Source organism: Pleurodeles waltl, chromosome 4_2 (genome assembly GCF_031143425.1).
Source record: "Pleurodeles waltl isolate 20211129_DDA chromosome 4_2, aPleWal1.hap1.20221129, whole genome shotgun sequence".
In the NCBI taxonomy this organism is placed as follows: Eukaryota; Metazoa; Chordata; class Amphibia; order Caudata; family Salamandridae; genus Pleurodeles; species Pleurodeles waltl.
Window position 1 is genome coordinate 58574865 of NC_090443.1, and position 72089 is coordinate 58646953.

Below are 72089 nucleotides of genomic sequence, written 5' to 3' on the forward strand. Positions count from 1 at the left end.
CGGAGGACAAAGTACCGCCCACAGTATCACAACCTACCAATCCGCCACCATTTCCGGGGCGGATTCACAGTGAACAAAAACATGGCAGAAACAGGACTTCAAAGGAAAAACGCTCACCTCTACACACCCCACGAGGAACCAGGACGCCATGGAACCAGAGCTGCAGATCCTGCCAGCCCTTATCTTCTTGCTCCTCTACCAGGAGCACGAACGCCGGCAGCGAAGACCACGGTGAGTACTGCACCTACGACACAGGGGAGGGGGAGGGTAAAAACAGAGACACACACACGCAACACCCCCACCCTCACCCATGACAACACACACACTAAGACATATTGATACATTACAGTTACACCCCGCAACCCCCCCGGAAGAATGCAAAGACCAAAGAAAATGAGTGTAACCATTGTAATATATTAAAATCCAGTACGCAAAAATATACATATATACACTATAAACAAAATATACACCAAGAATAGTAGTCCAGTTAGTGCTCCATTGAAGTCCGTGGAACACTGGGCCCACATGGTATGGGCGAGGCCCACACAAGATCCCCGACCATGACTGAGAGAACACTGCAGGGGCATCAGATAGCAATAAAACAGGCACCTCAGGGGGAGGAAAAGAGGGGGGGCACCTCAGCCAGTTGAGTGCACAACGCCAAATCCACGAGGGGGCTACATGCCCACTGTTCAATCCTGGGGAGTGCAAAGCCACAGTCTCTCAAGTCTCTACAGTGGATGGTTTGCCCACTGCTTTATCCTGGGGAGTGCAAAGCCACAGTCTCTCAAGTCTCTACAGTGAGTGGTTTGCCCACTGCTTTATCCTGGGGAGTGCAAAGCCACAGTCTCTACAGTCTCTACAGTGGGTGGTTTGCCCACTGCTTTATCCTGGGGAGTACAAAGCCACAGTCTCTCAAGTGGATGACAGGCTCCACTGGTTCTGGAGGGGCCTTTGTGCCCAGAGTGCTTCATCCTGCCAAGGATAGAGGTAGTGGATGTATGTCTCCACTGGTTCTGGAGGGGGCTTGGTGCCCAGTGTGCTTCATCCTGCCAAGGACAGATGTAGTGGATGTATCTCTCCACTGGGTCTTGAGGGGGCTTGGTGCCCAGAGTGCTTCATCCTGCCAAGGACTGAGGAAGTGGATGTCTTTTTCCACTGGTTCTGGAGGGGGCTTGGTGCCCAGAGTGCTTCATCCTGCCAAGGACAGAGGTAGTGAATGTGATACTCCACTGGTTCTGGAGGGGGCTTGGTGCCCAGAGTGCTTCATCCTGCCAAGGACAGAGGTAGTGGATGTGATACTCCACTGGTTCTGGAGGGTGCTTGGTGCCCAGAGTGCTTCATCCTGCTTGTGACGGACTCAGTAGCGTCAGTGCCCTTGGCGCTCAAGGGCCAGCGGTGCATGTGGCGGCGGTGCCCTGTTCAAAGGTGCTTGTTGCAGCGGTGCCCTGTTCAGCGGTGCTTGTTGCGGCGGTGCCCTGTTCAGCGGTGCTTGTGGCGGCGGTGCCCTGTTCAGCGGTGCTTGGTGCGGCGGTGCCCTGTTCAGCGGTGCTTGTTGCGGCGGTGCCCTGTTCAACGGTGCTTGTGGCGGCGGTGCCCTGTTCAGCGGTGCTTGTTTGGGGCAGTGCCCTGTTCAGCAGTGCTTGTGGCGGCGGTGCCCTGTTCAGCGGTGCTTGTTGCGCGGGGTCCTTTGCAGTGACTCAGCTGCTGGCGGTCCTTCATGGACCAGCGGGGCTGGTGCTGGCGGTCCTGTCTGGCCCAGTGGGGCTGGTGCTGGCAGTCGTGTCTGGCCCAGCGGGGCTGGTGCTGGCGGTCCTGTCTGGCCCAGTGGGCTGGTGGCGGTGGCCTCCTGGGCAGCGGGGATGATGGCGGTGGCCTCCTGGGCAGCAGGGCTGGTGATGGCGGTGGTCTCCTGGGCAGCGGGGATGATGGCGGTGGCCTCCTGTGCAGCAGGGCTGGTGGCGGTGGCATCCTGGGCAGCGGGGATGGTGGCGGTGGCCTCCTGGGCAGCGGAGATGATGGCGATGGCCTCCTGGACAGCGGGGATGATGGCGGTGGCCTATTGGGCAGCAGGGCAGGTGCTGGCGGTGGCCTCCTGGGCAGCGGGGATGATGGCGGTGGCCTCCTAGGCAGCGAGGATGATGGCGGTCTTCGCCGCCGCGCTGCTCTTCCCAGACTTGGTGACTTTCTTGTGGACCTTCCCCACCTTGGAAGGTGTCGCAGCTGACTCCACACTCCCACCTGTAACCCTGGGAGTGGCTTTGGTGGCTGGAGTCTTCCCCCTCTCCCGCCGGGCACTGGCCCACTTTTGATGCTTCACAGGTGTGGGACTGTTCATGCTGTGGCTCTGTGCCACACTGGCTGCCCTGGTGGACGGTGCACTTCGGATTCCGGTGACTACAGGCACCACTGGTCCCGGAGATGTTGTGGCTGAGATGCTAGGTTGGGACCTGGAGAGTCGGGCCCTAGGAGATGGACGGGGTAGGAGAGGTGTGGGAAAGAGGTCAAGGTTGGACAGGAAATGTTTTTGGGAAACACTGGGACGGGTAGCTGGAGGGGGTTTGCAAGTGGAGGAAGAGGTTGTGGTTGTAGGAGGTGTTCGTTTGGTGACTTTGGGTAAAGGTGCATGCGGTGAAGGCTGTGGTGAGGTGGATGGCTGTTGGGTGGGTGTGTGCCTTCATTTGTGTATCTTGGGAGGTGGCGTCACAGACACAATGGGAGAGGACACAGGGGACGTGTGAATGGCAGTGGGGGTGGTGACTGCACATGAGCGGGATGTGGTGGTGTGTGTTCTGGTGATGGCAGTAGTGGCTGTAGATGTAGTCCATGCAGGTGTGAGTGTAGACGAGACTGGGAGGGAGGAGGGAGACGAGGAGGAGGGGGACAGAGTGGAGGCAGTGGATGTTGGTGTATCTGCATGTGTGTGATGCTTGCATGAGTGCCTGTGGGATGTGTGGTGCTTATGTTTGCCTGAGCTTCCCTTGTGTGTTGACGTGTATGCATGCTGGTCTGAAGGTGTGGTTGGGATAGGCTGAGGTAGAGGGGATTGGATCTGGGTGGAGGAAGTTGGAGGGGGGAGGCTAGAGACAGGGACAATGGCTGCCATCATTGCTGAGGCCAGAGTCTGAAAAGCTAGCTGAAGGGCCGCCTGACCAGAATAAATGCCCTCCAGGAATGCATTTGTTTGTTGCAACTGCCTTTCTACACCCTGGATGGCATTCAAAATGGTAGACTGCCCAACAGTGAGGGACCTGAGGAGGTCAATGGCATCCTTACTGAGGGCAGCAGGGGTGACTGGGGCAGGGCCTGAGGTGCCTGGGGCGAAGGTGATGCCCACCCTCCTGGGTGAGCGGGCACGGGGCAAAGGCTGAGGGGCTGCTGGGAGGGCGGTGCTGGTAGTGGGGGTGGCGGCTGTACCTGTAGATGCGAGGGCACAGATGTTGCCACCACCACAAGGGAGCTCCCATCAGAGGACGAGTCTGTGTCACTGGTGTCAGCTCCTGTCCCCGCCATGGAGCTCCCCTCGCCCTCTGTCCCACTTGTGAACTCCGAGTCCGTAGTGTCGCCCTCCAGGGCCATGTGGGATGCAGCTCCCTCCTGCTCCGGTGCCACTGCTCTTCCGCCTGATGATGCTAATGCACACAAGAACAGGGAGACCACAAAAACGGGGGGGATGACAGAAGAAAGACATGTTGGGTGCATGCATTACCGCTACTGTTGGCGGACACAACAGACACAGAAGCCCCCTGCACTACACCTCGCACTTGGGCTCCACTGTTCCATTCCTGGGACATGCCCTACAAGGCTATGGCCGACATCTGCACACATGGATGACACAGGAGCCTGACTAGGTGTACTTGGCACTGTACACAGGTGGGGTGGGATGCCACAGGGTCTGCCAGAACAAGGGGACCTGACTAGCACACTCGCCCTGGCCTAGGGAAACCCACAGCCCACCTCCCCCACCCAGACACATCCACTGCGCGCAAAATCAGCAGAATGAGAGTGTACCCCCTTGTGGCTGCTGTGATGCCCCCAAGCACCCATCCAACTCCGGGTACGCCACCGCCAGGATCCTGAACATCAGGGGGTCATGGTGGGATGGGCACCCCTCCCACGTTGGGAGGCCATCCCCAGCTGGGCCTCCGCCGTCTTCTTGCTCCAGCGGCGAATGTCCTCCCATCTCTTACGGCAATGGGTGCTCCGCCTGAGGTAGACCCCCAGGGTCTGGACGTCCTTGGTGATGGCACGCCAAATATCTTTTTTCTGGTGGGCGCTGACCTACATGAATTGTACAGGGGGAAAATAAAAGTTATTACCAAATGCACTGTCACAGTCATTGGCCCCCATCCATACCCTTGCCATGATGCACATGCACTCACCGTTGTTTCATGCACGCCTCAATCTCCCCCCCCATCTTTCTTCCACCCCACTCCACGCAGGCATAGCCCATACAGCATGCTCCCAGTGTATTTACCTGTTTGTCTGGAGGACCGTAGAGTACAGTGGGAGGACCCCATCCACGAGTTTCTCCAACTCCTCTGATGTGAAGGCAGGGGCTCTTTCCCCAGACGGCACGAGCCATTGTCTCTTCCAGACCGAGGTCACAGCAGCACTTGCAGTGTAGGTCCTCTCCTGTCGAAGATCAGGTATCGAGTGATTGAACTGATAGAAAATGGCGGTCACGTCCGCGGCGGTGCGTACCGTCACCTCCGGCGTACATCGTCATTGGCTCCTGGGACCCATAGGGTCCAATGTTAACCAATGCAGCATTGCACCGCGGTCTTCGACCGCCTACAGCGACGGTGTACAACGCCAGCGCAGTTACCTCATATCCCATTGTCCCACTTTACAGGTCAGGCAGCCGCCATTTCAGGGGCCCACATGGCTTAATTTTTTTCGGATTATGATTAGTGTTCGGTGTAAGCTGTGGGTACATACCTCTGAGTTGGATGACTCTGTGCTCGCTGTTGTCCTTCATAGGCACCCTCCGCTTGGACATGTGAGGAGATGGCGGCATCCTCCAGTGTACAGACTGCTGGTGGGTCTGTCAACAATGGAGGAAAGACATGTGATCATCACCTACAGGCTTGACCGTGCCGCAATCCAGGAACTGTGTGCCCAGCTGGAGCCAGACCTGATGTCAGCTATCCGCCATCCCACAGGAATCCCCCCTTAAGTGCAGGTGCTGTCAGTACTCCATTTCCTTGCAAGTGGGTCATTTCAAACAACAGTGGCCATAGCATCAGGGATGTCCCAGCCTATGTTTTCCAACGTGTTGTCCAGAGTGTTGTCTGCCCTACTGAAACACATGCGGAGCTACATAATTTTCACTCAGGTGGAGGATTTGCCTACAGTGAAAGGAGACTTCTATGCCCTTGGACATATCCCCAACATCATAGGTGCCATTGATCGTGTGGCTTTGGTACCCCCCGCAGGAGTGAACAGGTGTACAGAAACAGGAAGAGTTATCATTCCATGAATGTGCAGATGGTGTGTTTGGCAGACCAGTCCATCTCCCATGTTAATGCCAAGTTCCCTGGCTCAGTGCATGACGTTTACATCCTGAGGAATAGCAGCATCCCTTATGTGATGGTTCAACTCCAGAGGCACCGTGTGTGGCTATTAGGTGAGCACCTGTTCAGTGGGAATGGTTGTCTGGGTCTGGGGATATCCCTACAGGTTAGTGTGTGTCTAACATTTGTCTCTTGCCATTTGCAGGTGACTCTGGTTACCCCAACCTGTCATGGCTACTGACCCCAGTAAGGAATCCCAGGACAAGGGCACAGAAACGCTACAATGAGGCCCATGGGCGAACTCTGCGGATAATAGAGCGGACCTTCGGCCTCCTGAAGGCCAGGTTCCGGTGCCTCCATTTGACAGGTGGATCCCTATTCTACTCACCAAAGAAGGTGTGCCAGATCATCGTGGCCTGCTGTATGCTTCACAACTTAGCTTTGCGACGACAGGTGCCTTTTCTGCAGGAGGATGGTTCAGATGGCGGTGTTGTTGCAGCTGTGGAGGTTGTGGACAGTGAAGACGAAGAAGCAGAAGAAGAGGACATGGACAACAGGAACTCGGTGATCCTGCAATATTTCCAGTGAGACACAGGTAAGAATACAAACCTGCCTACTACATGTACATTAACATTACCACCTCTCTACTGTCTGTAGTTTTCACCCAGTGTATGGTCACTGAGTTGTCACTTTCCCTGGTTGGTACAGCGATTAAATTGAATAAAGCATAAACTCCTTAGTGACAAGGGTCCGAGGAATTTGGGAAAGGCGACATGCTTTGCATTTAACAAGGAATCTACAATCAGCTAACTCACAGATCACTTGCATCAAGAAAATCAAATGACAGACACATTACACTAGGTCCCCAAGAGTCCTGGGAGCTAGACTCTGACTCTGGCTTGATCCCATGCACAAGAGGACAGTCTGCTCACTTAGGCCCATATTTATACTTTTTTAGCGCCGCATTTGCGTAATTTTTTTACACAAAACCGGAGCAAACGTACAAAATACAAGCGTAAAAAAATGAGGCAAATGCGGCACTAAAAAAGTATAAATATGGGCCTTACTCTTCAGGAAACGTCTGAACACAGAACCTTTCATGCAAGCCTGAAAAATAAAACTCTAAGACGCAGTGACTGCATAATGCCAGATGGCGTAGCTCCATATGTTTGCGATGCAATACGTGCTTTTATCTGTATCCCTCTCAGAACCTCATCACGCAGCTGTTGCTGCTAATTAACTTCCCAATAATCCCATAATTTACATCAAATGCTAAAGATAAAAGGACTCTATCACAAAGTAGGCCCTAACTTCATTATCCCTCACTGAATATTTATATATGGACCCTGAAGCAACATTTAATATGCACACCTATAAATAGAAATGTGCTCTGAAGTGGCTGGGGGAATGGCATGTTTGGCGGTGAGGAAAGCACCACAAACAAATCAATGAATAAATACCTCGCAGCATCTCTCAAAATCTCCAGATAATCCTATTTTCCCACAAGGACAAGCTCAGTCCTCTCTTTATTTTCAAAGTGTATATACTCCCTCTGGCCTAGCTAATTTGAGATCATGGTTTGCAGTGGCAACTGTACTCTCAGGACCTACAGACCTTATTGGGTATGCACAGTGTTGCAGAGACACAAAGGCTCTAATGGAATACCTAAAGGTGATCCAGCTATCAATATGGGTAAACTGGTTGCACCCACATGGAGACAATACTAATGTCATTCTCACTGCTTTCTTTGATTTCGTGAATCTCCTTTTTCTGTGACTTCATTAACTGGTGGCCTCTCCCGCTCTGGGCCAAGAGAACAAAATGTGGGTGTTGTTTCTGATCACACTGTGGCCCGTAATTATACTGTTTTTGAGCCCTTTTTTTACGCAAAAGCGGTGCAAACTTACAAAATACAATTGTATTTTGTAAGTTTACGCCGCTTTGGCGTAAAAAAATGACACAAATGCAGCGCTAAAGAAGTTTAAATATGGGCCTGTATCTTTTTAAGCACAGGTAAATGCAGTGGAAAAGTCTTCATATTACCATTTGTCACTACTGTGAAGCCCATGTCTCCACCAAACTATGTGACCTCATCACTACCCCAACACCTGACATCCTCTTCCTCACCGAAACCTAGCTCAAACCCATATGCATCCCAGACATTGCCACAGCCATTCCCGATGGATATAAAATCACTTACAAAGACCACATCAGCAAGCCAGGAAGAGGAACAGTCATAGCGCCCAAAGAAACCATACAGTGCTCCATCCCCACTGACAATACGTCCACCTGATGGGAGCCCCTCAACTTAAAGCTCAGCATGGACAACAAGAATACCATCCGAAGTACCCTAGCATAGTGACTCCCAGACTAGGGAACCAGCTTTTGCAACACCATCGCAGACTTAAGAGTCCCTAGCCTTAGAATCCAAGGACTACATCTTCCTTAGCGACCTTAATTTTCACAATGATGACCGCAACGACAACAACATTGCACACCTCCACAACAGTATGAGTTGCCTTAGATTAACCCAGATCATCCACGACCCTATGCACACCGCAGGACACATGCTTGACCCCATGTTCACCTCCAGCAGCCTTGTCACATACAGCCACATCATTGTACTCACATGGAGTGACCGCTCCTTCGCCCACTTCAAAATCTCCAGCCTCCACCTCAGCACTCCCAAGACATCTAGCTCTCCCACCAGGAATAGAGCAAAGTTTCAGAGACTAACTGGACTGACGCCCTCTACACCTGCAGCCCTGCCACCGACCTCGAACAAAGAGTAAAGAACTTCAGCATCTGGATCACCAACTAAGATGACAGCATTGTCTCCGTCAAAAGCAGCATCCAGAGAAAATGCTCCGAAAAGGACAGCTGGTACACCCCTGAACTCAGAAGAGCTAAGCGAGACAGCAAACAGCCATAGAGGAAGTGACGTGCCAGCAAACACACCTCCAACAGGCAGCTTTCAAGACCTCTCTCAACCTCTACCACCGCCTGCTGACAGCAACAAAGAAAGCATCGCAAGCCATGCATATCAAAACCAGCAGCAACAACGCAAAGGAACTTTTTAACATTGTTAAGGAATTCTCCAACCGGGAAGCTAGAGAAAACAACATCACATCCTCACAGGAGCTGCATGACAACCTTGTCAATATCTTTCACAACAAGATTTCAACCATATACAGGGACTTAGAACCCCAGCCTACACCTACGGACTTCATCAACAGAGTCTCCACCACCACAGCCAAAACCAACCACAGACTAACCATCTGGAACTTTCTCTCCACGAGGACACCACCTCCACCATGAAATCCATCCACTTGAGAGCCCCCACAGACTCATGCCCGCACCACATTCTCACTATCAGAAACCAAAGGATCAAACTGGATCTCACCACTCTACTCAACACATTTATCACCACTGCAACCTTTCCCATGCTTGGAAACACACTGAAGTCAAACCACTACTCAAAAAACCCACGCAGACCTCAGTGTACTCAAAAACTACCGGCCAATCTCCCTGCTCCCTTTCCCAGGTAAGGTACTGGAAAAAATCATCAACAAGCCGCTCATGACCTACCTGGAGTAGAACCAGCTACTCAATGCCTCCCAATCCGGCTTTGTAGCAGTGACAGCACTGAGCCCACCCTGATCGCAACCATGGACATCCATACCCTTCTCGACCGAGGAGAAACTGCGGCCATGATCCTCCTCAACCTTTTGGCAGCCTTTTATACCATATCCCACCACACACTGATTAAAAGACTCCACCACATCAGCATCCAAGGGGACACACTCAGATGTAACACCTCCTTCCTCACTGGAAGAACCCAGAGGATTCACCTACCTCCTTTCACCTCCAAACCAAAATACATCACCTGTGGGGTCCCCTGTGGATCATCCTTCAACCCCATACTTTTTAATGCATATATGACCCCACTAGCAAACGTCGTCAGATCCCATGGCCTCAACATAATCTCTTATGCAGACGAAACCCAACTCATCCTTTCGCTCACCAACAACACCGCCAACACCAAAACCATTTTCCACAGATGCATGACAAGCATTGCTGACTGGATGAAAAAAAAAACTGCCTGCAGCTAAATACAGACAAGTCTGAAGTTTTGATCTTCAGCAAGAGCAGCAACACCTGGAATGACTACTTGTGGTCTTCACGACTAGGACCTGCACCCACTCCCTCCGAATATACCACAAACCTCGGAATCATTATTGACAACAGGCTCACCATGAAATCACAGATTAATACCATGTCCTCCACCTGCTTCTTCACTCTGCACATGCTACGTAAGATCTTCAAGTGGCTATCCCCATACACGAGATGCACTGTGACACATGCCCTCACCGCCAGTGAACTAGACTACACAATGCTCTATATGTAGCAATTGCCTGGCAACTCCTAAAAAGGCTTCAGACCATACAAAATGCCATAGCCAGACTCCTCCTTGACCTTCCCTGATGATCCCACATCACACCACACCTCAGGCAACGTCACTAGCTCCCTGTGCAGAAGAGGTGTTTTTCAAGCTACTGTCCCACGCACCAAAAGCTCTACACAACCAAGCACCCACCTACATTTACCACTGCCTGAATTTCCACAAACCATCAAGACAACTATGCTCTGCCTTCCTATCTCTTGCCCACACACCACGTACCACAAAAGCAGAAGTGGAGGACATGCCTTCTCCCACATAGCAGCAAAAACCTGGAGCAGCCTGCCTCGCAACTCCGGGCCATCACCTCTCAACCAGACTTCTGTAGAGCCCTCAAAGCATGGCTATTTGAATGAGCTGCTGAGACCTGCAAGTGCATGGACACCCTCCAAGGTGATTAGAATATAGACAGTTGTTGTGCAGTTGCTAAGTATTTCACTCCTGAAATATTGTATGTGCATCAACTTGAGTATTCCAGCCAGACTGCCTACTATTTGGCTACAGAGGTCAATTTTAGGTAAAAAAAAGTAGGATTTTTGTTGCATCAGACCACAAAGTCCATTCTCGTGGTTTCCCATGGGGAACAGGGTCAAGACTGATTTGCAAATGGCTGGGTCCAAACTGAGGTGGCAGGGTGAGCAAAAAAAAAAAAAAGGATTAAACCCAGATCTTTGTGACTGTGGGTGAATGTTTGCGTTGTTCAGCATTCTATCCATCATCTATTCTTTTTGTATTTGTCGCCCTAAGTGGGAAAGGTACGCCCAGATGTGGTCCCGTGCTCACTGCACAATTGAATTCAAGCTAGCCTGGCAAAGGGTCATACCCTGAAACTGGTCCTAGGATGCTTGTTTCTGGTCCCGATAAGACCTGGATTAGCAGTTTGGATTGGACTGTTCCCATGGGGAACATGGTCAAGACTGATTTGCATACAGCTGGGTCCAAACTGGGATGAACAAAAAATTGATGGATTAAACCCAGATCATTGTAACTGGGGGGTGAATGCTTGCATTATTCAGCATTCTGTCCATCATTTGTTCTTTTTGTCTTTGTTGCTCTAAGTGGGAAGGGTATGCCCAAACGTGGGTTCCGTGCTAACTATGCCACTGGATTCAAGCTAGCCTGGCTGATGAAGGGTGATACCATGAAACAAACCGGTCCTAGGATGCTTGTTTCCAGTCTAGGACGCACCTGGCTTGGCAGTTGGGGCTGAACTGTTCGCATAGGAAACAGGGTCAAGACTGATTTGCATATGGCTGAGTCCAAACTGGGGTGGCGGGTGAGCAAAAAAACAATGGATTAAACCCAGATCTTTGTGACTGGGGATGAATGTTGCATTGTTCAGCCTTACATCCATCATCTGTTCTTTTTGTATTTACCTGAATTATCTACAGCTCTTGACACAGTGCCATGCTCCTGAGTTATCTACAGGAATCAGGGGCACCATGCTGGAGTGGCATAGCTCCTTTGCATCTGCACCTAACCAGTTGGTGTCTGCTTTTTTAGGTAAAAGCCTACCTGACAGTGCAGCTGTCAGGATGAAAACAACTTCTTGAGGACATTCTGAAATATTCCCTAGGAATGCATTCTGCCCATTTCTTACTATAGGCTTGTGGTTTGTATCTCACATTTGTTTGCTTTTTATTTGCTAGTTTTATTTGTTTTTAGGCTGTCCAGCATGTCTTTGCATCATCTGTGGAGCATAGCCTGTTTCTCACCTCTCTGACTGACTCTTTTTTATTTTTCCATGAGTGCTCACTTCCTTGGAAATCTTATTTTTCTTTTTGATGAGGCACTCCAAGAAAGTATATGTGTTTTCAGTTATCTCATGTATGCTAGCTCACAGATTTTGTTCTGTTGATTTTCTTTGAAAAGGTTTCCTGCCTCCTATCTTTCTGCTTGACTGATTCTACTTATCTCTGTTGCTACCAGATACCTGTGAGGAACAATGCTCTGTCTACGAGTTTGTTTAATTTGGTCAGTGCTAAAAGCATGACACAACTCCTTTCACACGGGTGTCGGCCAATGGCTGACACCAGCACACCCTCCCTGGTGCTTCTGTCGGCCATTGACTGACACCCGGGATAACTGAAAAGGGTTGAAAAGGATCCTCCTATGCAAGCACCGGAGGATTCCTTTTTTTTTCTCAAAGGTGGGGGAGACATGAAATCGCTTCTGTGTCCGTTGAAATCTTTGACATCAGCATGACACGAGGCTTGCTGACATCACAGTTTCCCTTTTTTTATACATGTATGTTTTCCACTGGTGGGACAATTGCGTCCCCACAGTGGGAATTCACACCTTAATGAAGTAATACTATAAAAAAAAGTTGCATAATACTGCATATCGGCCTTTTAATGTAGCATAATGTAGTCACCTCTGTCGCATAACTAGGTGCTCTCCCACTGCATAATTCCAGTGACCATGGTGGTAGCACTGTGTGTTTTCACAAGTAGCACACCTGCGCACAAAATTCTAGGGACATTATCTGAATGTGTGCTTCTAAAGCGCAAAGGTATATGTTTGGCTTTAGGATATTAAGGCCCTGATTTCTACTTTTTGACGCAAAACTGCGCTAAGACAGTTTTGCGTCAAAAAGTATAGCGCCGTCTTGCACCATTCCAGGATGCCAGCCGGGCGCCATATTAATGGAATGGCACAATCCGGCACAAAGGGTGGGCTAGCATCAAAAAAATTGACCTTAGCCGGGTGGGGGTGGCAGTATAGGAGGAGGGGGTTTTGCACTAAAAAATAACGTTAGGCTGGTTAGAGTCAATACAAATGACTCTAACCTGCCTAGCATCATTTCTCGATGCAAAACCTACCATACCACATGATTCCTGTCTTACAAAAGACAGGAGTCATGCCCACCACCCCAATGGCCAGCACAAGGGACAAGGGTCCCCTGGGCATGGCATTGCACACAGTGCCATGTAAGGGGGCCCATTTGAGGGCCCCCAGTGGCACTTTGAAGACATGTCTAGCGCCAAAATATAAATATGGAGTTAAGTTTGCACTGAATTAACGTAAAAAAATGAGTATAAGTATGCCCCTAAGTTGTATAGTGGTATAGGCCCAGCAGCTCCAACTACAATAATTTTTTGCATAAGCCATGACAAATGTATACTGTGTCTCTTGTTTAGTGGCTTTGGAGTACCTGCAAATTCAGGAAATAAGACAAGGTAAGTTAAGTTTCTGTTTATTTACTTTTGCACACATCTCACATCCACACTCTCACCGACTGAACTAGAACAATACTTCTGTATTCTACGTAGGACAGTGTTTTAGAAGGATGTTTTTAGCCAGTATCAGAGATGACATCTCGGCGGATGACTGCTGCCCAGGCCCTAACTCGGGTTATGGAGGACAGCCTGAAGCAGGATCAGAAACGGAAGCAGTAGTTACTGAGACAACATCTGAGTGAAAGGAAAATGAAGCAGAACCTGCAAAAGATTTTTCAGTCAGCAGAGTTCCATTCAGCAACTCATCTTCCAGAGATTCTAAGGGACATGATGATGGCAGTTGTGCTGTCCCTGTGCAAGTACAGTTTGTGCAGCGGAGCGACTGTAGGAGGTTAGGTCAACTAGAGAGCAGGCATGTGTGACGGTAAGCACAGAAGGAGTGCATTCTTGGCAACCTCCTCAATTTAGTTCAGCCCCAAATTCTGCCTTCCACTAGCGGCGCTGGATGTAAAGATGATACGGCCAATTGTTTGCCAATTGACTATGTCCATCTCTTTTTAGATGTGGACTTCCTTGAGCAAATTGTACAGCAAACAAATCTGCGTACCAAACAATTTCTGAGGGAGTATGGTAGTACTCTAGGGCCTCATTCTAGGTCACACAATTGGACTCCCACTTCACTTGAGGAGTTCAAGATAGTTTTGGGCCTTAATCTGAAAATGAGGTTAGTGCATAAACCAACCTTGCAGCCCTACTGGTCTGCTCGCATGGTCTGGGTAACCCTCATCTTCGAGCCATACATGAGCACAGATAGTTTTTTGCTATTGCAGGGCATGTTGCATTTCAAGTGACAACTCTGCTACATTGCCCTGGGGCCATCTAGACCATGACAAGTTAAAAATTCTGCCTGTTGTGTAACATTTGTCTGCTTGGTTTCTAGAGATTTATACTCCTGAAAAGGACATAGCCATTGATGAGTGCTTGACCCTTTACAAAGGGTGGGTGCTGTTCAGGCAGTACATTGCAAGCAAAACAGCTTGTTATGGCATCAAGTTGTACATGCTGTGTGAGAGCTCTACTGGCTATATGTACAGCCTGAGAGTGTATATAGGGAAGGACTCCACCCTAAACCCTATATGTTACCCTCACACGCTAAGGGTAACAGGAAAGATTATATGAGAGCTTGTCTGGCCACTCCTTTACATATGTTGTAACCTTCATGTGGACAGTTTCTATATATAAGTAAAGCTGTTCAGTGAACTGTACAAAGTGGTACTGTAGTATGCGGTACCGTTCATTGTTACTGCAAAGGATTCCCGCAGGAACTTGCTTTGTAGGAAGCTCCAGAAATCCCAGAGCACTACATTGTGTTCCATCGAACTGCTCGCAGTCAAGTTCTCTGATAGGTGTGATGTGTATGTGCTTACTACAAATCCTGATGAGAGCACTTCCCTGTTAAGGTTTGGGGTCATATGTCTGAAGTTCACAAGCCCACCTGCATACTTGATGACAACAAGTACATGGGCAGAGTGAATAAGAATGACCAGGTTCTACAGCCATACAATACGAGTCTTGAAACTTGCGCTTGGTATAAGAAACTGTTTATGCACCTGATCCAGATGGCATTATACAAATCAAATGTTGTTAATGGTCAGACAACCACAGATTGATTCAAGTCTTTCCTTGACCTTCAGTTGTCCGTCCCTGAAAGTCTTATTTCCACAGAAGCAGCAGTCTCAACTTCATATGCTCTGGAGGACGTGGCAAGGCTGCAGGATCGACACTTTGCTGATCGAATTCCTGAAACAGCTAAAAAGATTCAACCATGTCACCATTGTAGAGTATGCTCTAAGCAGGGAAAGAGGCACAAGAGTCATGTTTACTGTCCCCAGCCATCCCTGGGTTTTCCTACTTGCTTTATGTTGTACAGTACAAAAGTGAAGTATTGAGAATTTGACTGCTGTGGAGCTGACGTTAGGTAAACCTTTCAATGGTTGTGCATGGATACCTACCTTCCATGTGCCACTATTTTGCTAGGCAAGCAGACACAAAAATCTAGTTCCTCTAGCTGAGGAATTCATGGACTTCCTTATGGCCTGCTCAGCACCTTTATTCGCTATCACAACGTGGTAGGTGTTCTGTTCACTGATTGACAAGTGCATTATAGAACCCATACTGTACCTAATAGTGGCCGGAGCATGAGCCACACTCACCCTATGTGGCAAACTTTTAAAGGCTTGACTAGATTTTGAAGTGCTTTTTAGGGAACTTATGTATATAACACAAGGACCACCCTCATTGCCCAGAAGAACCAGAGTAAGTGTTACAAGTCAAGCAAGTGTCCCATGGGACGTTTTCACCAACATTTCTACTTGCTCTGGAAGTGTGAAAACTCAATTAGTAACTTGTATTGTATGCAATGTAATTGTAAAAGAGTATCAAGCACAATAACATTGGTTATGATACAAGTTACTAATTGAGTTTTCACACTTTCAAAGCAAAAATAGAAGTTTTGGTGAATGAGTCCCACAGGACATTAGTTTGGCTTATTACATAAGAGAATATAGGAAGTATTACCCAGCATGTTTGCCTTAATTTTAGTCAGTTGGAGGAATTAGGCCTTGCAGGCATATTTGAACAGCCCAGGCCTGCATCCACAAACTGGCAGTAGTTGGATTTATCACAGTGAGTGTCCTGAAAGTGCATGAAAGACACATTTTCTTGAACTTCAAGTAGCTAGCAATGGAAGGAATTAGCATAGGTTTACTTGGCAAGTATGCAGGATAGGTCATGACTCTGATGAGGACAGAGACATGAATGGGTTTAAAAAGCTTAGGGTAGGGGTGCTTTCACATGGATATTACATAGGTAGAAGGCAGACAGTAAAGGAGGTACATGCGCCATCACTTCATCTTCACATACGGACTCAAACCCATTTGTGCTGCACTCGCCTCAATACTGAATTACTCCTTCACTCAACTAAGCAGATGACTCCAAACTATACAGCATGCTGCCGCCTCCCTCAACATGCCAACACGCACACACCGGCACCTGAAACAGCTTCAATGCCTCCCAATCCACAGCTCTTTTCAAACTCCTGAAACACACATTCAGAGTCTTACACAGCACTGGTCCAGCATACCTCAATACCACTAATCAGATCAAAAAGGGCAGAATGAAGCACATATGTTTCAGCTCTAAAATGAGGGCATTCCACACAAAGTTGAACACTTGGTACTTCAACTAGGATACTTCAAGGATCACCCCTGACTGATTTTGCATCAGCTACAGGATACCCTCTACGGTGATAGTGAGTTTTACAAAAAAATAATATTCCATCACAGAGAACTCTGTATCCAACGCTACAGGAATGAGTAAAATGTTTGTCAGGGTTGCCATGTTCATCCTTCGTAGATGTTCAGTTTGCTGTATGATAAGTGCATTATAGTCATAGCACTGCACATAACAGTGGATGGAACATTTGTTATCTTCTCACGGACTGCCCTGTGTGTTAAAAACTACAGTCTTTCATAGTTTATGACATTCTCTTTAAGGAACTTCAGCTGTATTTCCCAGCATGTTTGCTTTAGTTTCAAAGGTGGATATGCTCACTCAGGCCCATATTTCTACTTTTTTAGCGCCACATTTGTGCCGCTTTTTAACGCAAAAGCAGAGCAAACTTACAAAATACAATTGTATTTTGTAAGTTAGCGCTGCTTTTGCATCAAAAAATGATGCAAATGTGATGCTAAGAAAGTATAAATAATGGGCCTCACTTCGAGGAACCACGCCTCAGAGGCATACTCTGACATCCCCAACTTGAATCCGCAAACTGGAAGGAGATGGATTTACCACAGTGAGGCCAATATCTATACTTTGTTTGCACTGAATTAGCGTAAAGTTTTTACGCTAACTCAGCGCAAACTGAACTCCATATTTATATTTTGATGCTAGACCTGTCTAGCGTCAAAATATTGGAGTTAAAGTCATTTTTTGGATGCGTGAAACCACCTTGCGTCAGTGAGATGCAAGGTAGGTGGTCCCGTCCAAAAAATTATTCTAAGCCCCTAGCACCTTATTTGTCCTCCCGTGCAAAAATGGTGCACAGAGGGAGGCGGCCCTAAAGAAATGGTGCTAAGCCTGCTTAGTGCCATTATTTAACACCTGGGTCAGGGCAGGCGTTAGGGGACCTGTGGACCCATTTCCATGGTCAGACACCATGGAAAGAGCCCAAAGGTGCCCACCCGAAGCCCCATGTACACCCACACCAGAGGGACTCCAGGGGATGGGGGACCCCATCCCAGCTAAGTATAGTTAAGTAGAGGTAAGTATTTTTTAAAAAACATTAAAGTGCTATTGGGGGCCCTGAAATGGGTCCCCCTTGTCCCCTGTGCTGCCCATTGGGGTGGTGGGCATGTCTCCTGTCTTTTGTAAGACAGGAGTTATGTGGTATAGATGGTTTAGCGTCAGGAAATGAAGCTAGGCTGGTTAAAGGTATTTTTTGGGTGGGTGAGGGTTTCTGGCTCCCCACAGATTCCAGAATGTTCCATCACAGAAATGTGAGGGAAATACACTTTTTTACTCAAAATGTTAAGTTTGCAAGGGATTCTGAGTTGAAAATCCTGGTGACAGCTACGTAAGTGACCCCATTTTGGTACCCCAAGGTGTTTAGTTTTAAAACATGCACAATGTTCCTAGATTTCCCTCAGTGCCGGCTCAAACAAGGTGCAAAATCTACAGCTACCCACATTGGTAAAACAGGGTAAGTTTTCAGTGGAAAAATGCAATGAGTTTTGCCCTGATTCCTGTCACAGGCACTAGGCCTAAAGCACAAGTAAGGAATCATTTTTATTGGGAGACTTGGGAGAATGCTGTATGAATGGAAGTTTGTGGTTCAACGCCGATTCCGCAACTTTCCATCACAGAAATGTGGGGAAAATGAGTTTTTTTAGTCAAAATTTGAGGTTCCCACGGAACTCTGCATGAAAAAGCCTGGTTTGAGCCATGCAAGTCATGCCACCCTGCCACCCTGGATACCCCTAGGTGTATAGTTTTCAAATATGTACAGGTTGACTAGGTTTCATTAGGTGCTGGCTGAACTAGAGTCGAAAATCTACAGCTACCAACATTGGAAAGAAAGCGTCAGTTTTCAGTGGAAAAATGTGATGTGTCCATGTTGTGTTTTGGGCCATTTCCTAATGTGGGTACTAGGTCTAGCAAAACTAGTTAGGTACCTTTTTTTGTCAGGAGACTTGATGGAAGGCTGAATGGATGGAAGTTTGTGGCTGTCTGCTGATTTAATAACTTTCCATATCAGAAATGTAAGCAAAATGTGGTTTTTAATCAAAGTTTGAGGTTTGTAAGGGATTCTTGGTAAAAATAAAACCTGCTGAGAGCCACACAAATCACCCCACCCTAAATACCTCTAGGTATCTAGCTTTCACAAATGTACAGGTTTGACAGGTTTCCCAGCTGAGTTAGGGTCCAAAACCTACAGCTACCCACATTGGGAAACAAGATCAGTTTTCAGAGGAAAAATGCAATGCGTCCATGTTTGTTTTGGGCCATTTCTGGTTGTGGGCAGAAGGTCTATCCACACAAGTGAGGTACCATTTTTATTGGGAGACTTGACGAAAGGCCAGGCGTATGTTTCAGAACTTTCCAGCAAACAAATGTAAGCAAAACATGTTTTTAGTCAAAGTTTGAGGTTTGCAAAGTATTCTGGGTAAAAAAAACTGGTGAGAGCCATTCAGTTCACCCCACCCTGAATTCCTCCCAGTGTCTACTTTTTACAAATGTACAGGTTTGCCAGTTTTCCATAGCTGCCAACTGATCTAGGGTTCACAATCTACAACTACCCTCTGCAAAAAGGGTCACTTTTCAGTGGAAAAATTAGATACATCCATGTCCCATTTTGGGACATATCCTGTTGTGGACACTAGACCTACTCACACAAGTGAGGTACCATTTGTATTGGGAGACTTTGGAGAATGCTGTATGGATGGAAGTTTGTTGCTCCCACAGATTCCAGATCTTTCCATCACGGAAATGTGAGAAAAATATTGTTTTTTTGTCAAATGCTGGAGTTTGCAAGGGATTCTGGGTAAAAAACAGGTATGAGTCAAGCAGGTTACCCCATCTTGGATACCCCTAGGTGTCTAGTTTTAACAAATTAATAGGTTTGGTACGTTTTCCTATGTGCTGGTGAGGTAGGATCCAATCCCAGAGCTACCAACATTCAGAAAAAAGGGTCAGTTTTCAGTGGAAAAATGTTATGCGTTCATGTTGTGTTTTGGCCCATTTTCTGTTGGTTGCAGGTACCAAGCCTCCTCACACAAGTGAGGTGCCATTTTTATCGGAAGACTTGTGGGAGCATAAAATAATAGAACATTTGTTATTACAGATTTGATTTCGCTGCATTTGTGCCTTTCAAATGTAAGCCAGTATAGAAGAAAAAAGAAATTTTTAAAAATACCCTCATACGCTAGTACAGATACCCACAAATGCAGAGACGTACAAATAACCACTGCTCTTACAATCTTGTGCCCATTTCAGAAATACATAGGTTTCCTTGAATACCCATTTTTCACTCTCTGTATTTCACTATATGAATTGGTCTTTACTTGGTACTCAATGAAAAATCACTGTATAGTACAGCTGACTACCTTGGGTTCCCTGCAACCAGAATAGTCTAGCTGGCATAATGGTATATTACTTTTGCAAACTGACCATCATGACAAAAAGTGACAGATGAAAATGTTGTCACAAATGGCTGTTGTTCCTTACTCATTTTCAATATTTCTTTATTTCAACAGTTATTTTCCTTGGGAAAACCTTGATGCATCAACATCTATGACCCCTTACTAAAATTGGAATTTTGTCCACTTTTCAGAAATCTATAGCTTTTCTGGATCACCCATGGGTTTCACACTGGTTTGACCTACAAACTAGAAGTAGGTTGATAACATAAATTTTTTTTAGAAAAAATGGGTTATGTCTTTGTGAAATGCCAATTCTGCATACACTATTCTGTATATTTCACTTACTACAACACTGACTAAGAGTGTCTTGTCAAAGTGCAGTTAGATGTGTACCTTATTTTCTTACCTAAACCTATTCTAGGTTATTTCTATGGTATAGCAGAGAAACCTCTGATACGAAGACACCCACAACTTACTTCCCAAGTGTATGTTTGTGTCTGTGCATGTGGCCAGTGTAGTGTATGCATTGTACATAAGTGAAGTAAAGTCATGAGAGCCTCTGGGTTCCATTTTGGAACTTCCCAGCCTATTTCTGTGTACAAAACGGGGATGGCATTGTTTTCCCAGACAGTGAAAGTGTATTCAGGAGGGAGGAGGCCTAGACTTTGAAGTTGAAGCAAAGGAGACATGTCTTCTATCGAAATTCCATTAGTTCCTTTTGCTGAGAGGAGCTGCTGATTAGTCGTCCTGTAACACTGCCTTTTGGGCGAAGGGGACTTGCAATGTCTATTGTCTAGAGTAAGAAGTGTCTCCTAGAAGAAATCAGCCTTTTGACTCTCTTGAGTTCACAGTCTTTGTGACTTTTGATGGTCAGGTGCAGATAGTTCACACCTCATTGTGCCTATGCTGTGGGTGCTCCAGGCTGGAAGCTACCCTGCTTCGAGAGGCACTTGAAAAAAGGAAGCACCCCAAACCAGTTCTGGGTATCTGCCTGTGTGAATATGAGCATTGTGCACAGTGCATATTGTCAAGGCCGGAATTGTGTGGAGTACAAAAGGTCTTCCTACTTCAGAAAAACTCAATTTTATTTCACAAGTTGCTGAAAGTATGCTTAACATACTGACAATTGCAGGAGTTGCTGGCCACTCAGTTAAATTGGCTAGCACTTCAGATAAATTTATGCATGACATGCCGAAACATGGGGTCCCCCTCCCCAATCCACTATAGGCCATGGGGAGCCCACTCCCGAAGCTGAAACTTACAAAAAAGGGGTGGGGGTTGTGTGGTCTCTCTCCTGGAGCCTCCCTAGGCCCTGTGGACCCCATCGCCCCACAGCCCTACGAATTTTCAAAGGGAGGGGGGTCAAGTGGGTGTAAGTGGCGGAATTCCAGAAAAATCCACCAACTGCCACGTGGCAGAGTTTTTTCTTGTGTGTGGCTCGCCAACATTAAGTTAGTGAGCAGGAGTGAGAAAATCGAGTGCTATATCTCTTCCCTTTGAGATTTCTCAATGTGGGTGGTCGCGGAAGGTTGCTATCGCTCGTATTGATAAAGCTGCTGCTTGAAAAGAAAATCTACTGAAGCAGCAGAAAGAAGCAACCCCCTCTGCCATGCCGCATGATGCAGTTTGCACTGATTTTACAGCACTGAACAAACTGCTGGTGCTAAAAATCAGCATGAGCAGCGCGATGTGCCCAATCCGCCACTTCCCAAAATTCCATCCTACAGAATCTCATAGAGGTTTTATGAAACTCCATTGAATTCTGTGAAGTGAAACTTCATGATTTCCACCCACCCCTAATTTAAGGCTGCTTGGATATTGCACAGCATCAATATGTCTAGAATGGATGTTTGAATGAAGAAACTACTGTTTTCAATACAGCTTGGGAGTACAACATCTTTCATACAGTTTCAATTTAGTGTGGATTGATTGGTACCTCCAATAGTATACTAAGGCTATGTTGGGAATATGTCTTTGGTGTTTAGGGGTACCTTCCGGCACAAAACCTTTGCTTTAAGGCAATTTCCTCTTTGTGTGTGTGCTGCAGAATGCAGCACACATGCAAAGATGAAACAAGAGGAGTATTAAAAATGAATTTGTGTGCAAAGTGTTGTCAGCCATAAAAAGTATCCTGCAGTGATAATAGAAAGTTGGACACCCTAATTCCAACCTGCGCTTTAAGGCATGAGACCTTCATCTGGTCTGGTAACTCACGGTTCAGAGTTGTTTAACACTAATTATGTGTTTCTTGAGAAAAGGTTTTCCTTTTTAAAAAAAATATAAAACACAAAAACAGTGATGTCATTGGCAGCTGATTCACCACTGTGCTTGAGTTTGCTTTAAGCACTGTTTTTTTTTTACATAAAATGATATTGTTGTCAGGAAATAGGACAAAACAAATCACTCAGTACCGTTATAACCTGACATGCCATGCCTACACATTCTATACATTATTTGAAGTCCAAAGCAACACATCCCAAACCATAACTTCCCCACCAGTTCTCCCATGTTTTCAAGTTTTTGAGGTCATCTCCTTAGGACATATACAGGTTCATCCAGGTTCACACACCAATCCATACCAGCTCGCCAAGGGTGACCACCCGTCCGTAAATTTCACGGACTGTCCATAATTTCGCCCTGCTGTCCGTTGTCCGTGATGAAAGCTTTAACGGACGGCATTTGTCCGTAATTTTAGCTTTCACCTAAAGGGCAACGGAGGCAGGGCGAAATTACAGGCAGAGGAGTTTCCCCAGCTGGGCTGGAAGGCAGGGGGTCTCCTGTGCTCTGAGGGAGGGAGGGGCAGACAGATAAGAATAGGCCTTCTTGCCAGGGGGTCTCCTTCCCTAAACACATGCAAATGTGGGCAACTGGTAAATCTGCAAATACAAAGGGGCTTGAAAACCTGCATTGACTTTACTAAAAGGAGTCATTTGAAGTTTTCTGGTGGCAAAGATATTTTTTTCAGAGAGGTATTGTAATGGTGTTCCAAGGTGAGCTGTGGAGTGTGTGGTTTTAATGGAGTGTTATAATTTTTTTTTATCACTAGGTATAAACTGTATATTATTCAAATCAGTATTTGAGAAGCACTTTTTATTTATTTAACCGAAATGTATTTGCGCATTTTGTAGCAGCTTTTATTATGATGTAATTTTATTTTTCACAGTTCTTTCAGGTACCACGGTACCTCATAGTACTAACACACATTGGCAAAGCCAATAGGTCTCATCTACGAAAGAGTTAATGGCTTTGCTAATGTGTTTTAGCCATTAGCCATGTTATACACCAGAGTAGCTGCTGTTCAGCACGGCTTAAAGCTAGTGGCATAGTGGTGTGGAGTGGAGTAGACTAGCATAGGAGCAGTGGCGTAGAGCCCAGTGGTGCAAAGTACAGTGCAGTGGGGTACAGTGCAGTTGTTTAGAGTGCATTATCGTAGAGTGCAGTGGTTTAGAGTGCAGTGGCATGGAGTGGCAATGGACAGAGTAGAGTGGCATAGAGTGCAGTGGAGTAGAGTGGCATACAATAGAGTAGCAGAGAGAGCAGTAGTGTAGAGTGGTGCAGTGGCATAGATTGCAGAGTCGACTCACATTGCAGTAGGGCAAAGTGCTGTAGAGTGGAGTGATGCAGAGTAGAATGGCATAGAGTGCAGTGGCATAGAATGCAGTAGTACATAGTACATTGGTGTATAGTATGGTGGTGGAGAGTGCAACACTGCAGAGTAGAGTGTAAGTGCAGTGATGTAGAGTGGAGTAGAGTGGCACAGAGCAGTGGCGTAGAGTACAGTGGTACAGAGTAGAGGGCAGTGGCGTACAGTGCAGTTGTTTAGAGTGCATTGGCGCAGAGTGCAGTGGCATAGAGTCGCATGGGGTAGAGTTACATAGAGTGCAGTGGAGTAGAGTGGCATACAATAGAGTAGCAGAGAGCGCAGTAATGCAGAGTGGTGTCATAGAGTGCAGAGTAGACTCATGTGGCATAGAGTGTAGTGGTGTAGAGTGGTGCAGAGTAGAGTGGTGTAGAGTATAGTGCCTAGGGTGCAGTGGCATAGAGTAGAGTGGTGTAGAGTGCAGAGTTGCAGAGTAGAGTGTCAGTGCAGTGGTGTAGAGTGGTACAGAGAACAGTGGCATAGAGTACAGTGGTGCAGAGTAAAGGGCAGTGCAGTTGTTTAGAGTGCACTGGTGTAGAGTGCAATAGCATAGAGTGGCATTGGGCAGAGTAGAGTGGCATAGAATGCAGTGGAATAGAGTATATTGGTGCAAAATGCAGTAGTACAGGGCAGAGTGGTGTAGATTATAGTGGCGACCAGAGCAGTGTTGCAGAGAGTCAGCTTGCAGTGGTGTAGAGTGCATTGAACTAGAGTGCAGTGGTCAGAGTGGTATAGAGTACAGTGGCGTAGAATAGATTGTTTCAGAGTAGAGTGCAGTTGCATAGAGTGGAGAGGTGCAGGGTAGAGTGCAGTGGCATAGAATGCAGTGGCACAGAGTGCAGTGGCATAAAGTAGATTATTTCACAGTAGAGTGAGGTGGCTTAGAGTGGAGAAGTGCAGGTTAGAGTGGAGTTGCATAAAGTGGCATAGAGTGTGATGGCATAGAGTAAAGTAGTGTAGAGTGCCGTGGCATAGAGTGCAAAGGTGCAGAGTAGATTAGAATGATGTACAGTGTATTGATGTAGAGTGCAGGGGCATAGAGTTGAGTGTTACAGAGTAAAGTGTATTAGCTTAGAGTGCAGTGGCGTACAGTGCAGCGTTGCAGAGTGGCAGAGAGTGGAGTTGTGCGGATTATATTGGTGTTGCCTAGACTGGAGTGGTATGGCGTGCAGACGAGCAGAGCACAGTGGTGTAGAGAGGCGCAAAGTGCGGTGGCTTAGAGTAGATTAGTACAGAGTAGAGTAGAGAGGCATAGTGTGAAGTAGCATAGAGAGCAGTGACATAATAAAGAGTGGTTCCGAATGGAGAAGAGAACAGTGGCATAAAGTGGAGTGATACAGAGTAGGGTGCAATTCTGATATATTCTGAAGTCTATTTAAATGTTGTCATGTGATAGAAAAAACTCTTTCCTAACCCCAGTATCCAGCAAGATTGTTGCATAAATCCTCTCACTTTGAAGTCAGAGAAAGGAAAGTAAACACTAAGTTCCCACAGAAGACAGAGCCTGACATTTGACTTTGTTCTTTGAATGCACAGCAAATATGATGAGATAAGAACAAGATTTACAGGCCTGTTTACAGAAAGGGAGCTCTCGGCAGGATACTGTAAATAAGGTTTTGGCAAGGGAAGGGACAAATTCAAGCTGCATGGCCTAAAACAAATAAAGCCAGCAAATTGAAAGCAACAAATTGTGAGTTACAAACAACAAGGCCAATTGCAAGCAACGGGCAGAATGCATTCACAAGGAAGCACTATGAATTTACTTACAGTGACAGCTGTGGGATACTTTGTGGGGAAAGTCCAGTATTTTAGACCATATCTTGCAGAGGTTTGGCTACATCAATCACCCAGGTAGTATGACAAGAAGACCTGGAGTGGTTTCCATGTTGCAGGATAGGTCTGTACACCCATTCTATCAGTTTGCCACCATTTCCTATGGTACAGAGCTTCTGGCACACCTCTTGTAGGGTTAGTGCTAGGTAGCAGACATGAAATAGGGCATTTAATGATTATTTAAGGTGGTTGTAAGTAAGGAGTTGACCGGGGTGAAGATGGTAGTCTGCCACAAGGGTTTGGAAATTTAGTAGCTCACTGTTCAGAAACAAAGTCCCCAATTTTAAGACACCTGCAACATGCCACTGATAGAGTTGCTCTGAGCACAGCCATCCTGTGCGAGTGGGAAGGCTTAGCAAAGGTAGTGCAGGAGCATAGGGTTTCTTCGTGTCAGTGAGTTTACAGGTTCTGGCAAGGCAAGAGAAAGCCATGCATGATAACCCTGGATTGTGATCCATAGAATGGTCAGTAGAAAACGATGAGCAGTGCATTAAGCCTTCCTTAAAAGTCTTTACTGGTAAACCCCATCTCATGCAGGGAGGTGGGCAGAAAGCCAGTGAGCCACCCATTGGACATCTGCAGCTGAGTAAAAGCATTCTAAGTTCAGAAGATCTAATCCACCCGCAGTCACAGTTAGCTTTAGAGTGGAAAGAGCTCCCGATGGCGCCGCAGCGACCAAATCAGATGTGTGGCCTGTCTGAAGAAGGAATGAAGGATGAGAAGGGGAAAGTTTGCAAAATAATACTACCATTGGGGTAGCACACCATCTTCACTAGTGCCACATGGCCTCTACAGAAAGCAGAAGAGAAGACCAAAAAGCAGACTGATCTTGGAGGGACCGTTCGCTCTGCCGAGATTTTCATCCTGGAAATCAGTGTAAGAATGGTACATATTAATCACTAGGTATCAAAAGGTAACTTGTTCCCAGTTCAATCTGAGATCTAATTGTGTATGAAGGCGAAAACAGTGCCATATGTTAATGAAACACTAATTAAATTTAAAAATTTGTAAATTTTGTTTGTGCAATTTACATCCCAAATATTTTGAAGATTGTATGTGTACTTGACACTTAGGGATAGATCTCTAGTTTGGCTTTTGCTCAATTTCAAAACCATATAAAGACATGGACTAAGCAGGCAATTGCCTTGCACGACCTTGCAAGGGGTCTGGCCGCTGCTCACCCTTCACAAGCACTAACAGCGAACCATTGCACCAGAAGAGTTTGCCAAGGTGGATGGGTGTTGATTATTCAACCACTTGACAGTGCCCCTTCTGTTTCGCTCCTGTGTGCAGACAACTCCCCAGGTACCCAATACCTTCAAATAGTCTTGGTGGACCCATCTTGTCTGATTTTAGGAATTGTCCCACCTTGTTCTTCTCTTCTTTAATTATCCAGTTGTTAGCAACAACCCTTTGAATTACTTGCCGTGGATCTCCCATTTGATCTCGATTTCATCCTACTCTTTTATTATCTTTGATTGGTAGTCCGGGCTCCCATTTCTGAGATAAATGTAGAGTCCCAAACATACACTCTAGTGCAGTGAGACTACAGACAAGTTATGGGTACATCACATCCTGTCATTAGGTGTGAGACTGTCACCCACACCATCTGCCCTGCCTCTTTAAAAAAAAATAGGTTGAAAGTCCATGGGCGGTTGGGGTAAGCCAGATGTTTTTGTTCAATTTGTTTAAACTAGCATAAGGTTAATTACCTTAATGTTTCCCAAACTGTTTGCCAGGGGTTTTGAAATGTTCAGAAACATAATCAAAATGTTACTGTTACTTTCTCTTCAGGAAAGATCGGGTAGATTTGGGTAGGGGTGATGGCCTTGCCGTGAAGGGCATTAATTTACTACTGAACAAGGACGTAATGTGACACCTGTCTGTAGCACACCAGGAGGCAATCACAAGAGGCCCACAGTGAATAAATAGTGCTATGTTGAAAAAGAGTACATAAATGCACTGACAACATAGTGAGGCATGGCCTCTCTTGCGTGTGTCTGTAAAACTGACGTTTGTTCTTGAATTTTTGTCCTGAATTTTGACCCTTTGTCCTGAATTTTTGTCCTGAATTTTGACCCTTTGTCCTTTATTTTTTACAGTCCTGTCCAGAATTTGCCTCAATGCCAGGTGGTCACCCTAGGTAGGATTAATGGAGTTCCATTGCTTAGAGATGTCCCTTTCAGCAATCACTGTTCTAATCTGACCAAGGTATGTCACCTCCCATATCTTCAAGAATACTCAGCAGAGCAATACGTGGTGAGGGGTCAACGAGTTTATTCAGAACCCTGGAGAGCATGGTAAAGATACCTTGCCAATATCTTGTTATTACACTGCATTCCTACACCCGGTGATAAGACTCTTCTGTTGAGTGGGTGAGTGAAAATGTGGAGTGTGTCAACCAATAGCCTTGCCAGAGGCAGGCCTCTTCAGTCACTCTGCGGTACCATCCAATCCATTGCTGCGCGGACATCCATGCAAGTAGGACCTCCTGGTGACCTCTAGAAGGACTCGGGGAAAGGGTTCACCATTAAGATCTAGGATGTCCTCATAGCTGATCAGTATAACATCCACCCGGAAAAGGGATCGTCACATCCTTCTTTCAACTAATCATTGAGGGACAAGATTTGCGTTGCTTAATAGTACAGACGTGCATCATTCATGGCCATTCCTCCATCGAAAGTAGACTGCTCACATTTACCGACAGCCATCTAGGCATGGTGGTTTGCCCACAGGAACGCAAGCACCCTTGTCAGCACCTCACCGAACCAACTCGGAGGAATGTGTAAAGAGAAGTTTTGCACATAACGCATTTGTGGAAGGACCATTATAAACAAGACCACAAATCCAAAAACAATGGGGCAAATTTAAGACCTCCTAGTGCCCCTGTGCACCAAAATAACATACTTTCTGTTGACAGTAATGTGGCCCAACGAGGCCAAAGTCGTTGCGCCAAATTCATGAAGTAGAGCAATGCATGCATTGCGCCACTTTGAAACCCTTTACGTTGCATTATCCCTGCATCAGGCATAATTTATGCAAAGGAGGTCTTCCCCCATTGAGGGGGGCTAGGGGGTGCGGGAAAATGGCACAAAGAAATCTATGAGATTTCTTTGCATCATTTTTTCCTGCACTTTTAGCATCTGTTCAGAGCAGGCATTAAAAGGAGGCGCATCATTGTTTACAATGGGCCTCAATGGGCTTTGCAGGATTAGCGTCAACATTTTTTATGCTAATCCTGCAAGTCTCCGAACTAGGGTCAACATTTTTGATGATAGTTTTCTAATACCGACATGGTGCGCCATATCCTAGATACAGCGCACACATGGTGGCGTTAGGGTGCACTACGGGTGCAACAAAAGTGGCACTGCACTTGGCCCTATGAGCGGTAGTTTAGACCATCTATCCAGGTCAGCACAGATTTGAAGTATCAGTGGTCTATGAATGAGACTCTAGGTGAGTCCCAGCTCAAGCGTGATATGAAATCCCAGGTGTTAGAAACTGAGGCGTCAGATTGGGATGTGTGGCTGCCAGGTCTCATCATCTCCATCGCCCTTCAGGGGCACGAAAAAGGATTTAGACCAGATGACCCGAAAACCAGATGCCTCCCCATAGGCCGCGAGAATGTACGTCAGATAATGCCCGGGCTTTTAACACTGTTTTAAGGTGCAATTGTCCTGTTTTTTATCATGATTCACGTGTATCAAGCAGGTTTGACCGTAGTGTGTTCCCCAGTTAAGCTGTCTTCCAGCCAGACTTTGGGGCCTTTCTTTTTTCTGCCCAGCCTACCCAGAGTTCCGCAATAGACTCTTTAAATTCCTACCCTCACTCCCCATTTAGACTGATCCTCATACTCCGTGTAGTGGCCTTTTTACAAAGGAGGGACCTAATGTGAGATACATGAGCTCTAGAATTCCAGTGTGAGCTAAGGCAACTGACCCTTGCAAGCCAGCGGCCTTTCTTTTCCAGAGTAACTCTTGCCTCGAGGGAATTTGTTTAACACTAATTGTTTAGAATAGGTTTTCTTTAAAGAAACCAACACTTTGACCAAATTGGAAGCAAATTCAAAAGTGTGGCTTTGAAGCTCAGCTGCATGATCGAAGTCACACTGCACGAATGATCAGGCTTGATAACAAAACACACCCATGTAGGCCAGACTCTAAGCCCATATCCTTTTTTCACTTCAAATTACTTTGCACATGAGGGAGGGGTCTCCAGTGTCGAGCATCAACAAGAATGTCAATCCCATTCGAACTTCTATTCGAACTTCTATTCGAACTTCTATGGCCGGTTACCTTAAATAAATTCACATGTAAAATGAAACGCAACTTAACTACGATTATCAGCCACCAGAGGTCGCCATTGCCTCGGGAATGCACGATCCCCCATTTGGCTTCAGGTAAGCCTCTCTTCCAAATCATTCGGATTGTATTTTTCATAACACTTAAGCACTTACCAGGATTAAACAAAGCTAAAAACTTCCTTCGAACAGATACTGCGTGAACGGGGTTGCAACTCTGCAGTTATGCTTTCATGGCATCAGTCCAGCCCGCACAAGCAACTTCTACGAGTTAAGCTTAAGAATCCCTAAAAGAATAACATATATAAGTACGGAGCGGATAATACGTGTAGTGTGCGGTCGTTGAAGCAACAAAAGGGCCCACACACGTTGCTTGCCTCGGTAAATGCTACCAACACACCAGCACTCTGAGACACCCTTTCCATTTCTCCCCATGACGCGCCAGCCTGGTGTCAGGATGCCTTGAGGGGATGTGGTACACTATATTCCTGGACAGCTTTGGTTACAAACTAAGGTGCATATTTACTATAATCTCACGCAATGCCGCACAGCAAACAAAAATACTGCACTACACTGTGTGAGAGGGAGACAGCAGGAAAGCACCAAATCTACAGAATGTAACGCCGTCCTGCTCTCCCCACCGCTGGTGCAGAAACCTTTGTACCATAATGCAAGGGTGTCTGTGTGGGTTTAGCATTTGTTTTGAAGGGTACTAATGTTTGTGTACCACACAGTGCAGTACACATGCAAAGTCAGAAAAGAAAGGCGAAACAAGCATATGCAAAGCCATTAGGCCTCGACTATGCAAGAGCTATTGGCTTTGCCAATATGCTTTAGCCATCTTGTCCACCTGCATGGCTGCTGTTCAGCATGGCTAAAAAATAGTGGGTTTTAGGAGAGTGGCATGGAGTGGCATAGAGTAGAGTTGGGTGGCATGGAGTGAAGTGAAGTGGAATGTCATGGAGTGGAGCGGTGTTGAGAGTTGTGTAGTGTAGTGGAGGGAGTAGAGTGTCATAGAGTGGAATGACGCAGACTGAAGAAGAGTTGAGTGGCATAGAGGGGAGCAGAGTGCCAGAGTAGAATGGAGTGTTGTTGAGTGGAGTGGCATAGACTGTTGTAGAGTGGTGTAGAGCAGACTGGAGTTGTGTAGAGTGTGTTGCATAGAGTGTTGTAGAATAGAGTGGCATTCAGTGGAGTAGATTGTGGTAGAGTGGAGTACCATAAAGACAAATATGTAGGAGAGTAGAATGGCATAGAGAAAAGCACAAGGTTATAGAATCGAGTGATGTAGAGTAGAGTGGATTAAAGTGGCATGGAGTGGCATTGAGACAGTTGCATAGAGCGTCATAGAGTGGAGTCATGTTGTAGAGTGTCATACAGAGTAGTAGAGTTTTGTAGACTGGAGTGGCATAGAATGGAGTAGAGTATCATAGAGTGGAACATTGCAGAGTGTAGTGCCGAAGAGGTGAGTAGAGTGGCCTACAGTGAAGTGGTGTAAAGTACAGTGGTGAGGAGTAGATTGACGCAGAGTGCAGTAGCATAGAGTGCATTGGCATAGAGTGCAGTGGTGTAGAGTGGAGCAGAGTAGAGTGCAGTGGAGTTGAGTGCGGTGGCGTTGAGTAGCTTGTTTCAGAGTACAGTGAAGTGATGTTGAGTGGAGTGGTAGAGGGTAAGGTGGAGTGGTGCAGGGTAGAATGCAGGCATGTACAGTAGAGTGGGTTAGAGTGCAGTGTTGTAGAGTGGTGTAGAGTGTGGTGGCCTGGACTAGAGTAGTACAGACTAGATTAGAGCTGTTTGGAGTGATACAGAGTATAGTGGCATATCAAGCATTGGTGTAGAGTGCAGCAGAGTGGTGTAGAGTTGAGTAGAGCAGAGTAGGGTAGTGCAGAGTAGTATATAGTGGCATAGAGTCCATGACATAGAGCACAATGGTGCAGAGTGGCAAAGTGTGCAGTTGCATAGCATGCAGTGGAATGGAGTGTTGCAGAGTATAGTATAGTAGCATAGAGTGCAGTGGTGCAGAGTATTGGCGCAGAGTGCAGTGGCGTAGAGTGCACTGGTTTTGAGCAATGAGTTGCTGAGTGCATTGGCATAGTGTGCACTGGTTTAGAGTAGAGTGACTTAGAGTGCAGTGGCATAGAGTAGAGTAGTGTAGAGTAGAGTGGCGTACAGTGCAGTGACAGAGTGGAGTGTCACAGAGTGTAGTAGAGTGGTATAGAATACAGTGACATAGAGTAGATTGTTCAGAGTAGAGTGAAGTGGCATAGGGTGAAGGAGTGCAAGGTAGAGCATAGTGGCATACAGTAGTGGTCTAGAGTGCATTGACATACAGTAGAGTGGCATAGAGCACAGTGTTACAGAGTAGAGTGGCATAAACTTAAATGGCATAGAGTAGAGAGTTGTGCAGTAGAGTGGAATGGCATAGACTGGAGTGGTGTAGGGTGCAGAGGTGGAGAGTGCAGTGGTGCATAGCAGAGTGGGGTAGAGTGCACTGGTATAGAGTGAACTAGTGTAGAGTGCAGTAGAGTGACATAGAGTAAAGTGGTGCAGAGTAGAGTGCAGTGGCATAGAGTGCAGTGACACAGAGTAGAGTGGGGCAGAGTAGAGTGGCATAGAGTTCAGTGGTGGAGACTACAGTGTTGCAGAGTGTTGAACAGTGTAGTGATGTGGAGTGGCACAGAGTGCATTGGTGTAGAGTGCAGTGGTGTAGAGTGAAGCAGAGTGTTGCAGAGTAGAGTATAGCGGTGTATATTGCAGTGATGCAGGGAAGACAGGCACAACGTGCAGTAATGTAGAGTGTGTTGATTTTGAGTAAGTTGGTGTACAGTGCATTGGTGTTGACTGCAGTGGTGTAGAGTATAGTGCCATACAATAGAGTGGAGTGGCAAAGGGTAGACTGCAGTGGCATAGAGTGGAGTAATGCATAGTGGAATGGTGCAGAGTTGAATATAGGTGCATAGAGTGCAGTGGCATAGCGTAGATTGTTTCAGAGTAGAGTGCAATGGCGTGGAGTGCAATGGCGTAGAGTGCAGTGGCAGAGAGTGGAGCAGTGCAGAGTAGATTAGAGTGGATTTGCATAGAGTGTAATGGTGTAGAGTGGAATGATGCAGACTAGAGTGGCATAGAGTGTAGTGGCATACAGTGCATTGGCTTACAGTGCAGTAGAGTGGCTTAGAGTAGAGTGGTGCAGATTATAATTCAGTGGCTCAGAGTGCAGTGTTGCAGAGTAGAGTGGTGCAGGGTAAAGTACACTAGCATAGAGTGGAGTGTTGCAGAGTGCTTTGGTGCAGAGTGTAGTGTCATAGAATTAATTGGCATAGAGTGGTGTGGAGTAGAGCACTACAGAGCAAAGTGCAGTTGTGTAGAGTGCAGTGGCATAGAGTGCAGAGGTGTAGAGTGCAGCAGTGTATAGTAGATTGCCTTAGTGTGGAGTGAAGTGGCATAGGGTGCTGCAGAGTAGAGTAGTGTAGAGAGCAGTGCCATAGAGTGCATTCGTGCAGAGTAGAATAGAGTGGTGTAGAGTGCAGTCTCATACAGTACTATTGTGTATAGTGCAGTGGCTTATAGTGCAATGGTTTAAAGTTTTGCAAAGTAGAGTATAGTGGCCTAGAGTGCAGTGGTTCAGAGTAGCTTGGAGTAGACTGCAGTGGCGTACAGTGCATTGGTTTTTACTAGATTGGCATGGAGTGCGGCAGTGTAGAGAGCATAGCTTTTGAGTAAAGTGGTGTAGAGTGCATAGGCATAGAGTGCAGTGATGCAGAGTAGAGTGAAGTGGCACAGAGCAGATGGGGTGGTGCAGAATGGAGTGGCGCAGAGTGAAGTTGCACGGTGTGTTACTGAGTGGAGTGGTGCATAGAGGAGTGGTGTAGAGAGGAATTGCATGGAGTGGAACTGAGTGGAGAAACTCTGAATGCAGTGGCATGGAGTAAGTTGTTTCAGAGTAGAGCAGAGTGGTGCACAGTAGAATAGAGTGGTGTACTGTGCATAGTAGATTAGAGTGGATTGGCGTAGCATGGATTGGCATAAGGTGGAGTGGTACATGGCAGAGTGCACTGGCATAGAGTGCAATGGAATAGAATGCAGCGTTGCAAAGTAGAATTGCATTGAGTGGAGTGGCACACAGTGAAGTGGTGTAAAGTGCAGCGGCGAAGAGTGCAGTGGTGCATAGTAGAGTAGTGTGTGGTAGAGTGCATTGGTATAGAGCAGAGTGGTATAGACTAGAGAAGCGTAAAGTGGAGTGGTGAAAAGTAGAGTGCATTGATGCAGTGTGGAGTAGAGTGTAGTGTGGAGTGGCGCAGAGTAGACTGCAGTTGTGTGGAGTGGTGCAGAGTAGAGTGGAGTGGGGTAAAGTGTTGTATATATGGTGTGGTAGCATACTTCCATTATACACATCTTTGATTGAAATGATCTTAATATTTGCACAGACATACCGTTTTAATGATGAAACTATACAGTGCACAAACGATAATGTGTGGAAATGTCATCACCTAGTGTATTGATTTGTTTTGATCATATTAAAATACTTCGTTCCACCACACTCTAGAATTACCAAAAATATTCTTCATTTGTGCTCTTCTAACTCATATATAATCTGAAATATCTGCACAGTTCATTTATAGACATATAGAGAATATAAATAACACAATATAGCCTTCCTAAAGCACACCGCAAGTAGCCAGCATGATTGTCAAGTAAGATCTCTCACTTTGAAGTCAGAGAAAGAAAAGTAAACACCAAGCTCCCTGGCAGACAGAGCCTGAAATTTTACTTTGCCTTTGGATGCACTGCAATGGGACCAACATAAGAACAAGAGTTAAAAGCCTCTTTACAAAAATCCAGTACTGGTGGAAGAATACAGTAAATAAGTTTTAGGAAATAGTCAGGACAAACTCAAACTGTACAGCCTAAAAGAAAAAGAGCCAGCAAATAGCAAGCAAGATAATGTGAGCTAAAAACCACAAAGCCATTGGTAAGCAATGCGTGAAATGCATTCCAGGGAAGCATCCGAAAGTCCCCAAGATGTTGTTAGCAACCCAGACATCTGTGCTGGCTGGTAGGCTTCGACCTAAAACTGCATTTCTCCTCTATTACACCCATGTAAAAAGGGCATAATTTCCAATGCAAAACCCTCTCTACTTTTTTTAAGATAGGGTTTAGCACCAAAAACTATGATAAGGTGTATAGGAATTCTCATGTATTACCCATGGAATGCCACCTTGAGCACAAAGTATTGGAAAGCAGCACTAAGCGATGCTTTTGCGTTACTTTGTGGTTGCCTTCCAGTGCAAAAAAAATGCTATAAAATACATTTGAAATTAGCCTTATGCTCCAGTTTGTGTCACTTTTGTGATGCAGGCTCAGAGCAGAAATGTAAGTAAATGTATCCCTAAATATCAACTAATCAACAACGAGATGACTTTTAGAATGACAATCTTTTACGTTGATCTATATAACCATCTGAGGGACAGGGAGATTATATGGTCTAGTGTACAACTTCCCTAGTAGCAGTACAAATCAAAAAGTACACTGTTCCACACGAAAAGTCAGAAATCCACTAGGCACTTCTATAAATAGAAGCAAAAGCCATCACACATCCATTGCAGGCCATGCTTCCTCATAGGGTTTGCTCCTCGTCAGACTGGTGCTGCAGTGTCAGACGGGCCCTGCAAGGGGGCTTTTTGCTGGAGATCTTAATTGGTAGTCTGTGCTGTGGTTAGAGCAAGTAGGGATAATGTCAAACCTACGGGCAAAAAGAGAGATGGAGAGAGAAAAGTTAAAATTGGCTTGAGAACCTTCACAATCTATAATTTATTGATCAAAAAAGGGTCCCGGTCAAGGGTAAAAATACTAGGGAGTATAATGGAGATAATGTTCCGCCACTCTACCAAAACACAGAGGGGTGGAAGAAGGGTCTACCTTCAACCACTAGGGAAGGTCAACATGTATCACACCTAAGAAGTCCCTGTGGATCAAATGGTGCTTCATCAGGACCAAATGCAACAAACTTCTCCTAAGCTACAATGAATACCACATTGTGTCAAGAGGTTGGTGTAAGGAATCTTGAGTTGACCTACTCGAAAAGCTACACATCTAATAGTCTAGATAGAAGAGGACCATCCTCTATTAAGGACAGGGCTCTATGGGAACATGCGAACCATAGAACTATCATTGCTGTAGTCTGCCCGACGGCCCATGCCTAGAGACCTTTTGGCTTTTTGGTAATGCGGCCTCGGGGTATGTCTCCGGGCATGGACCATCACTTGTAGGGTTTGTGCAATGTTATGTTGTAAATTGTAAAACCCATCAAGTCAGAGCTTAATTTGTAAATACAAATGTGCCTTTGCTGCAAGCTCTCCTCTGATATATGCGGCTGCTGCAATTAAATGTGCAGGTACAGAATACTGAGGCAGGTAATCCTAAAGCGATCTTGGGTCTCTTTAATCCAGCCTCTCCCTGCCCCTTCAGCTCACCTTTGCAGCTTTCTGATTTCTCCCAATGTGGAGCTCTTCCCTCCTTCTCTTCCTTCATCTTTCCCATATGTGTCTTTTGATCGCAGTAAATGCCTGATGCAGAAAACTAAGTGTTGGTGCCCTCCACTGGAGACCACGGTCTAAAATTAAGCACTGCTTCCACTGCGAGTAGTTCTCTTTCTTACCACCGTACAGCTAATGAAGCCGCATGGTAGTATGAAAGAGAAAGACTTGCAGTGGAAACAAACTAAACATTATGAGGCTTACAATTTACATCATAACACTGCAAAAACCTAACAAGTTTGATTTATTTGCATTGCGATTCCTTCTCTATCATACTACCATACGGCTTCATCCCAGTTATTTTCAGGGAGAAAATGGAAGTGCTCCATGGACCTAGCTTACATCCCCTCACCTGTAAAAAAAAAAAAGTGACGTAACTGGGAGGCACAGCCAATGGCCAATAAGTCAAGGGAGCCACAGGCCAAAAATGTTTGGGAACCACTGCTCTACAGTATGATAGTGAGGTGATATGTCACCACTATCCACAAAAAATGAAGGAAAACTGCATTCCATTCTTCATGTTAACCACCCTAACCTACAAACGCCTCATTCCCTCTGGCCCATTCTCACGAAAGAACAGATAGTAATAAACTGACACCTTTAAGCTACATTTTGAGCCTTGTGAAAGGCTTGAGGGGCTAAAACTGGCAGAGTGGACAAGAGTGGAATGAAGTCAACCTTCATTTTCCTCGACCTTTGTGGTCTGAAACCACACAATTACACTTGGAATTTCTGCCAGAGATTTAACTGAGTGCATTCTCATTCTTTTCAGTGTTTCTGACGGGTTAGCTACACCCTCTGTAAGGCACCCAGGGCTAGAAAAGGTTACACTGCATGTTCAGTATGCGACAACGCGTGTAGGCTTTGCGTACCCCAACACCCTTTTTAAGGGATCGCCGTTGCCCTCTATAATCCCGCCCACGCTTTTAGAGGGCACCACCTAGCAGCAGCATCGGGGCTTTCTAGAGGAACGAGGGCATGACATTGCTCATATTCTATACCTCTTAGAACGTAGAACAGATAATGTCCCCCCTTGCAATGGTTTAGTCTAAGTACTCTATAACTCTTACACTTTTGACATCTTAATTGCACATTTCTCGGAACTGTCATATTATATTCCGCATTAATATATGTTTTTAAATTAATGGTGCCCCAAAATAATAACTTCTGTTATTGTGTGTCTAATTTAAGCTGGTATTTATTAATATAAAGGTCAGTAAACTGTTTTTTCACCACTACTCTATCCTCGCGGGTAAATTGTCCATCGGCAGCATACTGCGAGTGAGACCTTTGCCACAGAGCCAATCCCATATTTGATTCCCGGTCACAGACCATGTCCATTATTTTGCAACCAACCACCATTTTATAACATTTTTGCATCCAACACGAAAGGTGAAATGTAAGCTATACTTACGATGGGGACAAAGATACGTGGAGCTGAAAGAACGAAAGGGCTGACTTGGGGTGGTGAGGGGGCAGCCCTGGCAGGGGCCATCATGCTACAAGAAGGCAGGAGAACGGAATTCAACAGGTAAAAGTCACCTGTGCCACGTGTGAACTTCCTGCATTTAAATAATCTAATGCTACAAAGGTCTGTTTGTTCCAAACAGCCTCCAGGAACATTTTAGGGCTACAGCACCTGACATTTTGGAAAATGTGGAGATGATGTTGTAAATCTGCAGCAGTGAGGCAGATGTCCGTACCATGTTTTTTTTTAGCAAAGTTAGCCACACTCTACACTGGATTGTGCTTGTGTGAACTGTTGGTACTTTCTGGCTCTTTGAAACCTCGTCGGCTTTGGTGTGGGTGGCGTCCTGTGTGACAATCTTTGTTGGCAAACCTCCCACCCCAAGAAAACCTTCTTCCCTGTGAATTCCCCCACTACCACACTCCACCAGTGCCCCTCATCTCTCCATAACCCCTTCCTCATGCACATTTCATTTGTTTTATAGCGCTACACATACCAGTGTAGGGTGTCAGAGCACTTTAAGTCACACACACATTATACAGAGCCAATGAATCATGCGTATGTAAATAAGTCCATAGGAAATAGTACATAAAACAATGAGGATTACAAGGTGTAAGAGTCACATGTCACTGATGCTAGCAGGCAGTTTATTTTAAGAGTCTTCGGTCTGGAGAAACACAAATTCAATTTTTAGCAGCATTAGGATAATGAAAAACTGGAGAAAAACATAGCATTGTAACCTAGTCTGCATGCAGCTATATAAGGGTTGTAATGAATGGCAAGTAACAAAAGGATCTCTGTGACAAAAGCAGTAAACTACATAAAATATGTGTCTTTGCAGACATATTAAGACTTAACACTCTGAGCGGAAACTACCACTAGGCAAAATTCTGACCTCTCTCCAGCAGGAACATTAATCACCAGGTTATCTTGACATTTTTATTGTTGCCTGAAGATGGCTAGACAAACAAGGAATTTTTCAGCAGGTGTTTTTTAAATTTATGTTATTTTTAAAAACCCCTCCTCTCATAGGTCAGTGCCCCCTGTTGGTGCACTGGTCCCAGCTCCCTAGACCCGTCCCTTTTTGAAGCTATGGGTTACCTGTTACTCAGAGACTGGGACTAAACCTGAATTTTGCCAGACGCTCTGCTAGGTGGTTCAGAGGGATTCTGCTTTTGAAAAACAAAAAAATAATGACTCCTACACCCTGGGCGTTATCTCCCAGGGTGTGGGAGCCATTATTATTTATTTCTGTTCTTCATTGGCAGGTATGACCTGGGACGGCAAAGATTGACAGAGAAAATTACACCGTCCATCCTAAATAGAGCTGAATGTGTTTTGACCTGCTTCTGACAGCTCCCTACTCAATCAAGCTGTTGGCGTGTGTTTTCCTTGATGGAGCCAACAGGCACTCCATCAGTGGAAAAGTTAAGGTCCACCCTTCTCTAAATGAAGAGGGTGGACTGAGCGTTTGGGGGATATGATACTCAGTCACAAATGTGATGGAGTACACTGTCAGCCAAACTCTAAATCGGGCCCAAAAGTATGCATATATTTCCCACCTTGGTATGGATTCTGTAAAGTAACAATGATTTTGCAATGAGGAGAAAATGATCTTCCAATGCACAGAAAAACGGTGAACTAGGATTTAGACTGGATATTTCTACTAGGAACATTTGTGTAGTTCTGTGAATAGCTAAATTGAGACAATTGCAAAATATTGCTTTTGTAAAACAAGCTTTTTGCAACCCTAGTTGCTACTGCTACTGTTTTCTTCATTTTTACTGTTCCACATTTTTACAGTATTTGTTAGAGTGCTATTTCTTTGTATTTGCTCCTCCTGGTTGTAGGGCCATATTTGAAGGATGGTCAATAACAGTGATATTCTTTCTGTGGCAGGACCTTCACACCGCTTCGAATGAGTTAGGACTTCACTGCTCAGCTAAGTAAAGAAGCGTTTCTAGATATGATTTTCAGGGGGCACACACGGGGCCACAGAAAAAACTGGCAATCTACAACTGTGCACATATATATATATATATATATATATATATATATATATATATATATATATATATATATATATAGATGGGAATTAAACATTGCTATGGTCTGCGGAAAGGGGAAGGTCTTCTGAGTGTTGCAATCTCTCCTGTTCTCCTCTTCACGTCACCCTCTTCTGCAGTATCCTTGTGAGACCTTTATACTCTCTTTTATTTCATTTTTTTTTAAACATTCAATCTGCATTTCTCACACCTCATCTTTTTCCTCTTCGGTACCCTCTTTTCGCTCTCTTGCACATACTTCCTTGTATCTCATTCACTTCACCAACCCCCCAACACACAACACACCCTCTCGCCTGTACACAGTGCATCCTCTTTACCTTTCATCTTGTGACAGCTTTGTAGCTCCTTCACACACTTTCTGACATATTGCCAATTACAGTTGGCACACCTGACTATTGCTTTTTGTGCTCTGCAGAGAGGCCAAGGATTGGATGAGTATGTATTCCAAATCCCTTTATGATCCACTGACAAGCAGTGTGAGAAATGCGCAATGCATTCAGCCTGAACTCCATAGCACTCAGTCATGACACCCTCACACCCTGAATTCGCACAGCTACATAGGAGTGACTCTTTTCACACTACACTTTATAAATGTGTGATATGTTGCATGAACAAGTACATAAACTCAACATCCTGGAAAAAACAAATATTCTTGGGGAAAGCAAGAGCAAATAAAATGTGAACTGTAAACAGGAACAACACTGTCATTACCAAGCTGGGAGGGCAATGTCTGTTTTTGCTGGCTGTTGCCAGTGGTGCGGCACGGGGTGGGACATTTATAAGGGCTCCACTGGCCTCACCGGGCCCACCCTAGAGAAGCCATGAAGGAAGCAATCCCAAAGGAAGAGGGAGACCTCTAGCCCCAACGCTTTGTCTTAGAACAGGTACATAGCTTGCTTTCTATCAGGGAACACCTTTGATGCCAGTAGGATCCCTATTCCACCTCACAAGTCTGTGTAAAGGCCTGACACTTACAGCCGTATTTATAGGCCCCTAGCGCCACAGGAGCGTCACTTTTAGTGATGGGTCTGTGGCACTAAGCACAGCACCGTATTTACAAGGTGGCGTTAAGCCACTTTTTGTGGCTTAATGCCACCTTGTAAATACGGCCCCTTCCCACACAGCACTGTGCGTGGAAGGGGTGTGCAATGGGTGTTGTTGTGGGCATGCCACAGCAACACCCATTGCATTTTAACGCTGCCTCAGATTTATGAAATCTCGTAAACCTGAGCCAGCGCCAAAATCTAATGTCACCCCCAAGGGTGGCGTTAGCAGGGCACAATGAGGAGGAATACTGCTGCACGCATAGAAAACGCAAAATGCCAGAAAGGATTGTTTATGTGCGAGAAGGTGCCCCTACCTGCACATAAACAATCATTTGAAAATGACGCTTTGGCACTTATGTGTGTGCTGCAATGTGCAGCACATACAGAAGTGCCAAAGCGCCACTAGTGATTGTTTATGTGCAGGAAGGGACACCTTCCCGCACATACACAATCACACCCCTCAACACAGACATCTTTGCAAGATGATGCAAGGATGCCCGCCTTAGCGCTGGCAGCTAAATTTAGCACAGCGCAGGAGGAAACGCAGGGATGCACTGTATTCCCTTAAATATGGCGCATCCCTGCGTTTCTAAAGTGACGCAGCGTGACGCTGACAATTTTGGCACAGCACCACGTTGCACCACTTTTCTTTAGATCTGGCCCTAAGCTGGGGTTTGGGACACTTTCTGTATCCACATCAACGGATGGTTTTGTCAGCAATGAGCAACATCACACCAGGCAGCGGGTAGATGTGTGACTCGAGAACACTGTTCCAGCACCCTGGTAAAAAAAACGGTAGTGTGATCTGGGCTCAGCCCCATACTGGGCGGAAGCTAGAAACTGCTGGTGATAACAAAGGAGTGGGGTGCAGTTCCGCACTTAAGAAAAGACCAGTTATGGTACAAAGGAACATGCTCACCAGGCACAATCATGGCTCTACAATACACGTGGTTTCACTCTACAGCTCTGCTCTGTCCCTGTTGAGATGGTTGCTAGAGGGCTGGAATCAGATCTAGGTGAATTCCTCTAGCTTGCATTTTGTTGGATATGGTTGTCATTCACATAGTGTTCCAGGCAAGCATTCAGACTGGCTCACAGGGCCTCCATTGCATGAAAAATATTCCCCAGGCTTTATCACATCCTAGGTGAGGTACACAATGTGCAACTAGATGGTCAGACACTGCTGCAGGTCAACATAGGTAATGTTTGGAGACACTTATTAAACGACCACCAAGGAGACTGTATATATGTTCTTGTTTGCATGAAACTTTTTATTGTAGCAGTAATTAACAGAAAATACACGTGTCTATTCCATCCTGCAGCCTGAACGGCCGAACCCCAATAACATATTATTGTGATATTAGGCAAAGGTGCACGTTTAGGAATTAGCATAAAAGACAGGTAAATCAGATTCAAACATGAGCCACCTCTTTTCCACTCAATTATCTCAACTCCCCCACCGACCCCAAATGTCAAAAGAGAGAATCTCCAGCCACAATATCTGCACAAGTCATGGGTTTAAGCCCACCAAAAAAACAGCGCCATCCACTCAGATTAGCCTCCGACTTGACAAGTCCTTCACATCTCCCAGCGGCATGCTCTGACCACTCCATCATAGTCAAATAGGCCCAGTGACATCCAGCGGGATGGGAGTACTGTGTTTGAGAGACCTCCTACTCGTAATTATATATAAGGGTCTCAACTGAGCCTCAAAGCGTAAGTGAGCACCATTGATACTTTATTTCAACTGTTCCATGGATGAAGAGGCCATACCCTGTGAGATCATTGTGTAAGGGCTGCAGGATCTGTTTTCTTCTCGGTGTGGGCGATCACCACTTTAGCAGCATCCAGGCACTGCAGCACTATGTACAAATCAGTTTTAATAACTGCTGTGAGTGTTACAGGCTTCTGGCCAAGCAGCATTGTCTCCAGGGTAATGGGCATGGGGCAGTCTGGGTCCCCTTTAAGGGTATTAGCAACACTCTTTCAAAAAGGCTGCATTTTCTGGCAACACCACCATTAGTGAAGAACATCATCAACATCCCAGATCCACTCCAACATTGAGGATTCACACTGGGATACATGCATCTGAAACGAGCAGTATTGTAGTGCCCACCATAACAGACTTTGAAGCGCATCTCCTAATCTAGTACGGACATTGATAATTCATGGATATCTTTATCTAGTCTCACCTACCGGTTTGTGTAATTTGTCACTCCTGACAGACGTTTCCAGTATTCATCGTGTTTTCAAGAGGGGAGCAATTTTTGTGCCATTGATGCATGATTAATGTTTGAGATGGTTCCCCTGAAGTCCACTAATCCGGGGAAGAATGACTCAAACTGAGTTTTCTCATACATGGTTGACCAGTCAACTGTGAGTTTACTAACTCAAGTCTAATTTGCCCATAATGTAGTTGCTCGCTCTGAGATATGGAACATAGCCTTGCCCTGTGAAAAGGTCTTAGTGATAAAAGCACTATATATACCCAAAATCACACAGAGACCATCTTCTCTCCAGCAGTTGAAGGCTTGACCATCCAAAGTGGGATGAATTCATTATGATAATGTATGGAGATTGGGGTGTTTGTGCCACTAGTTGAGTAGTTGTCACAAAGGCATGCCAGACCTTCAACGTGGCACTGACCGGCATGTTAAGATATGCATTTGGAGGTCTTTGTGGTGTACCCAACTGGACTGAAGTCTTACAGGGGTTTAAGGATGATTGCATGGTCCATGTGTCTCCAGTTTTTCTCTGATTCCAACATCGACCATTCCACTGCTATTCTTAATTGAGCTGCAACGTAATAATGGGGTATACTAGACATGCATATTTCTCCTAGTCTGGACCATACGTTTCTGTCGGACTCGGGGTGGTGTACCCCTCCATACGAATTTCAGAAATTGTTATTGGATTTTTAAGATATTTTCTATGAATCCACAATGTCAGGGTCTTGAACAGATACAGAAGGGGGGGGGGGGTATGATGTTCATTTTTATAGTGTTGATTCTGCCTGTCCAGGAAATTATTAGTTTGCCCTAAATCTCAAAGTCACATTTTGTGGTTGCCAGTAAGGGAGGATAGTTCACATTGAAGTGTTTACTCGGGATCTGTGTGATCTTGAGTCGAATGTATTTCAATGATGTTTTGGCCCAGTGAAAAGGGAACGTTTGGCTCAGTAGTGCAACTCACTCCTCCAGAAGAGTCAAATTTAGGACTTCAGATTTTCCATAGTAAATTTTGATTCCTGGAGACCGATTCAAAATAGGCAAGAAGGGCCTTGACTGCTGATAGGGAGGAGGGAGGGACCCCAGTGTGATTAAGATGCCATCTGCATTTAGGGATACCTTCTATTCCTGGGCATCAACTTTGAAACAAACGATGGAGTCCAACTGTCAGACCAGGCAGGCAAAGGGTTCAATAAATAGGATCACTCTAAGTACGAACTTTTCAAGGAGCTGGATGGCCAATCAAACATTATTGTGTGCCAGGTGCCCTCAGACAAAGCTGCTGTGATCATGGTGAACCTGGAGTGGAATGGCCAAATTGTTTATTATTTTGCATTAAAACTTAATAAGGCTATTGCGCTGCCCATAGGAGGTACAATAACACACATCACCTCCAGTCCCTCCCTCGCCTTCCTTAAACCAATGAGGCTCCATGCCTCCCCCTAGACCCCTCCCTTCCCCTTAAACCCCACCCCAACCCCCACCACCTCCTGTTCTTTTTTGTCTAGCCCCGCTAGACTTACCTTCTTCTTCCTCCACAGCGGGCCTGGGGGACATCGGCTGCACTCTCCTCGATGCGCGGAGCTCCTCGCGGAGAGTTCCCGTCAGTCGCATCTTCTGGAGGCGTTGCTGCCTTGGAGACGTGTCCTGGGAGTCGGCTGACGAGGTCGGTCGGCTCTTTGAGACTGGGGCTGAACTTCCGGATCTTTGGCTCGAGGGGACGAGCTGATGTGCCGGTTGTGGTTTTTCTGCATTATTACGGTAGGACGGGCGTTCTGCCCCCGTTTTAGTAATTTTGGGCTAATTGTTGCTGCATTTTCATTTGCTGCTATTTTTTTTAGGGGGAGGACTTTCTCCATTATTTAGTGGGGACTGGGATCTCTGGCCTGCATTTCTTGTTGGCATTATGTCAAAGGTTCCGGCAAAGCGACAACGGATTGTTTCTTCTTCCTCTTCTTCAGGGGAGGATATGGTGGTTCCCCATTCCACTCCTGGAGGTCGCCAGGGAACGGTGGGGGCTCCTACGGCTCTCATGTCCAGAGAAGAGGTTCAAGACATGATTGAGGTGGCTGTGTCTCGTGCTCTTCCAGCGGGTGCGGCCAGGCATGGACGTTCTTCGACTGCCCGTCCTCCTGGGGCTGCGGAAGGGTCCTGTTCTTGTGATGATGATGACGCACCCTCTACTTCTTCTGGGGGGAATATGTCTCCAGGGAAGAGATGTGGGAGGTTATGTCTCATGTTCGGGACAATTTAGGTTTTCCTGTTTTTCAACCTACGGGGACGGATTCGCACTTGTTCCATCAGTATCAGATGCCATTGAGGTTTGCCATGCCTATTCAGGGCCCTGTTAAGGATATGGTACTCCGGGAGTGGAAGGATGTGGACAAGTCTCAGGTTCCAAGGTTCCTTCAGAAGCTATACTTGCTGGAAGGGGAAGATGTGTTGCCACCCTCAGTTAAACTGGATTCCATTTTGGCAACTCTGATTGGCAAGACGGCGGTCAATCCGGAGGATTGTGTTCCTACTGATGCCACTGACCGTAAGGTGGATTCTGGTCTTAAAAGGGCATTTGCAGTGGAGAATTTGGCCCTCAGAGCAGGTATTTTTTTTCTGCTTATTCTGCACAATCTTTGGTGCAGGATTTTGACAAGCTGGCGGTGGCTGTTCAGGAAGGTTCGGAGTGCTCAAAACTTCTGGCTGCTATGGAGCAATAGGCCAGGTTGCTGTCTTCTGATGTTGTCCGAATTTCGGTTCTGGCGTCTGGAGCTTTGATTGGGGCTCGTAGGTACCTCTGGTTGAGGATGTGGAAGGTGGATCCTGGGGAGAAATCTGCTCTCCTGAGACTGCCTTTTGAAGGGCGCAATTTATTTGGAGATCAGTTGCCTTCCATGCTTTCGAAGGCCTTTAAGGAGAGGAAACACGTGTTGCCTTACAAAAGTGGTTCTTCTTCTGGCAAGGGTTGGTGGAAGCATTCGCGATCCTCTCCCAAAATGGATTCCAAATCTTTTTCTTTCAGGAAATGTCGTTTTCAGCCCCGTTTTTCTCCTAAAAAGTCGGCTCCTTCGGGACGGGGAGGATTCAAGAAGGGGTCCTGACAATCATTGTGGGCCTGGCATAGGACCGGTTCGGGGACGGCGGAGGCACTTTCTTTCCATTTGGCAGGAGAGTGTCAGCAATCGCTGGGTGCTGGACATTGTGGACAATGGCTACGCCATAGAATTCGAAGTTGTGCCTCCAGATTCCGGGGTGCGTCCAACTCCACTGCCTGTGGATGGGACCCAGAGGCAGGCGTTGTTGGAGGGGGTCCGGGACTTGCTTCTCAAGGGGGCTATCTCCCAGGTTCCTGTGGGGGAGAGAGGTCTGGGCACTTATTCCGTCTTGTTTCTAGTTCCAAAGGTGTCAGGGGTTTTTCGTCCTGTCCTCAATCTAAAGGGGGTGAATTCCTAGATCAGGACTGTGCATTTCCGTATGCTTTCCTTTCAGGCAATTTTTCCTCTGGTCAGTCCAGGGGATTTCCTGGCATCTCTGGATCTGCAGGATGCTTACCTGCACGTTCTAGTGGCTCTGTCTTCTCAGAGGTTCCTGCGCTTTGCGGAGGGCCAGGACCATTTTCAGTTTTGTGTTCTACGATTTGGCCTCAAGTCCTCTCCCCGAATTTTCACCAAGGTGCTGGCCCCTCTGGTGGCTCTTCTACATTCCGAAGGGGTGTTTATACATCCTTATCTGGACGATATTCTAATCAAAGCGCCCTCTCAGGTGATGTTGCAGAGGCATGTGGCCCGGGTTCTGTTGGTCCTGCAAAGCCACGGTTTTTTGGTCAACTGGGAGAAGTCAGATTTGGTTCCTTCCCAGGATCTAGTTTTTCTCGGGCTCAGTTTCTGACTCTTCAAGGCTTGGTGACTGTGTCGGAGAAGCGGTTAGTGGGCCTCCAGTCTCTGGTGGGGTCGATCTTGTTGCAGCCTGCTTCCAGAGCCCTTCAGTGGTTGCGTCTGCAGGGTCATTTGGTGTCGGTGATTTTTCTAGTGCCATGGGCATGGTTCCATCTTCTTTGCCTGGTGAACTGGTTCCTTGTTCATTGGTCTCCTGGGTCGACTTCTCTTCGGTTGCGGATTCCGGTGTCGGGGTTTGTACGCAGGGAGTTGGGTTGGTGGCTGGTGCCAGCTCATCTTCGTGTAGGGTTGTCTTTATCTCCTCCTCTCCTGGTGGTGGTGACGACCGATGCCAGTCTCTCAGGTTGGGGAGCCTGGATGGGGTCGGCTCAGGTCCAGGGGTTTTGGTCGCCTCTGGAAGCCAGACGTTCCTCGAATTGGCAGGAGTTGAAGGCAGTGCTTCTAGCTCTGCTTCATTTTCAGGACTCCCTGAAAGGTTTAGCGGTTCTTATTTGGACAGACAACTTGGTGACCAAAGCTTACGTGAACAGGCAAGGGGGGACCAGGTCATGGGCGCTGTTCCGCATTGCAAGGAAGATTTTTGTTTGGGCACAGAAATGGGTTCTTTCCCTGCGTGCCACCTACATTCAGGGGGTGGTCAATGTTCGGGCAGATCTTCTGAGCAGGGTAATTCCTTCATCTCAGCTTTTCTCCCTCCGATGGTCTCTGTTTCGTCACCTGGTTCACCTGTGGGGTCTTCCGGTGGTGGATATGTTTGCATCTCCAGAGAATGCGAAACTCAGTCGCTTTTGCTCCCGGTTTCGTTGTCCTCAGGCTTGGGCGGTGGACGGGATGTCGTGTCCTTGGCCTCAGGGTCTTTTGCATTCCCGCCCTTCCAGTTGCTTCATGCGTTTCTGGTGAGGGTACGTCTTCTGAAGGCCAGGGTTCTCTTGATCGCGCCCCATTGGCCGAGGGCAAATTGGTTTCCATTGCTTCGGTTGATGGCTTCGGATCACGTGTGGACTCTTCCTCTCTGTCCGTTGCCTCTGGAGTTTCCTTGCCTCCCGATTGGGTCGTTGAGGCAGTTGCACTTGACGGCCTGGAAGTTGAACAAAGGGGTTTGATGGGTTTGGGGGTTCCAATAGCTTTGAGTTCTACTTTACTGGCTTCCCGGCGGCGTTCCACTTTGATGTCTTATGGTCGGCAGTGGAAAGTTTTTTCTTCTTGGTGTTTCCGACATGGGTTAGATCCTACGTCTGCTTCTCTATTTGAGGTGATGCAATTTTTACAGGATGGAGCCTAGTTGGGTTTGTCTGTGGCTTCCATGAGGGTGCAGTGGGTGGCGATTCAGGCTTTTAGGGGTCCATGGCGTAATGTGTCTGATGAGGGTCATTTGATGCCTCGGTTTTTCCAAGGTCTTCCTAACTTGTTTCCTCGTCCGGTGCGGTCCTTTCCTTCCTGGGATCTTTCGTTGGTGTTGGATGCTTTGACTATGTCTCCCTTTGAACCTCCGGGTTCCTGTGACTCGAGTCATCTTTCTTTTAAAACTTTTTTTCTGGTGGCCATTACTTTGGCCCGCCGTTTGGGGGAATTGGGGGCCTTGGCCTGCTCCTTTCCTTTTTGTAAAATTTTTCTGGATCGGGTGGTGCTTATCCCGGTTCCTTTGTTTGTTCCCAAAGTGAATTCGTCTTTCCATGCTCGCCAGGAGGTTATCCTTCCTTCTTTTTGTCCAGAAGTTTCCTCGGATGAGGAGGTTCGGTTGCATTCCTTAGATATGCGACAGGCCTTGATGGAGTATCTACGGGTGGTTGCTCCTTTCCGGAAAGGTGAATCTCTGTTTGTGAAAGGGGAAAAGCCGTCTACGGCTTCCTTGAGTCGGTGGGTCCGCTCTCTGAAATTGATGGCTTATACTTTGAAGGGGGTGGTTCCACCCCAAGGGATTCAGGGCCGTTCTACCAGGGGTATGGCTGCTACGGTAGCAGAGCTACAGGGCGCTTCTGTGGTGGAAATTTGCAGGGCCGCTACTTGGGCCTCACCTTCGACCTTTGTTCGTCATTACAGACTGGTGGACTTGGGCAGTTTGGAGTCGGTATTGGGTCACCGTGTCTTGTCCTCTATGATGTAATAGGGGGGTGGTTATTCAGTGGCCTCTGTTGGTTGTGATTAAACTTGTTGCAACTCAGTGTCTGTCTCCTGTTTTTTTCTTTCTATGTCTCATTGGTTTAAAGAAGGCGAGGGAGGGACGGGAGGTAATGCGTCCATAACTTACGTTAATGGCATTACTCCTAGTCCTACTCCCTCGCCTTCCCTTCCGTTCCCTCCCGCCCTCCCGGTACGGACCGCCTGAGTTGCTGCTTGGGCTTGTTTTTGTACAGGTGGTGGTAGGGGTGGGGGGGGTTTAAGGGGAAGGGAGGGGTCTAGGGGGAGGCAGGGAGCCTCATTGGTTTAAGGAAGGCGAGGGAGTAGGACTAGGAGTAATGCCATTAACGAATGGACGCATTCTTTATCTGCTTTAGGAATGATCAAAATGATCGCCTCCCCAAAGATCCTATGGTAGAACCAGAGTTAGCACAAAAACTAAAGAGAAACGTGAGCTTGGGTACCCGTTGCTTGAAATACAGTTTATAAAACCATCAGGAGGTTTATTAAGTTTCAAAGTGTTGATGTAGTGGAATACCTATTCTAGTTGTAAAACCTGTTCTAGGGATTCTTTCTGCAATTCTGTTAAATTAGGGTGTCGCACCTCTCCAAGAAAGGTTTCTTGCTGAGTTGAAGAGCAAGTGGTTCCAGAGTACATGTTGGTATAAAAACAGAGGAATTTGTTTAACCATGTCATTAACAAGGTTACTACCAATGTTGGTTGAAATTTCCTTAACGTAGTCCCGCTCTCGCCTACCTCGAAGCACCCTAGCCAATTGAATGCCCAGTTTGTCTCCTGCAAGGTAGTTGGGTTGCCTTATGTGTAACAGGTCTAATGTGGCCTTATTAATGTAATGTATACACAATTGGCCACCATCTGTCACAAGTCTACGCATGATCTGAAGTGTGGGTTCTATAATTCAAGGTCATGGATTTCCTGCATGTGCCGTGCACCTCTAGTCTATGCTGGTTTTTAGCTGCCATGGCAATGAACAGGCCTGTGAGTACCGCCGTAAAAGGTGTCCCAGACCCAGCCCGTTTATACCAACCCCTCCTCGTTGGGAGTAAAATATTCTTCTGTATATTTGCCTATTTCCTCTTTATCAAGTGGATCTCTCGATAAGGGGGGTGGAGACGTCAGTCCCTGAAGTGCTTCAGGAGTCTACTTCTAATTGTACTAAGACCAAATGCATGATCAAATATTTCAATAGGGCCAATGTCCCCAGTAGAGATCTTGGAAAAAAAGGCATTTCTGACGAATATATATTCTATACAGGAGTGTGTCTGGAGGGCGTGCGAGAAATATTAATATTCAGTATCTAGTGAATGAAATTCCCTTCAGATATCTCTAGGATCAGGTCAGTAAGGGATTTCTTTGGTCTTTTACAAAAAGCTCATATCTCCTCCCGCTGTGCCCTCTCTCTGTCTTTTTTTCCAGGTCCCAGACTGCATTGAAATCTCCTGTCAGAATAATCTCTCTGTGGGCCACCCCTGTCAAATCTTTGAGTAACTGCACCAAGTAGGCATCCTGTGCTGTACTCGGGGCATAGACTTGAGTTATTGTAACTGGGTGGTCTTGTGGAGAGCTAAACAAGATCATGTGTCTGCCCTTTTTTCATTTTTGTGTCATATAAGGTAAGGGGAAGATCTTGCTTTATAGGCAATGCTGCACCCCATTGCTTAGTGTGGGCAGTACAGTAATAGGCCATAATAAACCATAGGGAATAGTCTGTGTCGGAGTTTACCTTAATCTCATTTAAGGAGGTGGTTTTTTTTAAGGCAAATTATGACTGGTTGCGTGGCCCTTTGTTTTTCCAAATAGCTCCCTGTTTATTCTGGATGTTTAGCTCCTTAACATTTAGTGAGACAATTTTTACCATCTGAAATGAGAATGAACAATGCAAGCATGATGTAAAAAGGTGGGTGGGTGTCAGGTGTAATGTGTTGTAGCATGGGTTTCCCAAACGTAAATTAAACAAACCTAACATATATGTGAACAAAAGTAACCAGCCTATGAGGGCTTTAGAGCCCTCAGTAAATATGGAGCAAGGGGGCTTTCATCTGCCCCTCCTCGATGGAAAGGGAAATGGGGGAAAAGTGTCATCCCTGAGGATATCTCCCTGGCAAAGAATCCTCAAACCTAAGAAAATCATTTGAGTTAAAGGAAATAACATTGTTACCCCTCCAGCCCCCGCCCGATCAGAGCATAAGTACAGTATATAAAAAGAATATGGGGGTCATTCCGTCCTTGACCGCCGGGGCCGGGGTCTGCGGGAGCACCGCCAACAGGCTGGCGGTGCCCCGCAGGGCATTCTGACCGCGGCAGTTTGGCCGCGGTCAGAACAGGAAAACCGGCGGTCTCACGCCGGTTTTCCGCTGCCCTGAGGAATCCCCCATGGCGGCGCAGCTTGCTGCGCCGCCATGGGGATTCCGACACCCCATACCGCCATCCTGTTCCTGGCGGTTCGCCCGCCAGGAACAGGATGGCGGTATGGGGTGTCGTGGGGCCCCTGGGGGCCCCACAAAGAATTTCAGTGTCTGCTGAGCAGACACTGAAATTCGCGACGGGTGCAACTGCACCCGTCGCACCTTCCCACTCCGCCGGCTCCATTCGGAGCCGGCTTCCTCGTGGGAAGGGGTTTCCCGCTGGGCTGGCGGGCGGGCTTCTGGCGGTCGCCCGCCAGCCCAGCGGGAAACACAGAATCACCGCGGCGGTCTTCAGACCGCGGAGCGGTGTTCTGTTGGGGGAACTCTGGCGGGCGGTCTCCGCCGCCCGCCAGAGTTAAAATGACCCCCTATATCTATCTTCATTGAAATATGTCAGTGATAGACACCTCCAGGGTTGCCTGGGTGGTATGATCAAAGTCGTGGCAGGGTAGTAAATACGAGCCTAGTGTGATCTCAGCTGCAGGAATATGAGACAGGATGACTGCACTAAGGCTTCCTAAACAGCTTAGTGAATGATAAGTATAAGCATTAAGGGACATGCCATTCTCGATCCCGTGAGTCTTGCCACAGCGCGGTGCCTGGCAGCTCTAATTGTATGCATCAGTGTTCTGACTGGTCATGGCAAGTCTGGGCAATTGTGATGCAGGTCCCTATGTGGCACCTGGTGGTAGGGACAGGAAGCTGGCAGCCTGTAAGAAGTTAATTCTTGGGGGCATATTTAAAAGCCTCTTGTGCCGCCTTAGCATAATTGTTTTGACGCTAAGGCGGCGCTAAAGTGGCCTTTCCCCTGCGCCATAGTTACAAAGTGGCACAATAGATGCATTGCACCACTTTGTAACTCCTTGCCCCACATGATGCCTGCCCCAGGCATAATGTATGCAAGGGGGGGTGCACCGGCACTAGGAGGTCCGCAAAATGGCGCATTGAAATTCAAAATAATTTTTAACGCCTGCTCAGAGTAGGCGTTAACATGACACACCCATAGAAATCTATGGGCCTCCTTGCACTTTGCTACACTAGCGTCAACATTTTTGACATTTTTGACGCTAGTTTAGTAATGTGCTACAATAGGGTCAAAACTGTTGACACTATTGTGCTAATGGCTGCCATGGTGCGGCGTATTATAAATACGGCGCTACTATGTTGTTGTTAGGTGCTGGTAGGTGACTCAGAGAAAGTGGTGCATCAGCTCTGAGGTGCCACTGTTTCATATGTATGGGCCTTGGTGTTTACCACTGAGTTCAAAGCAGAGCCAAAATGGTTGGTTAGTGCCACCAGTTATTTAATCCCATCACAAAGTTTCCTGGTAATAGTTTGAATTTGGCTTGTTGTTACAGAGTGGACTATGGGGGAATGTGCAAGCGTTCAGGGCTCTACTAGGCTGTGCAAGGTCCCCAGCTGCCATCTAATGTCTCAGCCTTTGAGGCCAGGATATGGCATCCTCGTTCCTGGTTCTATCTTGGGCAGAACAATCAGCTGGGCAGCATCCCAATGTCTCCACTACTGCATGCAGAGCACAGGGGGTAAATATAGTAAACTTACTGCTGGGAAAGTCAGCATTCACATGACACTCGTCTTTTCATTTTCAAGAGGATTCGATTGTCGGGGTGCTGCCACTGTTGGAGGCTTTGCCAGGCCTGACACAACTGACCGCCCAGGTGGACCAGATCTTTGTCACACAGTTCAGATCTCATGTCCATCTCCAAGAATTTCAGCGTACCAGAGAGGGCCTGGCTTCCTACGCCACCTCAACCAAGTCACACTGCAGTTGGGCCTGTCCTATTCCAACTCACCCTGAACAAAGGGGTCAGTCAAGCAGTGCTGCTTCTTCTATAGTGGAATTCAGGCCAAGGCCTAGGGCAGCAAAAGAAAGCTGCTGTTTCAGGCCTCTTGTGCACCGGCCTGACCCGTGTGCACTGGAGACAGGACAGACCTGTGCACAAGAGGCCTGAAACTGCAGGTTTCACTGCCTACGAACCTCTTGAATGAGCCCGATCTCGGAAGCACTAAGCAGGGTCGGGCCTGAATAACTAGGCCTGCCTCTGGTTAGCGTTTCCGAGCCCTGCCGTATTCAGGACTATGTGGATCACGGAACTCCATCTCTGGGGAATTCCACTGAGTTTTTATTCAACTCCACGGAATTCCGCAGAGTTGGACTCCATGAAGTTCACCCAGGCCTAATAAAAAACCCTAGACATTACAAATAGGGGAGTGCAGGAGAAAAAATGGGAAAAAAGCACAATGGGACAGCTCATACTGACAACTGTAAAAATGTTGCGCCTTCCATTTCTTTTTCTGAGCATTGCCACTCTGCATTTATCTACCATTCTCACCTTTCCCACGCCCCTATTCTGCATGCTTACGCATTGTTTAATTTCATCACCTTTCGCTCTCTCCTTATTCTGTCATTTGCCTCTTTATTTTTACATCAATTTCCTCATTATCCTCCGAATGTCGCCACTATCTCCATGCACCTTTTCCTGCCTCCTCTTCATCTTTTCCTTGTTTGCTCTTCACTTTCCTGGTTCCTTGACATCGCTTCCTTAGCTTCCCTCATCCTCTCCGCCTCCCTCCCTTCTTCGTTGCAGGGCCAAGGGGCACTCAGCAGTATCCCTCCCTACTTTGTTGCAAGAACAGAAGGTCAAAAGACCTGTTTTATTCCATAACTTGTCTCATCGCAACAGGCCCAAATTAACTGCACACATGGTGTGACTTCGAATGTCTTGACTGGAAGCAGGCTTGCCTGGACTGGCCACATGCCATGTTTGTAAATAGCAAGCGGCCATCAACGGGTGGTCATTTGCTGCTAAGGACTAAATAAACTCACCCCTGCAATCTCATTCATTGTCTCCGGCCAAAGAAATCACCAATGGAATTTAGATTAGAAGTCTGGAGTTTAGATAAGGATTCTTTTAAGAGGCCGAAGCCTTGGCCAGGTTGACTTTAACGAGTCAACTCACTGCTACTCTAACACGATCGTGACCAACTCTATTGCTCTTTGACCTTAAGGTCACACACAGATACACCCTCTGCAACAAATTCAGAAAATGCATTTCTGCACAAGCAACATATTTGGGAGTACACAAGCGCCTCCTTGAGCAGGCATTCCTGACCTCCGGACATCCACACGTGCCTACCGTACAGAAGAGGAATTTACATACACACATTTAAGTATAACATAATCACACACCTATCATGAGTATCTTATCTCGCCTCCATTCACGTACACGTGAGCGGAGCATCACAGGCCGCTGCAGAGGAGCACCACCCTGAGTCACAACAGAGGTCACAAGTGGAGAAATGTTCTTTAGCTAATGTCATATCATCGCACCTCATCTGCCAGACAGAGATCATATGAATTGAAAGCCTATGCAGTTTAGGGCCCTTGTGAAAGCTGCCATCAGGGTTCTGTGACCAGGTCAGAGTCTCCACCCTTCCAATCTTTCATAACGTTAAAGAATCTAAGACAAACAAAGTTAAGGGCCCCATTTCTAAAAAGGAGGCGTGTTAGGTGCCTTATTTAAGGAGTACAGTTTCTGATACCTGGCTTATCAAAGAGCCGCTTCTAAAAGTCACTGTATTGCTCTTAGGATCTCTCCAAATAGGAGCTGCAGGGCAATATATTTTAAAATAATTAGAAATGGCACCGGTCCTGCGGCTGATTTCATCTGTCTCTGATTAGTGTGAAGATCAGGGATAATTTACGGAAAATAGATATAACATCAGAAATGTTTGGGGATGGAGGGCTGTCTTCACTTCCATCCTAAGTAGTCCAGCTCCCCTTTCTACAGACCCTCGGAAGTCAGTCAGCATACTTCTGAAAGATACAGGCAGTAGCCAGGGACTGGGACCAGTATTTCTTTTTAGTGGTAGTGGCCATGTCAAGGCATCCACTGGGCACTTTAAGAGAAAAGCTACTTAGTAATCTAGGAAAAGCTAACTCGGCATTCCTGGTCTTGGTTGACAAAGGGCTTACCTTCGACATCCTTCAGCAGGGAGTTCAAGGATGGAGGCTGGGGAGACCTAGTAATGCTTTCTCTCATGCTGTGCACATGCAGCATGTCTTTCTGCTCGTGATAGATACTCATAATATTTCATTCTGCTCTTTGAAGTTAACATATGAAAATTAGAGCTATGCAGATCTGGCCTAGGCACGGCATGTGTGCCATCTCATACTGGATGGGTTTTAACTCCTACTGCCTGAGCTCGGATAAAACAGAACTGCTGCTCCTTGGTAAATCTTCCCCATGGAACTCGACCTGATGGCTCTTTCTTGGCTATCTACCAACCCCAGCTTCACCTGTCCAAAATAAGGGCATAAACTCTGACAAACAGCTCTCTTTTACTTCATAAATCAAAGTGCTGCAGTATGCGTCCTTAGGTGTTTAGACAGAATATCAGAAACAAAAATATTGTAGGACAAAGTATTGTGTCAAGAATGTTGAGGATAAAAGTATGTTTCTATAAGTATGTAAAGTTTTACTATATATAACCAGTAGCGGCTCACGCTGCATGGAAGGGGTGGGACTCCAGTATGAATAAAAATGACATTTTAAAAAATAATTATAAAAAGACACTTACCTCGCTCCTCGCCACACTGCTCCTCTCTCCCTCGTCGCTCCAGGCATACACAGGCTTCCAGCCTGCCCTGCGCCAATCCTGACGCTGCTCAGAGCAGCGTCAGGATTGGCTTGGAGCGCCCAGTAAGGGTGCTGTCAGGCAGACTGGGAGCCTGTGCAGGTTCTCTCCAGCCCGGCAACTGTGTTGCTGGGCCGGAGAGAGCCCTGTGCGCATGTGTGTTTGGCCGGCCCGAGACGGCTGGCCAAACACACATGTGCTCTGAGGAGGAGTGCTGTGCACACCCCTCATTCTTCGTCATCCCTGTGGCTCCGCCCTTTTGTAAGGAAACAATAATAAACACTGTTTATTATCGTTTCCCTGTAAAGGTTTTCAGCTGCCGTTGCTGGCGGGGGGCGTTGCGCCTCCGCCCTAATGGAGAAGCCGCTACTGTATATAACACCACATATGTGTACTTTGACGATATTTATATTTATCTTCAAGTTAAGTGGTGTGGAGTTAGGAATAGTCCTTTACCTACCTATTTGCACTTACTTTGTCAATATTTTGGTCCTAAATATTTTTGAGATGATATTCTGTCCACATGATAATTTTGTTTCCAATATTCTGTCAGTGATCCCTTCCTTCTTTTAAGGATCCTTTGCAAAGTTTGAACCTTTCTTATTTCTAGTTGATACAAATCGGCAATTCAAGCTCTTTTCAAGTCCCACTTGGACTACAGTAGTGCTTTATATTTAGGTGTACTGGGCTACTCATCTTTTCAGCGTGTTCAGATGTCTGTGCTCAAACTAGCGCTCAGACTAAACGGAAGGGCACACATTTCGGTTCATCTGAAATGCTCGCACTGGCTACCAGTTCAGAAGTGATGTGTCTTCGAGGCACTTTGTATGCGACATAAATCATTTCATGATAAGACAATGGCATATTCCAATAAACTCTTTAGCCTTGCAGTCCCATTTGCCATCTTCGCTCTTCTAGGGTTAACATGCTCACTCTTACCAGACTCCAATGTGCCTGAGCAGATCGCACCTTTTTTGTGGTCACTACCAAAGCCTGGGACAAGCTTTCTTCTTCATTCAGGTCTGTGGCTACCCACTCTTTGTTTCGCAAACTCCTCCAAAACCATCTCTTTCTGAACCCTAGTACTGTTTATCTTTTCCTTGTTCCCCCCTTTTCTTTCTTTATCTTTCGTCTGCCAGCATTGCAGCACCCTGTTTATGGGCAACCTTGGAAAGTCTGCTATTCATTCATTTAAAATAAGAAGTCTTTATCTTCCCTCACTTTCAGTGAAAATGTGACATGATCATGGTCAGGGACTCCATTAGCAGGACAGCGAAGGCCCAGTATGTTTTTTAGTAACCATGTCAGCAGCTTCTGTGTAGTGTTGGTCATATGAACTTCCACCTCAGCCTTTCTGTGTGAGTATAAAAGGACCTTCCCACTGGTCTCAATTCGGAAATAACATAGGGCCAGATGTAGCAATTTCCGATTTTGCGAATCGCAAATTGTGAGTCGGTGCGACTCGCAATTTCCGATTCGCAAAATCGGATGCAGTACGGTGTCTCAGACACCGACTGCGAGTCGCTATGGGGTCGCAAAGACCCACCTTATGAATATTAATGAGGTGGGTCGCTTTTTGCGACCCCATAGCGAGTGCCTGCACTCACAGGAATGGTGGCCTGTTGAAGTCAGCAGACCTCCATGTCTGTGACTGCTTTTTAAATAAAGCAGTTTTTATTTTTTTTATTTTGCAGCCCGTTTTCCTTAAAGGAAAACGAGTTGCAAAATAATAAAATAACGAAACCTTTTGGTTTCGGTTTTTCAGAGTAGGCAGTGGTCCATTCGACCACTGTCTGCTCTAAAATACCCTTTGTGGCAACATTCACAAAGGGGAAGGGGTCCCATGGGTTCCCCTTCCCTTTTGCGAATGGGTTACCACCAGTGTGACACTGGTGGTAACTGCGAATTGCTTTGCGACCGCATTCGCGGTCACAAAGCAATTTAGCATAGCGATGCGAGTCGCAAATAGGAAGGGGACACCCCTTCCTATTTGCGAGTCGCATTTACAATTTGCGAGTCGGTACCGGCTCGCAAATTGTGAATGAGCATCGCATTCGGCATTTTGCATGGCGCAAACTGCGATATTCGCAGTTTGCACCATGCAAAATGCATACTACATCTGGCCCATAGTTACCACTTCATTTCAGGTGCTCTTCAGACAGAGTATTTCCTAAATTTCTGGGCTTCTTACTTGGCAGGATAATATAACGAAAGACAGGAGGCAGCAATGAAAGAATAAGCGACTTCCTTCCTCACTACTAAATAACTCTCACCAACCTGATGACCTGCATGACTTTTACAGTCACGTAGACCAGTGCAATTTCCAATCTGCCTATGTCCTTCATCGTCAATGACCTAAACAGCTCTATGATGAATATCAAACCACAAAATACAATTCCACACTACCATATTCTTCTCGAATTCCACACTCAAACACAACTTCAGTTAAATAAAATAGCAGGAAGTGCTTCAAGACTGGGTGTATAGAGTCTGAGCTAGGGTAACACAGATGTAGGCTTGAAGGGTTGCAGGACTACATTAATCCATGTTTGCCTGGGAGTACTCACACATGATGCAGAGTTGAAGAAATGCAGGGGTGTAGAACTGTTGAGCTTTTGCAAGTGCTGCAATACTACAAGATTTCAAAGTTAGAGGGCTGCAGGGGTGCATTTCTGCTGGGTTATGGGTTTGGAGGCCCTGCTTTAGTGAATCAATGCATCCCTGTAACCCCGCAACCTTGATGCCCCACAGCTCTACATCCCTCTATTAAAGAGGTTTGCAAGATTGTAGTGCAGCAATGAATCATTGTTGCTGGTGTATAAAGGTATTTCTTGTGGAGCTGTAGGAATGCCGGGTATTGGGTTGATTTTCTGAATGGTTTTGAGAATAGGGGTTGCACAATTGCCAGTACTATTACATTAGGTGCCTTTAAGGCTGAGGTCCTGATATGCTGCAAGGTTGCATGGTCAGATTGGGAAGGTGGGCACTTGGGCACTTGGGCATTGGCCGATGGGCCACTGCCTCAGGGTCACCTATGGGCTGTTTTTTGGGGCTTCTGTAAACCGGCTCGCAGAGACTTAGGGTCATATTTACAAGGAACTGGTGCATCAGCTCCGATGCGCCATTTTAGTTGGTCTTCCTACCTCCCCTCAAATGACACCATGGGAGCGCTGAGCAGGCGTTAAAAATGACACTAGAATGGTGCAGTGAAATCTTGTAAATTTAATTGAGCCGTTATTTGGAACTCCCTGTGTCGGAACTCCCCCCATTGCATACATTGTACCTGGAGCAGGTATAATGTGGTGCAAGGGTTTACAAAGTGGCGCAATGCTAGCATTGTGCCACTTTATAAATATTGCAGATAGTGGGGGAATAGTTAGCGCCGCCGTAGGGTAAATAATGATGCTACGGTGGCGTTATGGGGCACAAGGGGCTTGTAAATATGCCCCTTAATGTCTTCTCCGGGCCCCGACAGACCACTATAATGTGTTGTCAGTATAATGGACACTCCCCTGCCATGCTTTCAAACTGAGGTTCAGGGGCAGGTGTTGTTCTTTCTCTTAGGGCATTCTCACCTTGGCCCTCTGCCTCCAGCGGCTGGCCCAGCCCAGAAGCATTTCCCCCACTGGGCCGTCATTTTCAGGCCATGGTGGGCATGGCGAGAGTGGGAGTATGCAAGCCCCGCTGGAGTTGCAGGAGCAGCCCTGTGTTGTTCTTCATACCTTCCCCTGCCACGTCATTCCCTGAGGCTATACTGGGCTGGGAAGGGGGTAACAGAGGTGGCCTGCCAGGGGCCAGTTGTTGTCATCTCGGTCCCAGTATCTTTCAGGCCTTTGTGGAAAGGTGGGGAATGTTTGGTCACCTTTCTCAGCGAGAAAAAAATTCAGGTGCAGCAGTATGGTCTCAGAGCTGCTGAAGTTGGAACTGGAAAGTACTTTGGAGCTCTGCATCAATTAAAAATCCAGTGATTCTGTGCAAATCACTTAATCTCCCTATCTAAAATGAAAATGAATTTGATCTTGTGCAATGTAGCTGGTGCTCATGGCAATTGCTCCAATGCCTTTAGGACTAGTTCTCACTACATAAATCTGCAAAAAAATATATAAACGATTTGGGACTATGGGCCATGTTTTTTGGAGTGCCTGGGCTGAATGGTGATCCCAATCCGACCCTGCAAAGTTGTATATTTCCAGGGAGACAATGATTGAGTGTTTCAGGATCGGTTGGACTCATAGTTGCAGGACTGAAGTCATGGATAGTCGTGATTCTGTTGAAATGCATTGATGTATGGTAGCTAGGCTGCATTGATGGGCATTCTGCAGGGTTGTGGAAATACAGACGCCGGGTTGCAATGATGCATGGTTGCAGGCCATTCACAGTGTGGGAATATAGGATTGCTAGGTTGCAGGGATTCAATTTGGCATGGCTGTGTGAATGCACCGAAATAGGGCTGCATGGACGAGCACTTGCAACATCCTTTGCTTTAGGGATGCAAAAATGTAGGAGTGAAGAGTTGCAGGGTGCTAGGATCCATAGTGGTACAGATGTGTGGTTGTTGGGCCCGAGTAATGCTCCTAGGAGAGGTTTCAGGGCTGCATTGGTTCCTTATTGCCAGGGTGCAGAGATGCACGCTGCAGGGTAACAGGACTATAGGCATGCATGTTTGCTGGCGAAGGGAATGCAGGGATGTAGGTTTGAATGGCTGCTGGGTTGTAGAGCTTCAGGGGCACACTATCACTAGGCTGGATGAATGTAAGGATGTAGTGTCTAGGTGCTGAAATGCTGCAAGCCTCCTTTCTTGTGGTGATGTATGGCTCCAAGACTGCATTGGTGCATTGTGGGAGAACTGCGTGTTTGCAGAGCTGTGAAGATGCAAGAAGATAGGGTTGCTGGGCTGTAGTAATGCACGTTACAGGGCAGTCGAAATGCAGAGCTGCCTGGGGGTTGCAATGCATACATGATTGTGGGGTTACAGTGCTGCATGTTTTCAGGACGCCCGGACATTCGACGCAAAAGGCTGTTAAGAAATGAAGTTGAGCGCAGATTACAAAATGTGCTCATGCAATGTGGGTAACATTAAAGCTGCATTTGATATGTTTTATCCGCAAAAATACAGACGAGTGGCAATAACAGGACACTGGGCCCAGTCATTGGATTAAACATGCATGCTTGAGGGACGGGGGACCCGGATCTTCCGATCCTAGCCCCGGCCTCGTGGCCACGCTGTAACCCATCAGGCTGCAGGACAGCTAGGTGCTTGCCAGGAGAGGGCAGTGCGGCCACTCCTTGCATGAAAGCTGCCTTTGCACTGCTGCGGGAGAGTGACCCCGCAGGACTGACCTGTGTCAAGGGGCTCCCCGTCCTGCCTGGTCCTGGGAACACAGGGCGTCCTGCACGGTGACTCACCGCTTGATCCCCCTACAACCCCAGAACACCCCCTCGAGCTCGGAATGTTTTCGGCAAAGCCGTGAAATTCTCTGTAGTTTTTTTTCCCGTTTTTTTTTTTTGCTGAGTACAATAGTTGAGTGTACCTGGCTTGGATCCAAGCGCCTTAGCCCCAGGGCTGCGACTCCTCCCAGCCTGAGCAGTAATTTATGTGTGTGTCACTCCTTAGTAAAATAATGCAGCCTTGTTGTTGTTAACCACAGAGGGATGTGAAAGGAAGGTGTGGCCATCAGCAGAACTGTTGGGCCTCTGCCCCTCTACCGGGAAAGAAGGGTTCTGATGAACCACGCAAGTGAAGGATAGCACAGCGATTGAATTCTGGGGAAATTGAGGATGGGGGGGGGTTCGGAATAAGACGTTAAGGCTGCGCAGAGTGAGTGGTAATACTAGTGAGAGAAAGGGCGACAGCGGGAGCTCTAGAGTGAATGACTGCCGGAGAGACAAAGCACTGCAGGAGCTGTGAAAGTTTTCAGGCAGCTCCTGTGGTTAGGGCCCTCAGACAGGCAGACAGCCGCACGCAGGACGGCGACCGAACACAAAAGGCGTGAGCAACATGCACACGAGCCGGGCTCACACAGGGGATTTTCGGCCGTGCACTAGAAAGTATACTTCATCAGCTGCAACTGTAGGCGTGGGTGTGTGAGGGCAATGGGCCTCGACAGCAGTACATCCTGTGTGCTGTCAGCACCACCACTTGCCACTTTCACTTGCCTCTGCTTTGGGTTGGGTTAGGTGCCAGGGCGACATTATTTTTGTTTTTGTTTAGGTGGGGCTACCCTGATCCCTGGTTCTTCCTGAAAGGCGAGCACCATGTCTTCCTGGGCAACGAGCTTCATGCTGCATATCCCCGCAGGCTGGGACAAAAAGACCCCCAGAGGGCCAAAGCATAGCAGAAGAGCTGCGCATAGTGCCTTGAAGTTTTCCAGAGAAGACAGAACGTCCAAAATGGGAGAAAGGCCTTAGGCCGCCATCTATGGCCTTTTTCAATCCATGGGGACCAGTTAATTCTCCAAAATATTACTTTATCTGAAGCATTCTAAATCCTCACACTTCTCCTGCCTCCAGTGAACATTCACCGGACAGTTTAGAGAACTAAAGCAATGGCACCAAAGTGCAATTGAGCTTCCTCTAGGCGCAAAGACTCTCCCTGTAAAACTTGCATCCCAAAACTATGAGTTAGCCTCATTTTTTTTAGATGGAAGATCCGTTTGACAATTTAATCAACCCCCTTAGTCTCTATCCCGTATGGGGTGGGCTAAGTCCCTCGCCGACCACAGGCTTGAGTACTAGAAGAGTGACCTAGAGTCACATTCGTGGTCCCCTGATACTGCCAAGCTGTGCAGTGGTCCAACAGCTGGCCGGTCCTAGTGTCCCAGTTCCAGAGCTTGTGGACTGGGCCTTGAGGTTTGTTTGTGACTCTGTGACCCATTCACGCCCGGTTTACAAGCAGCACCTATGGAAGAAATGTTGGTGACTGGACAAGTGATTGCAATGTTCCCCCACTCCATCAGCATCAGGGCTGTTTTTCAGGCCTCAATTGCACCAAAGCCAGATCGGCACACACGTACACCAGTCAGTCGGTGTCTGAACTCATGTGGCATCCTTGACCGTCTGCAGTGGTATAAACGTCAGGTAGGGTTCAATCAACACTAGTCATTGCCGTGCCACTGCATGCCTAGCACACGCAAGGGTCCAGGACGCACAACCCTGGAAGCACAGACTGAAGAGTGGCCTTTGGTATATAAGATCTCTTTCTCAGCAGCCGAGTAGCGAAAACATCCTGTGCTATGCCTCTCACAGCAGCAACCTTACCTGCTGGGCCGGCATTGCTTTATAGATTGTGCACACTAGTGGGTGAACTCACGCTTGCCTGGGTCAGTTGGGATAAAATAAAGTAAAGACCGGACTTGAAAGGCACCCAGTTCAGCCTAGTTACCATTCACTCCACACAAACCACCCAACAACAAACACACAGACTGACAGAAGGTTTCTAGCTTTCTCATCGCTGGCACGCCTTGGTAAAGAATGTGACGCCTTGCCACAGCGCCCTGCTCATCTCTCTGTTCTGCTTAATGGTGGGCCGTGTCTCTCCCTGGCTGAGAATGCTCTCTAGCCAGCAGGTGTGAACCATGCCCCTGATTCTGTAAGAGACCCCTCGCCTCACCTTACGCAGAAGTTTTCTGAGTGTTTCCATCCCAGGGAAGCTCGCCCTCTGCTTTTAAGTGCCTCTTCTACTGATCATGAGGTTGCACATGCTGAGCCACAGAGCCACTTTCACGTGGACAATCACTAATGGCGCTTTGGCACTTCTGTGTGTGCTGCACAATGCAGCACACACAGAAGTGCCAAAGCGTCATTTTTAAATGATTGTGTATGTGCAGGAAGGGACACCTTCCAACAGATAAACAATCATTTCTGGCATTTTGCTTTTTCTATGCGTGCAGCAGAATGCAGCATGCATAGAAAAAACAAAAAATGAGGAGGAATAAAAGTATTCCTCCTCGTTGCGCCTTGCTAATGCCACCCCTGGGGGTGGCATTAGATTTTAGGCCTACCTCAGGTTTACGAAATTTCATAAATCTGAGGGAGCGTCAAAACGCAATGGGTGTTGCTGTGCCACGCCAACAGCAACACCCATTGCATGCCCCTTCCACGCTCAGTGCTGCGTTGAAGGGGCGTATTTACAAGGTGGCATTAAGCCACAAAAAGTAGCTTAACTCCACCTTGCACGTACGGCGCAGTGCTAACTGCCACAGGAGCGTCACAAAAGTGACGCACCTGTGGCACTAGGGGCTTATAAATATGGCCTGAAGTACCTTTGAAACCCAGCACATTTTAAGCGATGTTTTTATTGGTTGTAACAGAAGCATCGACCCTCTTGTCAAGTACTCTAGCCCCCTCCGCTTCTAAAAGTGAAATATCTCCTACATGTGCCAAGTCGTCGCTCGATGATTTTCTACATAATTCATCCCCTTACCATAACCAGGCTATTGACTGTGTGGGCAATTCATTTCTGCCATTTGAAAAACCAAGAGCTATTTCCAGGTAAGTTGTCAACTGTATTATTGGCAAACACAAATGGAGAGGACCGTGGGGTTCTATTAGGAATCCTCTTTTTAGGTCTAGTGTTAACCAAGACCTTTTGGTTTTAATAACATTGCATATTTAAAGTATTTACAGGGTCATTCAGCCACCCCTCTTGATCCATTGGTCCGTTGTTGTGTCATTCATATTTTTCAACTACGTACTACAGCATACCGCATGGGGCAATGGACCAGCCCACTTCCGCAACTGCTAACTTCACTGTGAGTATCGACATTCTGCTCTTTTACAAGGAGCGCATCCAAGCACAAAGGGCCTGATTCTAACTTTGGAGGATGGTGTTAAACCGTCCCAAAAGTGGCAGATATACCACCTACCGTATTACGAGTCCATTATATCCTATGGAACTCGTAATACGGTAGGTGGTATATCCGCCACTTTTGGGACGGTTTAACACCGTCCTCCAAAGTTAGAATCAGGCCCAAAGTGTCTCTCTTTAGTACCTCGGACTATTATGGCTATGTGTGCTTTTTAATACCAAACACTGCTTTGCATCAATGATTTTTCTCACATTGGTGAGGGCCAAGCATCTCTTTCAAGTATAATGTTTCCATGACAAAACTAACATTGACAAAGCCAAAAGGCACATAGCAAACGTCAGAACTATTGGCTTTGCCAATGCTTCTTTTAGCTAAGCAAGGTAAACATATCAGTTCCATGAGCCATGTCAGCTGATGCCATCACATGCATGTGCAGTGATAAAGACGTGTAAGCCACACATATTGTTCTATGAAACATTGCAATGGCCTAATATAGTGAAGGAACAGAGATCACTTTAACCTCTGCCTTCATCCCATTCAGAGGCCCTTGAGACCCTCACAGGTGATTTGCAGCGCTTTATAAATCCTGATTGATTGAGAGGAGCTAAAATGTGATCACAGTGTAAGCCGGGCGCACTATGCACGCAAAAGACACCTCATGCAATACCCAACCATACAACATGAAACACAGCTCACACATATGTATAACAAATCCGTCACGACACTCATGATGCATGCATCACATACCTACATTTTCTCTCCACACTGCTTTGTTTACTGATAAAGTTCAACCTAAATTTCTCCCTGACTAAACTCAAAGGCCATAAAAAGTAAATTGAGTGCAAAAAACACATGCCATAGAAATCCACCTCTCCATGTTTCATAACGGAACACAGCCCTTAATTTGTGGCTCTGTTCGCTGGTGCTCAGAACTGCTACTTATTTACAAACACTGGCACTTTATTGTGACAGTCCACAACATGATGGCGCTGTCTGACTTTTTTTCTAAGACCAGCAAGTGATTCACAATGCCATATACTTAAAAAAGCATAATGAACTAGCCTATCAAGTCCATTCTCAGAACTCTAGGTGGCTTAGAATAGTGCAAAATGTCACACGTATATCAGTGTGAGTGATAATAGTAATCACTTAGAACTAGCTTTTGGTAGATCTAGGAGGGGCAGTAGATGGTGTGAGCCCAAATGGGTTGCTAAATAATAAGTTGGATCCTGACCTTTTCGTTTTTACAAATTAACCACTGATGACATCCCTACACTACATGTGACATGCACCAGCATTGCATAGACAGAACACATTGAAAGCAACACAGCGTGCTGTAGTCATCACACATGTTCTACAGGTATCACAATACATGTTCAACCTTGAATGCAAATCCACTGTGTTGAGAAAAACGATAATCTTACTCCACAAGAAAGCTGCGCCTAACACGGAGGTGTCAAACACACACCGCTCCCAGCACATGTTGATGATCACAGATTCTCTGTACAAGGCACATCACCGTACATGCTACATTTTACATGTATGCAGTGCTTAATTTCAGCTGGTGGTTTCCGGTGCTCAGCATCAGCACTGTATTGTCAATACTAGAATTTCTGGCAGGCTGGTCCATGGTGCATTGTTTGTGTAATTTTGTGATGAGCAACAAAAGTTGTTTAATAATTCCATACACATTAAAATCACTAAAATCTGCTTCCCTATGCTATAAGAACAGATTGGGTAGCAGCTATTAATCATTTCTAATGTAAATATTAGAAGTCTGAATCCTCACACTTGTTGGAGTGTGGCTGTTATTAGTTATGTTGGTACTGTCATATGCAGTGTTGGCGGGGGCAATGGGTGGTGCAGCCTACAGTGGCCTCTCGACAAGGGTCCTGGCACTTATTTTTTTACAAATCAAGCACTGCATGTGTCACCCTCATGCCACACAGTGAACCATGTATCATGCTAAGGTCACTTAATAAAGTGCACACATACTGGGACAGACCTGTGCTCAGTATAACAGCACACAATCAGCGCTGCCTCCAGCACACAGCTCAAATCGCACGAGAACAACGACTTGGTACAAACAGAACAGGAGCTGACCTTAAACACACTTTAAAAGCCCATTCTATGGGGGTGCAGGCAGCCGGTCTTGGGGGACCTGGGGCCTGAGAGTCCAGGCTCAGTCCTGCCCTGTGCAAGGGAGCTTGGGAAAGGGAAGCTGAGCAGGCCCAGCCCCGGCCCTGAGTCATGGGATTCCTGGAGCCTCAGGGTGGGGCCTGGCTCGGGGCCTGGAGAGACAGGAGACAGCTCCGTGCCGATTCCAGGTGCTTCGGTGCTCTGAGTCACCTTGGAGGAGGGTGGGGCACCGCTTGTGCTGCCTTAAACCACGGTAATCACAGAACCTCCTTCAAGGCAGCTGCAGGTGCCAGCTTGTATCCACTGCAGATACCAACATGAAGACTGGGCAGGCCATGTTGGTGGAGCCGCCGCTGACAGCTGGTGCAAATCCAACTTCTCCATCTTGCTGTGCCAAAGACCTTAGAACGAGCGATTTTGTTGTCCCTATCGTTGTACAAATGTTGCTTTAATTCAATGTTGACCTTCAGCAGTCCAGTACTGACCCCCAGGCCCAGTGCTGTCAGTGTGCACCAATCCTGGCCTGCAGCTTCCGCTGGCTCTGTCAATCCCCACCAACCCTGACCTGCAGAGCTCACTTGTACTCCAGAACCGAGCCCCAGGCCCGGTGCTGTCAGTGCACACACGTGTCCTAGGCCCAGTGCTGCCAATGCACACCAAAGATGACCTGCAGCAGTCACTGCTAATCCAGTACAGAGTCATGGGCCCAGCACTGTCAATAAGCATAAATCCTTACCAGCAGTGCCCACTGTTACTTCTGTACCAAGCCCCAGGCCTAGCACTCTTAGGCCCATGTTTATACTTTTTGGCGGAAACCTGCGTTAGCCAAAAAGTATAGCGTCGGCTAGTGCCATTCCTAGACGCCGGACATTTTATAGAATGGCGCTAGCCGGCATTAAGGCCCTGTTAGCGTCCTTGGAAAGGACGCTAACAGGGTCGGAGAGGCGTAGGGGGACCCGGGGCTTGGGCACCAAATTTTGGTCCTACACTGTTTAGAGGCAAAAAAATTGCCTCTAGGCACTGTAGAGCCATTTTCTGGCAAACAAGCACCACGGACATGGCTCCTGCCTTAGTAGAGACAGGAGCCATGCCCATCACCCAAATGGCCATGCCCAGGGAATAAATGTCCCCTGGGCATGGCCACTCGGGCCAGCGCCATGCAGGGGGCCCCAAGTCAGGGCCCCCGAGTGGTGTTGGGCAAAAAAAATAAAAATACTCACCGGACTTACCTTTGATGGGTCCCCCATCCTTAGGTGACCTCCTGGTGTGGGCAGCGGTGGGTGGGGTGTCCCTGGGTCAGGGAAGGTCATCTGTGGGCAATTTCCATGGTCTCCGACTATGGAAATATGCTTACAGGTCCCCTTATGCCTGCCCAGACCCAGGAGTAAAATAATGGCGCTAAGCAAGTTTAGTGCTATTATTTAATGCCCCGTGCTGGATTTTAGCATGGGGGGATAAATATGGCACAAAGGTCATATCGTCCTTTTCTGGATGGGAACGCCTACCTTGCATCTCATTGATGCAAGGTAGGTTTTCCCCTCCAGAAAACGACGTAAACTCCATAACTTTGGCACTAGATGTGTCTAGCGCCAAAGTATAAATATGAAGGTAGGTTTGCGCTGAATTAGCTGAAAAAATGATGCTAATTCAGTGGAAACCAAGTATAAATATGGGCCTTAGTGCCCACCAGTCATAACCTGCAGCGCCCCCTGCTACTACTGCACTGGGCCCCAGGTCCACTGCTGTCAACGAGCATCAATCCCGAGCAGCATCACCTCTGCCATTCCAATACCTGGGCTCTTACAAATGTCTGCCGTTGCTCCCCTGTCTGATTTGAATTCCATTCCTTGCCCCTGCATTTACAGCAGTGTGATGTGACATAGCTCGGCCAATGCACCTCAGACCTGACGGACCATTCCAAGAGGCAGCAACCCTCTCATATCTTCCATTAAGGGCATCCACCAAGATCACTCTGTCAATGTCATGACATGCAACACACCTGATATCACAGACCTGTTGCTGTGCCTGAAACAGTAGGCCGAGGAGGCACCGGCTACGATCCTTACTCCTTCCCACTCAGCCGAGACAATTGCAAAATATTTACTCCAGCCTTGGTTACATACGGGCCACATTTATTTAGAAAATACCACATCAAATCAAAGTATTTCAAACACATTTCAACTCATATAAAGAGATGAAACGTTTAACAGTGTGCCACCATTTTTGACAAAATCTAATCTGTAAATCCTAGTCTTATTTCCTCACGACCATCGGATTGAGGAGACACATCCTTGCAGCCAGGACAGGGTCTGAAGACCCCCTTGTCAGTGAACATGACTGCCATGGAATGCACTGGTACCTCTCACTACAGCCCTGCAACAACCTATTTGTCAGATCAGCGACTGCATGCACCCCAGAAATCCTCTTCTTTTTCTACAGTCCCTCGTTCCCCCGCCACACTCCACGCCTTCCAACAGCCCCCCCCCACACACACACAAACATACACACACAACACTCTCTCAAGACATCTCAACCAGAACTACAGGGCATTTTACTGCCCTGCCTCCAACCTCATCCGGTTTTCAGCTCTGAATGCAGGCTGCATTTTGAGAAAGAACACTAAATTACACCCTATACCAGGTGTCTTTCTCTCAGTAATGCGTAAAGGGGCCCGGGCGTGTTTTGACACGAGATCACCTCAGAAGCACAAAAATTCCAACGCAAGTAACACTTAACTGTTCCTCTTTAGGTGAAACAGCCATTCACCTGTGACCAAAACAATCACAGTTTTTTATACGGGTTCTTCTTGTGCACGTCTGAGGCTGGCAGTGTATGCTTGGTTGGACACCCAGCCGGCATCTATCAGTGCAAGAAGTAACCTGATGCACGTGGATGATCATAGCGGTGGACGTCTCGAGAAGCACACCTGCAAATCGCGGCTCCAGAAATTGATTAATTGGCCAATTTTCACCCCCTCACACTTTTATGCAAGACTGGAGCATGAGAGAAGAACACATGATTGGCACTCAACACTCTCGTAGACAGGATGTCCTGAAACTCGTGAAGTCCTAACAGAGCTCCTCACCAGCTGGTGAAGAAAGGTCTTCTGCTCTCAACAGTGATAAAATTGCATTTCACAGACACCATGTTTCACATAAAGTTCAAACAGAGCTGGGGGCCCTATCTAAAATCAGAAAACTGATACATATCTGGGCGTAGATTCCTCTGTGATCCACTATGGGATCGCAACATTAAGCACGAGCTGAGGCGCTCCATCTCAAAAATCGAGAGAGGCAAAAAAGATTAATACAGAACGTCTCCAGGGCAAAGTGCTTGAAAGATGTCATTTAATTTCAAGTGAAACTCACTTTAAATATTTTTTAAATAAGTAGAATGTTTACAAGGGCAAGTGTTTAAAACAATTTGATAAAGGAATGGATTTGTATGAGCCTTCCTTCCGGACTTTATGACATTCAAAGAATCAAATGAGATATTAATCAACTGCTTATAAGGATATTTCAGGGCATATAATAGTCATCTTCTATAACTTTTATTTCATTAAATATTGCATGTGTCTGGCTGGTCCGAAAAATCAAATAGATAAAGGAGAACTGACTCTTGGTTTCAGCAACATCCTTAGCAACAATTCTATTATAACAGTCAGTCTTTAAAAAAAATATTTTAATATTTATTTTATTAGAAGTATTTGGAAAGTTTAGCCCTAGTTAAGAAAGGAACAGCAGAGAACTGTGCATAGCCAGTGGAGTTCGTATCCTACCTATATTCTACAAAATGAAACAGGGAAGTTTCCAAACTGGTAATGGGGGTGTTTACCTGAGTTGCGTAGGGCAAAGGAGGGAGGGAGAGCTGATGGGGAACAGATGTGACCAAATCCTTGGTGACATGAAGATGGTAAAGAGATGGGTCTTTAGATAATCCCGAAGGCTGTAGAAGAGAGTTCACTCTACCGGCAGGTTTGCTAAGAGGGGACAAGGGAGTGCTCAAGAATCTGAAAAAAGGCAATCCCAAGTGAAATAAATCAACTACAAAACAAAAATTGAATTTGCCTTTGCCAGCATCATGCATGAACATATCTTCCTGAAGGCCATAGGGACCAGAGTAAAAGAAGGGAAGGCATTCCAGAAGGGGGGCATTTCTTTTCAAATCGAAGAATCTCTTCCTTTCTTTGGAGTTAGCTGGGGTTTGAAGGTACTTCCTGGTAACATTTATTACAACTAGATTTGCAACGAAAACACTGAATAAGAAAACAGCTAAGAAAGCCTCCACATAGCTCAGTGCATCTGCCTTGCTGTCCTGATTATCAGGTTGACGAGCAGCCATGATCAAGACTGCCCTCCCAAAAATCTAAGATCAAAAGGCCAATTCATTGTTGCTGGGGGAAGGAACTACATGTGTCCCCTTTCATTGAGAGTGAGTGTATATTGTAGCACTTATCAGGACAAAGTCACACATATTTAGAAGAGCCAGAAGTAAAATGCCACAAGGCTAGATGGTCTGAAGACAGATGAGTGATGGCTGTTGAACCACTGTTAACTCAATTAGAAGAGTCTTTCTGTCTGTCTCAGAAGTTCCAGGACTACACCTCTTAGAGGTAGGGGGAGTCTGAAAGCACAACAGCCTCACTGCATAATCCTCCAACACATGAAGGAGGCCCTACGGAAACAATGAATTCAGGAATCATTAGAACACGTGTAGCCCTTTTGAGGAACACAATCAGAAGCCTGGTTTGTACCTGCTGGTATATCCTCAGTAATATTATACACTGGTACTACCCTCCTGTCCCATAAATGTGCGTACTCCCCACCGCCCCCATTGATGTCTCCTCACTGGAGCTGAAATACCCCTTAGGTTGTATCTTGTATTCTTATATTGTTTTTTTTCTTCTTGTTTTATATTGTTTACACAAAAGACATTGAAAATCAACTTAACACATTTATGTTAATTGTCAATATAAGAAAGTAATGTGAATGCTACAGACTTGTCATATATGTCTGTACTGCGTGTTAACTGTATACAAAAAAACACAATAAAAAGATACAAACCAAAAAGACAACAGGCT